This window comes from Pyrgilauda ruficollis, unplaced genomic scaffold (assembly GCF_017590135.1).
Source record: "Pyrgilauda ruficollis isolate IOZ18807 unplaced genomic scaffold, ASM1759013v1 scaffold60, whole genome shotgun sequence".
NCBI classification, from domain to species: Eukaryota; Metazoa; Chordata; class Aves; order Passeriformes; family Passeridae; genus Pyrgilauda; species Pyrgilauda ruficollis.
Genome location: NW_024527711.1, coordinates 2,936,119 through 3,008,207, shown reverse-complemented (window position 1 = coordinate 3,008,207; position 72,089 = coordinate 2,936,119). Strand labels below are relative to the sequence as shown.

At 40.0% G+C, this 72,089-nt stretch overlaps 2 protein-coding genes across 5 annotated transcripts; one reads left to right on the top strand and one right to left on the bottom strand.

Moving 5' to 3' along the window:
• The first annotated feature begins 37,578 nt into the window (after nt 1-37,578).
• HIKESHI (heat shock protein nuclear import factor hikeshi) lies at nt 37,579-47,069 on the top strand. 4 transcript variants are annotated; one of them, XM_041483649.1, is made up of 6 exons: nt 37,585-37,697; nt 38,067-38,175; nt 38,431-38,668; nt 42,344-42,495; nt 44,974-45,092; nt 46,836-47,069. In XM_041483649.1, exons 3-6 carry the CDS (start codon nt 38,518-38,520, stop codon nt 46,888-46,890), a joined length of 477 nt encoding a protein of 158 aa, XP_041339583.1. In that variant the 5' UTR covers nt 37,585-37,697; nt 38,067-38,175; nt 38,431-38,517; the 3' UTR covers nt 46,891-47,069. The 4 variants fall into 4 exon arrangements, with proteins under 4 accessions (XP_041339581.1, XP_041339583.1, XP_041339582.1 ...); XM_041483648.1 differs by lacking the exon at nt 37,585-37,697 and adding an exon at nt 37,707-37,980; XM_041483647.1 differs by lacking the exon at nt 38,067-38,175 and having other exon boundaries at nt 37,579-37,697.
• Nucleotides 47,070-53,598: 6,529 nt separating this feature from the next.
• Nucleotides 53,599-71,171, bottom strand: EED (embryonic ectoderm development). Its single transcript, XM_041483691.1, has 12 exons — nt 70,682-71,171; nt 67,750-67,902; nt 62,367-62,459; nt 61,377-61,442; nt 60,556-60,681; nt 60,356-60,437; nt 58,673-58,764; nt 57,648-57,781; nt 56,471-56,576; nt 55,540-55,698; nt 55,031-55,104; nt 53,599-53,927 (listed from the first exon to the last, which is right to left on the bottom strand). The coding sequence occupies exons 1-12, from the start codon at nt 71,159-71,161 to the stop codon at nt 53,801-53,803; spliced, it is 1,692 nt and encodes a 563-aa protein (XP_041339625.1). The 5' UTR covers nt 71,162-71,171; the 3' UTR covers nt 53,599-53,800.
• Nucleotides 71,172-72,089: the final 918 nt, after the last annotated feature.

Below are 72,089 nucleotides of genomic sequence, written 5' to 3'. Positions count from 1 at the left end.
TTTCCTTACAGACTCCCTGGTTCTTCCAAACAAACCTGATCCTCACCTCATCTTTCTGAACTCCTACCTTATACTATCCGATTTCTTTCTAGTTTCTATTTTGTCATCCCAGCCTAAATCTCCCAGACCAGTCTACAAGTTTTCATCAGATTTTAACACTTTCCCACAACTCCCTTCCTGAACTTATTAGGCTCAACCCTAAACCTTGAGTCTATTCCTTTCTTTGCACTACCACGCTTTTTTCACAGGGTGTGCTGACTCTCTAGCTCAGCTTGAAACCACAGTTACAGGCAAAATTAGGTGGTACCACTGTTCTCTCTTCCTCTGACCCACAAATGCCCTAGGAATTTGGAATTACACTGAGACTGGTGGAAGTATTAGCTAGTGAAGGACCGTAACAACACAAAATGGAAGGAACAGGGATTTGTAGTTCTAGACTGAGACTAAGAGTCAACACAACTCTGCAAACTTCAACAAGCTTAACCAAGATACCTGTGTAACTGGAAAAGAATATAAATTTGCAACGTATACAAGGAGTTAAGTTAGAACAGTTCATTTAAAATGTAATTACTTTCTATTGCAGATCATTTTGGGTGTTATCATTTTGAAAAGAAACATTGACTTGCTCTCACCTTTCTTAGACCTTTTCACATTTTTTGGGTAATTTTGTTTAGCTTGTCAAACACAAGAAGGCTGCATTATTAATAATATTCTAATGTGGCAGGTGCATATTTGTGTGTGGGAAGGTGTTGTTTTAAAGTGACAGCTGAACCTTTTGTGAAATATAAGGTTTCTTCCCAGGAGAAAGTCATCATCTCTCTTCTCTTTTTCTCAGGGTATAGTACATTATATGATAGAAGATGTTAATCTTAGAAGTGGAACAGATGGCTCAGATTGAGATTGGGGGCACAACTAGAACTGAGAGATGAAGAAAGAGATTCAAAGAGGGACAAAAAAGAGCAGAAAATTCAATTAAAAAGTTGAATTTTGAGGAAGCAGGTGTGTGGGTTTTATTATTGAGACCTCTACATTCTCATTTAGAATAACCCATTTGTGAGGCTTGTTATGAACTTGTCTAACCCCATTGCTGGCATTTCACTATGCATGCATACTTGAAAGGAATTTTAAATGTCATTGGGTAGCTCTTGCTCTCTCTTTCTCTCTCTTTGGTTACATCTGAGAGTCTGACAGCTCTGTTTCACTGGAAGGGCTGACAAGCCTGTGATTCTCATTAGGCACAGCAGCACATAGATGTTTTGGGATCTTCTGAATGGAGGGCTCTCCAACAACTCAGCAGTCCTATACTGCTGCCATTATTAGACAGCATAGAAAGTGCCTAAACTGATCTTTGACAAATTTTCAGCAAAATTACAATACAGAATAACTAGCATATTCTAAAATTAACATCCTCCTAAGAACAGATTGTGTATGGCTCTGTGTAAGAAATACCATCTTAGTCCCGATCCCAAAAACTCTTCTAGGCATTGTTCTTGTTAACTTATTATTCAAAGTTATTAAAAAGATAGGACTGAAGACCAACTGGCTTACCAAGTCCAAGAAACCGGATGATATTACCTGTTCCATAAAATACCACAAAGTCAGCCTTAAAATCAACCGAAAGGGTTTTTCCCTAATTTATATATCATTCAAGAACCTCTTCACTCTTAAAGCCTTACTCTGATTCAAGTTTTACACAGTTTGCTAATTTTATTCTGCTTTCTACTGCTTCCAGACAAGCTCCTAGCACAGGTGGTTTTGTGTTCACTGTTATATCTCTTTGCATGCTGCCCCTAAATGTTGGGAGTTTCTTCTTCATCCACAGTATAGTACCCAATGCAGCAGTGTGTGCAGTAAATCATCTCCTCCTAATCCCTTTCCCTTCTCTTTCAGACTGTCATCCCCACAAGCAGAACCTACATGCTGCTTATACAGCAGATTTTACACAAAAAGTGGATTCTGGATGGCTAAGGAGTGAAAAAAAAGTCAAAAGCTTAAAACTCTTTCCTAACAACTACTTACCAGCATTCTTGTTTGAAGCAGAAATTGTCTGTGATGAGACAATAGCCCCCCACACCTCACATATTGCACTGCACTTCCTCACGTATGCATTGCACAGGCAACCATGTCATTGTTGCTGGAAGAAGAAAATCCAATGGAAAATCTAAAGATATATCTCATCTAATCAGATTTTTACCTGGTTCACAGCTCGTGTTCAATCATGAAACATGAGTGGACTTCAGCTTATTGCCTCTTCATAGCTATACTGTGAATAGTTGTCTGTCTCCCAGGCATCAAATGACCCAATAGAATCAAAACATGTTCAGGCTATCCTCAAAATTCTAACACTTGTGATGGAAAAATAAAACTAAAGACAGCTAAAAGGTGTCCTTAAACTAGGGTGTCAATATTTTTTAAATTGCTTAAAACCACACAAGCTGTGTCCTCTCCACTAAGCAAAGCAGTCCTTGCCCTTTAATGATTTTTGTCTGCTAGTTAAATCAAAGGTGCAAATATGAGTCTTTTAACTCCAAGCAGTTCATGTCATTCTGTAGAAATGTCACATGATGATGGTACAAGCTGTTAAGATAAAGTGATTGACACATCATCTTAACTACCCTCTCAGGTACTCTTTCTGAGACAATCAATTTGGTGTTCTATCTCATTAAATTTCACTATTTTGGTACCTTATATTAGTTGAAAGAGATACTCTACAGTGTCCTTGAACTGAAGGTATTTAAAGATCATTCTCACAGACAGGAATCCTGATCAGATAAGAGTCAGGCCTGCTGCAAGCTGTCAAAAGGACAGAGAAAAAGTGAAAGAAAAATCATGCACCGCAAGACTGACAGAGGGACACTGAGATCTTCAAATGGGTGCCAAGACCTTTTTAAATAATATTAGAGAAAATCCAGCAGAAGCCAGCAGTGTAAGGAATGACAGCCATGCTATGAAAACCAAAATGTGATGACATATAAAGGCATTACAGCAGGAAGGCAAAGTTTATTGCTCTGCTGCTTCTCTACTTGTTAATAGTAAATTACCGCATTAATAACCCTTTATATTTATCCTATTGGAGCTTATATGACTAGAGATAAAACTTTTAACTACATTAGCAACACTACACTAATTGTATTAACTGGCATAATAAAGTTAATGTATGAGTATGGTGTCCTTGATACACACAGGGTAAGATTGTACATCTCATTAAGATTAATATTGTTGGAATAATGTCACACTATTTTTTTCCAAGGCTGTATTACCAAATAATCATGACCTCCTGACATTAAGTTTTAAAATTTAATATTAGGTGACAGAATTAAAGCAGTCTTTTTCAGATGCAAATTTAGAGGTGGTTTTATATAAATCAGAAGTAAATCAACCAGTTTAAAAGGCCAGTTTAAATCCTATGAGATCCTCACCCTGAAAGAGGCTGTATCAGTGTAAATGGCCCAGGCCACCTGAAACAGCTGATCAGGATTTGTTAGTCTGAACAGCAGGCAAACACCAGTTTTCTCATATTTACTCACAGTTCTAAATGACCTTTTACAAATAACACTGTCTTATTCTGTACTCACATTTACTTTGGCTTGCTGGAGACCTTAATCAAACCAGGCTGTGGACTAGAAGGAATTTGGGAAAATAGCAAAAGCTATTTTTTTCTACATTGCATTCCCACCATAAAATAATAGAAGCATACTGATTTTAGCATAAAATCTCATCCACAGGCCAACACTTAATAGGACAAGTCCAGGAACAGAGAGGGAACTCCAGCAAAGTCAAAAAAGATAAGATTGTCTAATTATTAAACAGTAATTTGTGAATAAGCAGCAGAGACACAACAGCACAGTTTTCTCAAGAGAAGAGGTGACAAAGATTATGGGTTCTAGACTATGATGTCCTCTCACCACTCTTGATTTCACACCCATAGTGGGGGCCTCTCCACCCTCCACCTCAGACAAAGGCTACCTCTGGGCCAAGGCCATACTCTCTCAGTGGGTGGGACACTCCCAACTTGCTCTGAGACATGTGGCTCTTTGCCTTTGAAGCCTGTGCTTTGAAAGTAGGAGACACAGGGGATCAGACATCCTCATCATACTGGGCACAAGCAGAGCAGTTTCCTCTTTCCAAGAGGGGCATCAGGTTGTTGCTGCAAATACCCATCCTTGTGCTGCAATTCCTCCTTTCGTAAAACAAGGATTCCAGCACCTATTTACCTTGTAACAGTGCTGTGAGTGGAACTGCAGTTTGGATTGCAGGATCCTATATGCAGTACCTCAACAACAAAGGTGCTGATTAACCAGGCAAGATAAATATTTTCCTTTGAGGACAGCCATATTTTTAGTTGAATGTTCCCTTAAAATATATAACCTTTTTGGCCTGCCAAATAGCTGCACTAAAGCAGCCAAATTTCTTCCAGTAAAACTCTGAATGAAATAACTTTAAAATCCAATATTTATTCATGCCACAGCACAGTAATTTGATATGTAATAAGCATAAAGGTAAACACAAATATGTAGTTGACTAATCTGAACTTTGCTCTGTAGCTCAGATCTCTGCAGGAGACATGATACTTGACATTTAATTTGAAAAGCAAGGTAGCCTCATGGAGAAAAAACTTTTCCATTTTGATAGTAGAAAAGCATTGGTGCATTTTATTTGATATGGTGGATTTGCTTGGCTTTATTTTCACATTTTAATAGGCTCATCTCATAAAAGTATAATGAAAATAGAAGGATCATCTATCATAAGGATAGACAGGTATAGATATTTTCTTTGGGTTGTTGTCTAGAAGAAAAACAGTTTTCTTCCCACTGATAAAAATAAATGTAAATCCCTCACTTTATTCCTCTTATTTCCCTTCTTCCTTAAGAATGCCTTATCCTATTTTAATTGCCAGAAAGCAGAAAAACCTTCTCTCCCTTTTACAGAGGAGCACCAGAGGCACAGACACATCTGCTCTAGTGCTTATCTGGGATCAGGAGTGCACTTTTGAAGCAACTCTCCTGCCTGCCTCCACTAAACCATGCTTTGTTTCTCTCTCAAGGGCATGAGTAGGATCTGGTCTTACTGAAAACAAAACCTTATGGGCTGCCCCAAGAACACCCATAATGTGTTCAAACCCCTGACTGGTATTCAGCCCTTGGGACAAAGCCAGAGCAGGTATCAAGTACAAAACCCCAGAGCGCAGTCACCCAGTCCTCAGCTCACTGAGCTCCATGGACCAACCCACCCACCTGTCATCACTGCAACAAACTGACTCTTGGATTTCCTGGGTCCAATTATACTGACACCATGGTACAAGTTCTGTTTGAGGAACTAAACATGGCTCCAGATTTCACCATAGCCATATGATCCCACTTAGAAGTAGTAATTCTGTCTGGAAGTACTAGCTTCAAATACTCACATATGCCAACGTACCACCTTTAGACTCTCCACAGTCACTCCAAAACTGCTGCTCAGAGATCATACTCTAACTAACTATTACTTTACCTGTGTTCATATTGCCTTTTTCCATATTGGTTGACTATCGTATTTCTATCTGGGTTTAGAGACAAGAGTGCTGGGGCTTCATCCTTTTCCCTACAGTGTCATATCATGTCAAGAGTACATGTGAGGACATCAAGTCTTTTAGTGACCAGCCCCCAAACAAAACAGCAGACAGCACTTAGAGTCAAACTTGAAAATGTTTATACTAGGACAACATTAATATTCTGCTGACATCTGGGTCCAGCTGCCTCTCATCTCTGGGCCCCCTCTGGGAAGAACAGGTTTAGGTGCTACTGTAAGCAGAAAGGTAACAATAGTTCAGCAGACAAGGAGGTGCTGGGGTTCAGGAGCAAGGAAGGGTGGGTGAGTTCAAGAGTAATGATGGATGCAAAATGAGACCCTATATCTAGACTCCAACTTCTCACAAGTGTTGCTCATTTATGTGGATATGAGCTGTAGTGCTCTTTTTCCCAGGCATTCTCTGAGATGTCCTCGTCAGCTATTTCTCAGCAGCTCCTAATTATTCCTCACCTACTATGAACTTCTCCCTAATTACTCTTCCCCTGTCTCTCCAGGGCTTCTGCAAGAATGACAATGCCATTCGCAAATCTGAAATGGCTCTGAGCGCTAGAGGTAACATTTTGTGCACTCCTCTGTTCCTCCAAGGTTTTTACCTTCTCACAAAATCTAAATTTGAAAATTCCTCAGCAACATCAGTTAACTAAAGACCATTCTTCTCAGGCTGGCTTGAGGATGGAGTGATAAACTGTATGAGAAGCCTTGGAGAAGCTGACTGCATTTTTGTTATATTTAGACTGAATGAGTGTTGGTAAATGCTCATTTCTGTAAAAAGGTTACAGAAGTCAAAATGCCAAGAGGTCATTAAACAGCTTCTCTAACCTCTTAAACTTGCAAAGCAAAAGGTCTGTCAGGACTAATCACTTCCTTTTATTGCATCTGCCCAATCATCTCATTCTTGGTTCCTTTTGAGACCTAAATTTCCTAATGTCACTCTTCTCTTTCTCCCCAGATTGACAGTGACAGGTAAGCTACCCAGTCACATGCACATCCTTCTCCCCTCACCTAAAGAAGATAAGAGCTTTGGAGATTCCACTGCCCTTGCTATTGCTCAAGAACAGCAGTCCTTCCTGCTCCACTGCTTCCACTTTCACTGAATCGAGTCCACTGAGTCTTTTTCCCAGGACAAGACCAAAATAATTTGTTTACTCTAAATGGATGAAGCTGCACTCCTGTGTGCTATAAACACTGCCATCACAGTTTGGCTGGGTTTCTTCCTCATACTTTTCTGGGCTAGAATATCTCAGACAATCATTTCAGTTACTGTCATTTTTTCTGGCAGCCCATGATCCTTCTCCTCAGGCACCTTTTGCACGTGTCATGTATAAACAAATTCTCCTGAGTCACCATCTTCCTCATGGACCATGGAGAGTGATTCTATTGCCATTTTTTGTTTCCATTTCTATTTGGGTTTGGGTCTGGATTTTTTTAAACTTGTTCTCTCTTTGTTCTTCATTGACTTTTTTCTGCCAATATTTAAACTTAATAGGCAGATAGTGCTGAATAAGAAATTGACAACCAAGGAGCAAGCTTGAATACTGCATCCCATCTGTTTACTTTGAGCAAGCCAATTAACTCCCTTTCCAAGACAAAGCCCAGGAGCTGTCTGGAAAATCTTTTCCTGCAAGCACAACTTCCAAATGGCAGTATGGGTGACATTGCACCTGCTTTGGTTTCCCCAACTATGAGTCTTCCAACACTATTTCAGCAAACTCCCTTACTTTCAAACTTCTTCACAGGTTGTCATGGCACGTAGCACCATGAAAACACAGTTCTGGCTATAACACTGTTCTCATATTGTTTCTGACATTTCAATACAAAACAAAGGAAAACAAAAGTATTTTTGGGTCAGCAGAACATCACAGGACACCAAGAAGGCCCACCATATCATGAACTATGGAGCAAGAACACAGAAACTGTAGAGGAAAATGGCCTTAAGCATGTGCACACAAAGCAGTTGATACTCACAAGCATCTGTGAGAAATCAGAAAATGAAGATGTAATGAAAATAACCAACAGGTCTCTACCTCAGGATTTTCCTTTATCTCTTTATTTGGATCTATGAGTTGCCCAGGGGCTGCTGCATTGAATGTACTTCTTGCAGAGAGTTCAAGTATGAGTAAAACACAGGGTAGCAGATAACTAGTACAATCCATGAACTCACTAATGTCAATAAATGGGCCAAGCTTCACCTCTTTGGGAGAAGGAATACATCTTTCAAACATACACATCATCTAACTAGGGTGCAGTAAGCATTCAGACAGCCCACAAGTACTCTTATAGATACCACAGAGCTATTTCCATATATCACCACGGTGAAAGCTTGAAGGAAGCATCAAAAGATGCCCAAAAAGCAATTTTGGGAATATTCAAGATTAAGATGAGTAAGTCTTTCAACAAATGAGCCCATCCTTGCAGTAAGCATTTTAGCAGCCCTTTCCAGTTAATACGTAAGCTACTCAATAGTCATAGAAAAAATAGCAAACATAAGTTGAAATTTTGGTTTGACACAGGTAATTTCTTAAACCACATTTGCTTCTCTCAGATTAGGTTGTCTCAATTGAAGAGCATGGCTGGACAGAAAGGTAAGACTGATTAAATTGACATATGCCAGTAACATACTAATACATTCTCTACGGGAGAACCAGAGTGGCAACTTTGCTGTCACTCGTGATGTTTCCCTATGTATGTATGGCCACAAATGAACTCCCTGAGGATGTCAAGGAAGAAACAGGAGGACATAAAGAAAGGAAGCTTGTGTTATGCATGCACAAGTAGGGGAAAACACTCATTAATCAAGGACTTCACTGTAGGGACACAGAGGATGGTACAGTAGCTGGGCTCAATGTCCCTTACAACTTGAGATATTCTTTGACTACTCTCACAGGACCCAGCTCTTTCACTCTGATTTTTGAAGAAATAATTTGCTTTAAATCAAAATGGATACAAACCACATTCACAGAAGTCTGACAGGTCACCACCATAGATTCTGTCTTTAAAATCTCATTCATTTTATTTTCCTGACTCATGCAGAACAGAAGGACAATCTCAAGAGCAGCCCTTATGACTATATTTCATACAAATAGTGCACAAAAGATCTGGAATTTGGGTGCAACTAAAATAAGTCTTTGCAAATGAGAATGCTTATAAAAATACCTTCTGAAAACAAAACAAAAACCAACATGCCATAATTCTCCAAGATAGCTTTGAAAATAAAAACTTTGAAAGTTCATACATAGATTTCTCAGAAAACTTCTTCCTTCCATCCTGATCCTAACCAGAAACAAAATATATGAATGCATAAATAAGTATGTTTTCAATCAATAATCATAGTTACAGTGCTCTTTTCCACTGTTTCTCTTACTGCAACTCATCCCACAGCTGTGTTTACTCTGTAGTGAGCCAGCCAGGCACATTTCTGTATCAATATGTTGTCTGAGCAAGTAACATTCACTTGATATTTAGATTTCCAATTTAGAACTTATTATTAAAAAAAAAAAATTAATCCTGGGATTTGCTTCATCTAAAGCTAAACGCTTGTGCCAGTATCAGAATAGGCATGTCTGTGCATGGACATTTCCTTGATATCAAACATTCAGCTTCTGCTCATGATGGAACAAACAGAAATTGAATTTTGGTCTGACTTCACTGTAGAATTAATTCCTTCTCTTTGTGTGTCAAGCAGCCTCCATCACGGATCTGAATATCACTGTTTCCATTACTCTTTCTCCAACCCCAGAGCCAAACCATAACCCTCAGAAGATTATGACAGGATTGCTACAAACTGCAACCTGCAGCAGACTTCCAGCAAGTTGTACTGTTCAAACACCATGGATGTAATAGACTACATTCTCTAATCAACGTTTCCTACAGGGTTTTTTTTCTTTAAATATTATCTTCTACTCCCTGTTATTTTAAATTTGCTTTGAAAATCTAGAGAACAGAAAGCACTACCTGCTAATCTGTCAGGCCATCAGAAGTACCATTCCCAGGTACAGGATCTGTGAGTCTTGTGTTTGAATGCTTTGGGGTTTGTTCTGACTAACAAGGCAAAGGTTGAATGTGCAATTTTTCTACTTAGTTGTGGCCTGACATCTTTTTGTATTTTGTTTCTTTTATCCTAGGATTCTCCAAGTTTTCATTTTAAACAAATAGCTTCTACAGAGGAAACAAATTCTCATAGCACCAGGAGAAACAAGATGCTCTTTTCCTATAACTGTAGGGAGTATGAATCCTGTATTCACAGCATCACAACACAGCACAACCGAATTAGGCTTACAGTTCCAGACCCCAGCTAATGGCCACCTAATTTTTGCATTAAAAACAGAAACACAATTTACTGCCCTCCATCCATCAGCTTTCAGTAGTGATGTTAGAAATAAGGCTGCACTGTCCTTTGAACTGTGAAACAAAGGCAAGCAACAGTGCTGTGTGCACCATAGGGCACCAGTTTACACCAAACTACAAATGAATGCCATATTGCTGAGCTGTATTGAGTTTGAAAAAACAGGGGGTAACTCACAGGGAACAGAAACAGCTGACTCATTGTTTCAAGAAAGCCTTCAGCAATCAATTAATTGCCTGATCAATGCAGCATGATGCAGGAAGCTTAATTGAAGAGAATTAATACTTGGGAAGCACATATCTCTGGGGGGGAACCACTGCCAGTAAAGTTAACAGCCTTTGGAAATGCAGCTGCATTTGTTTTGGGAAGAAAAATGATATGAGACAAGATATAAGGACACCATGGATAGTTGACACGCAGAGTAATATCCTTCAACAGGGGGGGTTCAGACTGAGAATTTACTGACACTCACAGACTCCAGTGGCAAGAGTGCTAAAACATACATGTCCACATTTGGAGCCCAACAGCAGGAAGCCATTAATTTTTTTATCATGCCATCACAAAATTGAAGAGTAAAAAACAATACTCCTGTAGGTTGTGGGACTGTGCAGACTGGCTGATTAGTTGATGAATATGTGAAATGAAGTGAATGTTAATATAATGAAAGGTACTGTATAAGCAAACAATACCAATTTTACTACTCTTCCTCCCTTGGAGACATGGGTGACTTTTCCACACTAGAATACAGTAGGTTGCCGGGGAAGAAATATATCAGTTGTCCTTGCAAAATAAAAAATGCATTTTGAGGAAAGACAAGAACATGTTTTTAACCTTGCTCTTTCTCAATCTCTCTGCAGTTCCATGTCACACCTAAATTCACAGTACACCAAGCCTTTTACACATTAGACATTTGTTCTTTGTCCACTTTGCTGTCCATAAAACCAGGCTTGACTAGCTCCAGGTCTGCATTTCTTTTGACTGGCCATGAGTGTGTTGTTTATAGGCATCAGGTCAGCAGTTCCAGCCTGCACCCCAACTCTTCTCATCTGTGTTCCTCTATGTCCTGTGTCTCCACTTCACTGCTCTCAGACTTATATTCTGTATACTACATCATTATGCTAAAGCCATAAAACTATGTAAGTACAATAGAAAGACAAACAAAAGTAGAACAAATTATCTGTGGACAGCTGGTCAATTAGAAAAATTGCTGTTACAGCTACAGCAAGTAAAACAGAGCTCAGGCAGGTCACCAAGAGTTCAGACAAAGCAAATCTGACATACCTCAGTCCTGCAGCCTTGAAAATTCAGCACAAAGCCTGTGGCCTGTTACCAGCCAAGGCAATACTGTCTTGCAAGTCTACACAAGTAACAGTTTCCAGAGGAATTCTATTCCCAGTCAGACAAGTGTTGGTGGGAGCCCCATGTAGAAATGCAGTAGATGTGAAATTGAGCATGTCAGTTTTAAGACATTCTTCAGAAGCATACAGCCCTGGTGACAGTAATCTAGATGGATCACTTAGAAAAACTCACTGTTTTGCTGGTGGATTCAGGCCCCATTTGATTGCTGATAGCTACATGTTATTGCTGCTAGCTAGAGATGTAAAATGGTATGTGATCAAAAAAAAAAAAAGAAAGAAAATCCTCAGCTTACTTGATTACCTTGCACATTTTTGCTATGCAGGATTTGTTGTGGAAGAAGGAAATCTGATGTGCAAGCGTTAGTGACTCCAGGATATTAATATCATCTCATTTTCTTTCTGTGCCATTTCTAGTCAATGGCTTCAATTATGCCAGCACTCACCAAAGCACCTAACATCAGGTGGTCCCACGTGTACTTATGGGTCCTTTAAGCAAAGCTAATGAAAATGATACAAAATTGGACTAAATTCCTGAAGACTGGCTGATCCTCAGATCCTATTGCAAGATGAAGTGGAGAGCATGATCCCTCTATCTGGATGCTGTGCCACCTGCACTGTGGGTGCCATTCCCTGCTCTGATACTTCCTAACAGGATTGTAAGACAAGACAAATCTCGGACCCTTGTTTCAGAAAATAGACTGTTCCTGACCTGTGAGCCATGGCGAAAGAGCTGTGTGCTGGCTTGCTCAGGGCTACCAAAAGCCCAGGCAGCCACTAACATGAACACATTTCCTCAATATTTCTCTACTCAGGCTGACTCCTGTCTCAGCCTTTAAGGTATTTCCTGTGGTAAATAAAGGGCTATTACACAGAGAGTGAGGTACTGACTGCCAGAGTAGATTAAAAGTAAACAAGGCCAAATTAACACTTGTTGCTTTTGCTCATTTCATTTCTTTGAAAACACACTACAATGATAACAAACCTCTGCATGCTGCTTAAGCAGAAATCAATACAGAGAGAGAAAATGCTATTTCTGACTGAAATTGGAGTTACAGCCCTCTTTAAGAAAAGCCTAGCAGATGATGCATGACATAGGTACTTAAAAACATTGCTTCAAAAACCTTTAAACACAGCTTGAAAGCAATTTTACCTCTGTGCTCTTATTTCCTAAGGACTTCTTAACCTTCTTGCTTTAATACATTAAAACATCATAGTTAGTGCCTATGCAAATCCATTTTGTCAAGTTTACATCAACATATTATCATGTCATCCTGATTATTATACATCTGAACTTGAACTACATTGCTAAGCAGCACAAACTCCTGCAAAGAACCTAGACATTAAAAAGGAAGGAAAATATCTTCATTTTGCTGTTTAACCTATAACCAAGGTCACTTTTATCTTGTGGAAATGGGATGACTTCTTTTTTTCAGCACCCCAACACTTTAATTCAAGCATATTTCTTCAGTTTAATGTTTTCCTGCCTGCACTTCTGCACAATTAAAGCACTTCAATATGGTCAACAATGTTAATAATATCCATTTATCTTAGGTAAATTGGCAAATGCTCAGTAATCACCCACTTGTTTTTAGCAGCAGTCCCTATCCCTCCTTGCCTTGTGGGTTTTTTTCACCAAATACACTGGAAGTTGAGCCTGGATACTACAGCAGGTAGTAAAATAGTAATAAATACACTCTCAGGAAGCTGTGGCTGTAAGAACTCCATTACCTACAGAGCCTATTGTAAATTATGTATTGCTGTTTAGTATTCTTGACATTTTTAGTAAGTGCAATAAAACACCTTTATAGAGTTGGAAAGAACTGTATGCCAGCTCCCCTTTTCCTTAAAAAAAAAAAAAAAAAAAAGAACAAATGGAAGACGTAATTGTTTTATCTAAAATAGATTTCTCCAGTAGATTACTACTGAAATACACAGACTTTTTCCCAGGCTGCTAAGCAGGATGAAAACCTGGAAGGCTCCATATGTCATTCAGCCAGCCATTAGATTAGAATATAAGGCGCAGAAATGAAAACCAAATAAAATTGCAACAGCTAAGTTCAGAGCTACAGCAAGGAGTTATATTTGCCACCATTTTAAATATAAACAGAGGGACTGGAGGGTCAGAGGTATCCATCAGAAGCTCTGAAGAGGGCAATCAGCATCCCCTAAATACCCAGAAATATTTCTGTTCCAAAATCTAGGACTTACAATTATTTTGAGTGAGACAAAATACTATTTAGAATAACAAAGAAGAAGCTAGCTAACAGGCAGACCTTAGATTTCCATCAGCTCTAAAGCACAACCAAGCTATGCTCTGCTTTCCTCAGTGGTCACAGTCCAAAGGATCTCTCTGTTACAACTAGAGTTGAAGTAAAATCGTAATAAAGGTTTTCATTTTTGCAGGCATAACATGAGGTTACATTTTCACACTTACTATTAAATACAGGTGTCACTCTGCACCCTTTCCAGCTAGCTGATAACAAGAGCAAAGTAAGCAGCTGGAAATTGAGATCACTCCTTTTCCCTTGTACTTAGGGTCTTTTCAGCTTTGGTGACATTAGAGTAAAACAAATTATTAGATTGTTCAACATTAAATCAGTTCTTTGTATCTTTCCTGAGGTAACTTGGTTTTTACCATTCTGTTTGATGTCAGACAGAAATACACTCTTTTTGGACCCCAAAATAAATGTATAATAAGATTCTAATAATGAAAGTGAACTTTAGCTGTGATAATCAAAGTTATAACTTGAAGAAATTCTCCTGTGTTTCCTATGTAGAGAAAAATTACCTTGACTTCTTCTAAAAACATCCCTGGAATAAATTCTTCTATTCCTGAGGAATACTTCTGGTCCACCACCCTGTTCTGGCTGGAAGAACAGACAAGAGACTGTCCTGTCGAAACAAAGCAGACAAAAATGTTTTTCTCTATAGCCCCCCTCCACCCTCAATATTATTTCCCTTCTGCCTAAAAACAGACAAAACCACCAGATCTGAACAGCGCAATGCCACCCCCTTGACTTTGCAGAAAATCAAAATTAATCATTTCTACTGCAGCAGAATTCTTTCTGCTACCTGTATAACAGGAATCCTGATTCCTTCAAGAAAATGAGCACCTTTTTAAAGGGGTGCCCACAAAAACATAATGTCCTTACATCCCACTCAAACGAAAATGCTCACTGAAAGGCTGTTATCTACATGCAATATTACGTTAAGCAGGAAGTATGTTTGGAAATGTCTTGTTGCTGATCTCCTCCAAGATCCCTGCACCAGAATGAATTCAGCACCAGAATGAATTCAGATGTGACCTGCAAATGTCTGCAAATGCCTGCCACTTGCTCATACTGTATTTGCATCAATAAGAGAAACATGTATGCAACAGACACCTATTTCGTGTTGCTCTCTGTTCCCACATGTTCACCAGGACTTGAAAATGCCCAAAGCAAAATCCCACTTGAACTTACTTCTGAAGTCAAGGTTGTAAGGAGAAGTGCTGGGTTTCCTTGAACTTCTGCTTTACAGTGTGCAGCTTTTGCAGACATGCACCCACAGATTTCTCTCCAGACCAGTGAGACCGAAGCAAGCTGCCTCCAGGCTAATCCAGGGAGCCTAAAAACAAGGGACTGAAGCAAAGGTGAAATGAGTGCAGAGCTCCAGGAGGACTAACCATGTCAGCTCCAAACCAGAGTAACAGTCAGAGTAGGAAGTCGACCTGCTTTGAATTTTCCTGCCATTTCCCCGATTGTTGTTGGACTCCAAACCAAGCTGGACACACCAGCTCCTATTCAAAAATCTTATATTGATCACAGTCCTTGTCATGTCAAAGTAATCACCTAGCTGGTGAATCCATGTTTGTTCACATCTTTCTGGCTTGGCATTCTAGTTGGATAGATACAGGCAGGGCAGAGTCCAGACATGAAGGCTGGGGACAGGTCTGTGTGCCCCCTTCCCACAGCCCTCCACACCCCAGGCTCCCCAGGGAAGCTGCATTCACACAAACAAAAACAGACCAAAAACCCCCATCCACTGTAGCAAGACTAAAGAAAAATGACTCATCCACCATAGTTTTATTCAGAATCAAATAAATGTCAGGTGGTCCTGCATTAAATAGTCTGACCTGGAACAATTGATGTCTAGTGTCACTGAGCAGTGGTTTTGTTTTCTTCATATATCTTCTTTAATAGATGACCTGTGAATCTGCTCTTCCTCAATTAAATGAATGTTCTTCATTTTAATTGTTGTTTTCAATTGTTTTAAGTCTGTGTGTTACTGAAGAAGATAAAATGTGGTTATTATTTAAATTACATTTTCTTCAGGGACATGTGCTTTGCCTTAAAATAAGCCATTTGAAATTATGAATATATATACTGAGGTCTAAACCAATATAATTACATTCATTAAAATTAAATGTACTCAGTACTGGTGAGACCTCACCTCAAATCCTGTGTTCATTTTTGGGCCCCTCACTAGAAGAAAGATACTGAAATGCTGGAGTGTGTCCAGGGAAGGGCAGTGGAGCTGAGGAAGGGTCTGGAGCACAAGTCTGATGAGCAGCAGCTGAGGGTGTTTAGCCTGGACAAAAGGACGCTCAGGGGGGACCTTCTCACTCTCTACAACACCTGAAAGGAGATTGCAATCAGTTAGGGGCTGTGTTTTTCCCCCAGGTAACAAGCATCAGGACAAGAGGAAATGGTCTCAAATTGCCGTTTCCAAGGGAGATTTAGATTGGATATCAGTAAAACTTTCTTCATGTAAAGGTTTGTCAAGCACTGGAGCAGGCTGCCCAGGGAAGAGGTTCAGTCACCATCCCTGGAGGCATATAAAACATGTGCACTTGTGGCACTTGGGGACATGGTTTAGTGATGGGCTTGGCAGTGCTGGCTGGGTTAATGGCTGGACTCACTGAACTGAAATGTCTTTTCCAATAAAAATTATTCTGATTCTATGACTGTGAAATAAATCTTTACTGGTTAAATTTTTATAGAAATGCAAACTACTGAATTGGTTAAAGTTACCAATTTCTGACCTGAAACAAGAATTTGCCGAAGATATAAAACTGGTTTTGACATTTGGACTCTCTTTTCCGGGTTCAAACATTAATTTTCCAAAGGAAAAAAAAAGAATCATTTAATCAACTGTCAGTTCAATAATTTTTCTTTTCAAAAAGTAGCACGCTTTCTCTTCTTCTGGTTTAGGAGAATGATACAATCAGAGCAGATGAGATCCAGCAGTTTTAAAAACTTAAAGGGCATGATCACAAGAAATAGCAAGGTTTGCCAAGTAATTAATGGTAATATTTCAAATGTTTATTAAATAATGTTTTGAATATGAGACATTTTTCATTAACTTTTTTCTCTGATATATGTACCACACTGAAGGTACCTTTATGAAATTAATCATTAAAATGTTTCTGTGCATTTAATTGAATTTTATTGCCATTTAAATATAATTTGACACAAATTGCACATAAAACATTAATCATCTAGCAGAAAGGAAATGTATCATTCATCATATTACATAGTGAAAATGTGAGACATAAAAGATCAGAGTAAGAATATGTTATTACTTACTGACCCATACCAAACCCTATATACATATATAGGGTATCTTTACCTATATATACATAGGTATAGACATACAGCTATACCTATAAAGATAGGTACCTATCTTTATAGGTATAGCTGTATGTCTTTGTATCCAAACACACATGGTTTAACAAATGTTGTCTTGTTTAGCAGAAAAATGCCAAATTTATTCTACAAACATGTTCTTTCCCAAATCAAGAAGTTTTAATGGTTCTTTGCCAGTAAAGGACTAAGCTATTTTTGGTAAAACAATTATGATCATAAATTGAAAATAAGGTTATAATAGATTATTTAAATCAAGGCTGCCCACTTACTGATTTAAATTATTATTAGAATTGGCAATTTACCTCATTTTTAATTAAACTAATTCAGTCATGCAATGATATTTTTTGTCATTAAAGTATTCCAAAAGATTTACAGAAAATTGAATTAGAAGCCTCTCTGCTCAAAAATTCACAACAAAATAACACAAGTTATTTAGAAATAAATATATTTTGTGAGACATAAAAGATCAGAGTAAGAATATGTTATTACTTACTGACACATACCAAACCCTATATACATATATACATATCTTTATAGGTATAGCTGTATGTCTTTGTATCCAAACACACATGGTTTAACAAATGTTGTCTTGTTTAGCAGAAAAATGCCAAATTTATTCTACAAACATGTTCTTTCCCAAATCAAGAAGTTTTAATGGTTCTTTGCCAGTAAAGGACTAAGCTATTTTTGGTAAAACAATTATGATCATAAATTGAAAATAAGGTTATAATAGATTATTTAAATCAAGGCTGCCCACTTACTGATTTAAATTATTATTAGAATTGGCAATTTACCTCATTTTTAATTAAACTAATTCAGTCATGCAATGATATTTTTTGTCATTAAAGTATTCCAAATGATTTACAGAAAATTGAATTAGAAGCCTCTCTGCTCAAAAATTCACAACAAAATAACACAAGTTATTTAGAAATAAATATATTTGTAGCAAATATTTTCTGTAGAAAAAAATCACATTTTGCTTCCAGTTAGCATATTCCAGAGCCAGGGTTTGGGGTGTTCCTGAAAACCCCATTTTCTGAGTCCTGTTTTGCCCTATGCGTGATATGATGTTTTCTACTTGACACATTATTTAATATGTATTTTCTGTTAAAAAGTGGATCTAAGTCAAAATATGGTCATTTAGAAACATGTTATAACTTGACTCTTCCCAGACTGCAGTGGAATACAAATATTCAAAATGAAAATGATTAATTGTGCCTGTACCCAAGATCAGATCTGGAACAACCAGCTGGGACTTTAACATTTAATGACCCTCATTTTCCTATCTCGTTTCAGGAACTTCTCTGTGCAGAATTAAATTCCATTAAATTCCAACATGTGACTGCAGTTGGCACCATGGTTGCACAGGAAAGACTTTCTCCAGGTCTCTACAGGTACAGGAAGGCCTTGGCTCAGCAGCAACTACTTCCCAAGATGACGAAACTGATCTTGGATGTTGACCTTCCAACATGATGGCCTTCGCCTGCCCCCACAGCTGCCATCCCCATCACATCTGGATTTTCAGCCCCTGTACAACGAAGGTTCTCACTATGAGCAAAAAATGGCTTGTGGACAATAAGTAGGACAGATTCCATGCTGTTCAGCAAAGGTTGGCCTCTTAGGTCTTGTAGGACTCACCACTGCTAAAGACCTCGATGAAGGATGGCAGTTTGTAATGACACTGTGACACTATGCTGGCAGGAGCAGCCAGTCCACTGGACAACGGGATTAGTATTGAAAATTGCCTTGAAAACTGGAAAAATGTGCTGGGAGGGGGAGTGGGAGAAATTCTGCTGTCAGCGGGTGAGGGACAGCACTTGGGAAGGAATAATCAACAGCACTCACACTAAAGGGAATCAACCACTCGCAAGGCAGTTTTGGAGAAAAAAATCTATACATTGTAGTGGATCAGTATGAAAATAAGCCGGACGTGAGCAAGGGAAAGAGGAGGAGACACAAACAGCAAAATACTCCCTGAAAACATCCCATGGCAATACTTTTGGCTGGTCTGTTCTCTCCAATTTTCACCCTGCACTTCATTTGAACATAGTGCAGAGAATAGCAACATAAAAAGAACCCACGCTCAAAAAGAGAGAAAAAGAGTTGAGGGATATTTAGCCTGAAGACAAAGTAGGATGATAACCCATCCACTTCTAAGCCCATTCCGTATTCAGCAACCAGGAGGTACAGATATGCTGTCCCATCAGTGACACCATTCATTCTGTAACATTTTGCAATTCTAAGCAAACTAGCAAGAAACAAAGGTAAGATTTACCTGATCAAACACAGACATTAGTGTGCAAGCACGTTGCAGACTCTTTTGATAATCAAAGGGAAATTCATTCCAGCCTAAGCAGAGTCCATGTTTGTTCATGAGAAGCATGGACTACACAAGCATTTCAGTAACTATAAAGGCAACCCAGGGTAATGAGCATGGATGTAGGTATTTATCCAGTAGAGATGAATTCCACTCCAAATTACTTTGGAGAACCACTCAAGAGATTCTCTTTAAAACTATAGATTACACAGAATTAAGATATTATGTCTGTCAAAGGAACTGTTTCTCTGCAATATCTGAAAAGTGCATGTGCAGCTGTGTTTTCACATAAAACACTTCCCCTTTTCATTACAATTAATATGAGTATCAATTAGTTAAATACAATTAATAAACAAAAAGAAATGAGGACTTACTGGGGCTCAGAAAAACACAAGATTCATTTTCTTGTGGTTCATTTTCTATTAAAGACATACCAGCCAAGTAATATGAGATGTGCTAGAATGAATGTTAGCTTATGAATCTTCCAAGTTAATAAGATCCAGTGCTTCAGAGCAGAAAAGCCTGGTCTGCAGGGAGTTAAAATACCAGTGCTTCTTATCTAGGAGACTTATTGCTAACTGGAACAAATAAGAAAGAACACGCACAAAAATTCAAAAAGGATCTGAAGACATTGCAGCAATAGCTTGCTGCTAAAGAAAATAAAGCATACTATCCTTCAAATCAATAAAACACAGCAGACAGTTTAGTCTTTGGGACCAAAATGTAACTTGCATAAATAATTTCATCTGAAATATACAAGTCGGCATTCCTTTCAGTCTCTCTTCTCTGAGAGTGACCTACGCAGCCAGATGCACACAAGAAAATGTCGTGCAAGAACACCTCAGTGAAAATCTGCCTCTGGAGACATCTTTTGAGCATCCCTACTCTCTGAACACAACACAGCCTCACCAAGCCACCTCCCAAAACCAGAGGTTCACCTAATACTACTAAACCACCATGGCAGCTCTGCTACAGACAGCTTTGCAAACATACCCAATGCTACACACTAGGTGAGCTTTGCAATACAAATTACACTGACTTATGTTCCTCCAGCAGATGACTATAAAATTATATAGAGCACTCTCCAAAAGGGGCTTAACTTGCCTTCTGCAATGAACACAAGTGTGTGGCATGAATCAGAAGGATGAATACGAAACTGATTCTTAATAGCTTATTGCTTCACAGGGGAGAGATCACCTTTGCAGGGGAAAAGGGGCCTGTAAATTTAACACAAAGCTAATGCCTCATAAAGCCTTCACATAGAACTGAGGAGAGGCTTACTTTCCTCAATTATTCCATGTCTTTTCTTCCTAATTTCTCGCCTTTAAGCTAGCCAACTGTTTTCCAAACTCAGAATATATCCAACTGCATGCAAGTTTCTTTCAGGACACAGTTTTATTCTGTGATGCAACTTAAAGACAAACAGCTCCAAAGTGTAATGTTTCTTCAGTACTTGTTCTTTTTCTGGACGTTCTCTTAGCCATTTTAGGGACATTGGTACTTCCTAGTCAAGCTTGACTGTGATTCATGGTTACCACCATTTTTTTTTGGCCATGGACAGAGCATGACCCCCAGGACTATGACCATCATTTGAGACCACTGTTGCCCCTCTCCATTCTGCAATCCCATGTGCAGAAGGTGGGACTGGCCACAGACCAGGAGTGAGGTCACAGCACTGGAGAAGAGTCAACAATCTATCTAGACTGAGGTCCCCCCCTGAAGGTGGCAGCTTCCTGTATAATCAGGACAAACTACAATGGTTTTCTACATCTGTCTTAGAGTAACTACTATTAAAACCCACAGTAGTTTCCCAGAAGGTCAGTGTGGGTCAATGTACTGGGACCATTTCCTTGTGTTCCTTTACCCCTACTGCATCATGAAACAGGTTTAGCTTGGGCTTTGCATTTTCTGCCCACTATAGGAAATGGTGAGGACTGAGCTTTATTCCCTTTCAACTACTTCTTTTACACAAACATGCACAAATACAAATGCTTGAGCAGCTCATCCAGGTCACACCCAAACATATCACCCACACAAGCTGGTGCAGAGGAAGAACATAGGTAGGAGGCAGGAGAGCCTCGATCTTGCCTCAGCTTCAGCCACCATTGACACATGATGAAGAGCTGATACTTTTAAAATAACTACAGTAGCTTTCTTTCTCTGGAAGCTCTCTTTCTCTGCTTTTGCCAAAGATTTTCACATTTGATGTCCCTGAGTTAAGGGAGATGGACTATGAATCATTTTGTCAAAGATTTTCACACCTGATGTCCCTTAGTTAAGGGATATGGACTATGAGATCTGGGGAATGAGCGAAACAGTCTACATTGGTGAAAGTGTTTCAGCAATAGCAATAAAAATCTTTCAAAACCTCTTGGAGGAAACTGGGACTGATACAAACTTTACCTTCATTCTTCTCTTTTTTAACTGAAATTGCTGAAGTTCCAGTTTTCCAAATGGCACAAGGGTGGATATGTTGGCATGAATTTGGCAAATCACAGAAAATTTCCATGTAATCAAGACATATGTGGGACCTGGCACAGTTTCAGATGGTTGAGTGCATAACTGAGAGTGGGATTTTATGGGAAACATCTGCTGATGATTAAACTACACAACTTCCTTTGTAACTGGAGAGGGGCTGGAGCTCTTCAAAGATTTTCAGTACTTGCCACCACCAACTCATTTCTCAGTTTCCCAGCTGATTATTTTCTTTGAAGATTCCTGATCATTTAAAGTCATGCTCCTCCTTTTTACTTTCACATTCCAGGAAGAACATAAGCATTCTCACAGTATGAGCCCGCCATATGGAGAGTCTTCTCTTTTGCATATTGTGAATGGACTTTATTTTCCATTCATTTCATTTTCTTAAGGTTGTTTCTTCCTGCTTTTGGATTCAGCATGAAAAATCATTTCATCTGCCACTCTGATTTCATTTAGTTACGTGAAAAGGCCACACTTCCCTAAAAGTGCTCTTTGTATATGCACCAGCTCAGGAAGCTCAGAGTTAACCCATAATCTATTTAATCATATTTAAAGAGTCTTTTCTCTCTGTTATAATGTAATAAAAGCTGCCACAACTTTTTTCTGCTACTCTAATTCCTCCATATGCTGGTGGCAAATATATACATTATTGCAATCACTAGAGCTATTGCGTGAGTAGTGCCATTGACTAGAGGTGGACAAGATGAACATCACGGAATTGCACCAGAACTTGGTAATGCTCTCAAGAAATGTTCTGGTGAAGCAGCAGACCTACTCAATCTTTGCCCTGAAGAAAAGTAAAAAAAACCCATTACTTCAGTTAATTTATGTGTACACACCATCACATTTTAGCAGTATCTTTAATTAAATGTAGAAGCCCATATAAATCTGTATAATCCCTACTACATCTGGATACAATGTCTGCATACAAAGGTGACCTCTTCCTTCATTTCAATCATTTCTCCATTAGCTGTATACAGTGATATCTTTCACAATTTTTCTCTATTTCACAGCCTGTGACTAGCAGGGAAGACCTCAGGAAAAACACTGAATTGACTGGAGAATAATCAGATCTGCACTCTGTAAAAGAAATGAATACTTAACCCTTGCTATTTCCTCAAGGAGATTGTATTCTTTGTAGAGGGAAAATGTTGTAATACACAACTATAGAGCTTGTAACTCTTACAAAATATTATCTTACAGAGGAAACACTCTAACAGCATTCACAGAGGCAAAGCTTCATTCTTAGGAAGGTCAGTTTGCTCAGGGCAAAGTCACAAAGCACTCTTTTCCAGCTTTTGTAGGATGATATATCACCATATCAGTCATGCATAGAAAACGTACATTTAGGGTTTAAGTGATGAGGGGAGAAAATCTAGCCAAATCCCCATCAGCAAAACAAAACAAACTAGATAATAGCCCAATAGCTGCACAAAGCCTGCAAACTTCTCTGCTTTGAAAAGCTTCCTAAAACAGATCACAGAACATAAGATCCTGTGACCAAACACAGAAGAAAAATGGGGTATGCGTGTTTTCCTCTGCCAGAGAAGACCAAGACCATTTCAATAAGTACTTTCTGTGTGCAGAGGTGGGGCGGGGGGAGGGGTGGGGGCAGAGAAGACCAACTACAGGGGTTTAAAGAAAAAGAAGTACCTGGGTTTTTTGGTGTGTCAGCCAGAGCTCTGGATATGGAGATGAGGACAGAAGTCTAAAACAAATGGTTTGCATTTTCTTTTTAGCATTATCACTGTCTAGAAGCAATAGGTTTTTCATCTAACCCCAATCTCTCCATCCATAAACCAGGTGCAAACAAATACATTACTCACATAGAAAGCAATCTCCATCCCTGGAACTGGAGACATTAAGCTCACCACAAGATCCTCAGTAGCTGGGGGTCCCCTGCTTCTTGAGGTCCCCAGGAATACAGAACTCAAAATGGGAGATGGCACTCACAGCATTGCTCTCTCATCATTGCTGCATTTTGGACAGTAGTGTTAAGAACCACTGGCATAAATACTCAGAAAGTGGAAAAAAAAAAAAAAAAAAAAAAAAAAAAACTCTGGAAGGTGCCTGAAATTCTAGATAAAAGTCATTATTTACCATCATGTACATCTAGGCCAGGTTGGGTGTGGCTTTGAGAAGGCTGGTATAGTGGAAGGTGTCCCTCCCTATGGAAGGGTGGGTGGGAACGGCATGGTCTTTAAGGTCCCTTCCAACCTAAACCATTCTGCGACTCTGTGATTATTCCCATATGTTCTGACCAGCTGCATAATTTTCTGTGTACTCCATCACTTCCCATGGTAAGTACAGTGATTAAATGATACATGCCTATTTGGAGACAGACTTCATGCTACATTGAGTTTTCATGGAGGCAACACTTAAACCTCAGAGCCTTCAAACTTATCCATGAGAATGCAGGTACTGGTCTTGACATTCTTGATAATGCACTGTGAATCTCTAAAAATTCTTTTTAGAGATAGACATGAGCATCATGTAAGTCCAACACATTGGTTCTATGTATGAAAAGTCTAGGAAGATGCTTTCCAAAGCTGAAGTACATAGCCAAGGCACAAACCTCTTCTGAGGCTGTCAATTTTTGAAACAGACTTTGGGGACTGATATATGCTGAGGCACAGAGACTGTGCTGTGGTTTTCCTAAAGTGTATGTCTTGTCAGTACCCCTGTGTGGGCAGATAGGTTTCCAAGATAATCTTCCAAGCAGAAGCTGAGATATTTTCTCTCCAAGCCAAGAACATGAAAACCTGTGATAATGTTCAATTATAGTAGCTTTATTTCCATTATGTCTAAAGTAGATATAATTGATTTATCTTCTGGATATGTATGCATCCAATGGCTCAGTTATTCAATAGTTTTTCTCTGCTTGGCTCAGAAACTATATTTTGGACATTAAATAGCATCCTCATTGGAAAAATATTTAAGAAATATTATTCCTACATGTGTTTCCTAGAATCAGGTACTCTGGATGCCCTTGTAGCACAAGCTCAGATCATGCTACATCTTGCACAGAAAATAATCCTCAGAAGATAACAAATTTCTCCAGATATTTCAGAGATACAATTTACAGCTTGCCAAAAATGCCTCAAAAGAGTGGTTTTGCCAGAAAAAGATGAAGCATCAAAATTGAAACTTTTCACAACCACTGACCTGTTTCCAAAAAACTTTTGATCAGAAGAGGCTCGTCAGCTGCATGACTGAAGTTTTAGATAAAGAAAAAGCAAAACATGTTCTGCCTGCTGGGGAATGCTTTTTAACTCTGTCAAGAGCTAGAATTTGACCTTGGCTCATGTAAATGCCAACCATAAATATTAGAATGCAGCACAAAATGGGACCAATGCATATTTAGCTATTCATATACCATTAAGAAACTACTGCTGAAAATACTGTAGAGTAGATCAGAAACCAAGAACTCTAAACTATATTTCTTCATCTGTTTCTGAAGTGGCAGCCTTAAACCATCAGAGAAGGGATCATTACCATCTTTGTTTGCGGGCAAGGAGTTGGGATAACAAGAATGCCCTGATCTTCTTCTTCACCATTGAACTTCTGCTGAGTTCTTCGCCCCAAAACTGATTCATTATGTGCATCCACACTACAATGTGGACTGGAACATCTCATGGGCTCCAGGTTAAACTAATCACCCAAGCACACAGCTTCCCATGAAATGCCATTTCTCAAGCAACTGAGCAGGTGTTCCCGGTAGACGGACTCAGGAGATGCCAGCACCCAGAGCACACTTGAAACATGATATGAGTGGCCCTAGGTCTGCCTCTGTCCCATCCACCCTTGGTAAGGTAATATCAAGTAGAAGAGATGCCAGAATCTCTTCCAGAAGGACTTAGGCTACTTATTACAAAGGAAAAAAAATATTTATAGCCACTAAGAAATCCAGCAAGCTGTCACTGCAGAAACCAATACTGGTTTAGGATCAGGGAGCACAACAGATATTGTATGCAAAGAGAAGAGCTCAAGTAAAACACAGATGCTTTGTATCACCTGGAGGCTGCAGGAACTCAATGAAATCCCACATTGATCCCAGCCAATATATTCCACAGTTGTGGACTTCTCCACTACTCTTGCTCACACAATGACTTTTTAAGCCTCACTTGCATCCCATGCTTTCCAAGTCGTATTCCCACATTCCTGCTTCCTCCAGGGGGCAAACACAAGGACAGCACTAAAACTGCACTTTACTGAAAAGAAAAGCTGGTTTTCCTAGACTGGGCAAAATTTGTATATGTGGTATTCACCACTTCCCCTGCATATAGCTGAGGTTTAAAAGAGGCAGTCAGAAACTGAACAGCCAGCAGATCTTTCCAATGACATCAGCTATTCTTTCTGAAGTGTCCTCTGCTATTTCTTAGCCATGCTCCAACTCCAGCACTGGGAAGAATGTTGTGCACAGATAAAGTGTTCGAAATTACTCAGGACGAATGTTTGTATTTAAATACATGTTTTCCTTTAATTTAGCCATCCTGAATGGCTTCCAGTCACTCGAAGATGTTGAAAAGCACCACAAATGTGTAAAGAATTACAGCATTTACTTTAACCATAGAAGCAATTAAGTCTCCAGCAGTGTGGAAAACCACTTTTGAGCTGTATTTATTGATGCATAGATTTCACTGTAGTGTGATATTTGAAGACAAATTGCTGTGCCCATAATTAAGACTGTTGAGGAATTGGCAAGTGAAATATAATGATGAAAGACCAGCTCAAAGGGCAAGTGAGTTAGATTGGTCAGGATGATACAATCTATATGACCTCAGTGCCCTATTCCTGCTCATTGATTTCCCAATTAAATATAACTTTTTATTCAATCAGTTAGAATATACTGCAAGTTATTGATGCACTGCTGGTAGGAAAAAGCAATGAAGTAAAGATAAAACAGAGAGTGAGCACTGCCTCATTTTAACATTTTATTAACCTTAATGGGGTCATGATGAAGATGATGTTATTCACTTAGGTCTTTCATCCTTATTTTTATTTTAGTTTAAAGTGAACTTTTTCAGGCCAAACTAGGGCAAAAGCAGCCCAGTCCTGGAAATCTTAAGGCCCTTTGCTTTCTTTTATTTGAACAATGCTAAATTTCCACTGCCAGTACACCTTCATCCTGTCTCAGCTAGATGAGAGACAAACAAGGAAATGCACAGAGGAAATGAGAAAGAAGTAGAGCAGTTTCTGTATGCAGAGAAATTGAATAGACTAGGATTTCTGCTTGTAAAAAAAGCCAAATGAATGACAACAACAATGATAATATAGGTCTGTGAAATGAAAAATCACATGTAGAAGGTGAACAGTACTGTTTAGGCCTGCTCAGCTTCAGACATCAACAGCAGAAAGGAGCTGAAAGGACTGGAGAAAAAGATTTCCAGAAAGACTACACCTGCATTTGGGCAAATTTGGCTGTACCTGAATGTAAAACTCTCCAAGACATGTCAGCCAAAGAAAACTTTCCTCCTAGAAAACTGAACAAACTGAAAGTGGTTGTTGCCTTAAGCTGCATAGGACTTATTATGGGAGACATGGAGATAGAGCAGAGAATGCTTGAAGACTGCATAAAATTTATTATAGGACATTTTAAATGAACTATGGAAAGACACAAAACATACTGTGGGATGTTTAGAGGAAAGATCAAAGGTGGGGAAAGGGAGAGAACAAGTTTGATCTGGGAGGAGCAATTGTGCACAGAGGAAAAAGAAGACAGAAAAGACTACCTGCATGTTGTTGGTCACTATTTTCCTCCAGTCCCCATCACAACATCACACCTAAACTGTGTCCTTAGCAAGCTGTGTGAGCATGGTCCCTGTTCCCTCTGTGTGCACAATCCACTAGTGAACTTCATTTTTACTGGCCCTAGCTGATGTCCACCAGCCACAAGATTGAGGGGCTCTTAGGTCTGTATACCAGCAGCTGGAGGAGGTCAGGCTCGGAGGGACAGCTACCAGACAGATGGAATGTCTGTACTCTGTGTTGTCACTAACCAGGCACTCACTGCCACTGGACTTCAGGACACAGCCTGTCTCTAGCAGACCAGGAAGGCAACTCCTGTGAATCCCAACACCCAGATGATCTCTACCAATATCATTTCTATCCTAGCTTCTCCTTCTGCTTACATCACCTTTATACACCTTTTTTGTACAGTACAAATGCCCTGCAAAACAGTCCCTAGATATCAAATCCTTTTGCAGTTGCAGTGGATTGGCACCCAAGGCATTCAGAAAACCATTGGCTGTGCAACAGGCAGACATTGGGAACCCAGAGGGTGAGAAGACTGCCTGGCTCATGTCCCTGTGCTCTATGAAACCAGGTTGCAATTGTGTTTGGGATGTTACTACAGCCAGAGACACAAGCAAAAGTGCACCAGCTGAAATGAATGCATGTCTCAATATTTTAGCCCTTAGTACACCTGTGTAGAGAACACTGGTGATCTAAACTAGAAGGCTAGGCCTGCACAAGCCTGAGTGCAATCATCCTCATGATCTGTGTTACCTTTTGTATGCATTCAATGAGATTTAGATTTTCTGCATTCTTTTCCCAAATGCGCCAAAAGTTTATGACATCTTGAGTGGAACATTTGCAGCCTGATACAAAGCTCACTGCTGCCAAGGGAAACCCTTTTGTGTCTTGCTTTTCCACTTGTAAAATAAAGGTAACAACTCTAATTTATCTACTCACAGAACTAATTACAGTAACTCTTCACAGAAGAAAATCACATGACAGCATTCCACCAATGCCTTTACCAAACGAATGGGTCCATCCAAGTTTTTTATTGCAAAAAAAGCACCCAGTGCTGCAGATCCACAAGGACACTAAAGTGAAGCACTGAAGTTGAAATGAATAGCTTAATTACTTTCCATAATTTATTGGACATACACAACTGATTCCATGGTTCTCCAAAATTAATTCATGATGACCTTGAAACAAAGAAATGGTGTGAAGGACTTTCAGGCTTTCTTTCTTTTTCCCCCACACATAAATTTACAAATCTTCTCAAGATTTGTTAAATATTTGTTCAAGATTTGTTCCCCATTCAGCCATTTTCCAGCATATCTGTGCTAAAAAACCCTCCCCTCCTCAAAGAAAGCTGAACGAGGTTCTGTGGTTCCTGTCTAAATCCACAATCATTCTGACAGCAAGAAAAGCAGACAAATGGTCCGTGTTTACATTGGTCACACTTTTCACATCACTGTATTGTCCTCATTATTTGTGGAGAAAGATGTTTCATATTCAGCATTCTCAGAGATGCAGCAACCTTCTCATCTGTTAAGATTTTCCCTTGATAGAGCTTTTGAGATTTCCATCCTTTAAGGATCTGCCTATTTGTATTTTGCATGGATCACTATGCATATGTATTTTGCATAGGGAGGGAATAAGTCTGAAATGAGTCAGTATTTTTGCTGTTCTCAAGTGAGATAGTTTGAAAATTCCCCTGGCTGTGGCTTCAGTGAGATCTGAGCAGTTTCCCTTGCAGTAGATAAACAGTTTTTCAAGGAATCATCTCTCTGAGGACATTCTCTCTTAAATTATTAAAATATCTGGTGGTTCTTAGTAGCTTGAATTCATCACAGCTTTTGCATAATAAGCACTCTCTAATTTGAGTGTGTCACATCCATACAGAGACCAGCATGACCATCCAGCCTGGACTCCTGCATAATGATCATCTGCTGGAGAAGTTTCTTTAGTAAGTCCAGCATTCATGGCTCAGCTGCAGCATTGCCTGCAGAGAAGTATAAAATCTTGCTTTAAAGACTTCCATATAAATGATCTATCACAGTCCCTAGCAAGGAATTCCAGTAACTGAGCATTAAAAACATGGGTCTTACTTTTAAAAAATGTTTCTTATGTAATGTTTGGCTGCACTGGGTAGAGACCATGATCAAGGCACAAATAAATGAGCTCTACACCACTACATGCTGTTCTGATTTTCCCTACAGAAGCTTCCTCATACACATATCAATTTTTCACTGACTCTCCTGTATCAGCATTCCTAGAATTGGCTTAGCTTTACATTTCTCTTCCAACCCCTTGCTATAAATAGCTATGTCTCATATATCATTTAAAGAGAATAAAACATTACTCCTTGCATTCATTTATTTGATTTTACAGCCTTGCTTGTATGTTAATCAAATGCATAAAGTGCTGAGGTGCATAGGTGCCAAGTAAAAGTCAATATTTTACCATGAACCTCATTTATCTGCATTAGCCTGAAACAAGGTAGATCTGTAAATTTGGACATTATTGAATTTAATGACAAAGATCAATTACAGCATCTTTGACAGGACAGGGATTTGTCAGATGAGGGTGAAAAAGCATCACTTCTTCCCAAGGGAGGTTACAAATGCTGGCTGGGTGACACTGCCCATCTCTTCCAGTGGACTCATGCATTCAAATTCTTAAATAACTTTGGTTGTATTTGAAATACAGAACCACAGTTTAGCTCTGAGGGACATTTTAGCAGGATTGGCTGGAATACAAGAAAAAAGAACTAGAAAGTAATCAAAGTGTCTTCATGGGAGAGATGCACAATTTGGCTGCAAAACGGAAAGCAATTCTGAACTCAGGCTGATTCTTCCTGTGTCCAGTACATAAATACCAACCAAACTGTTTAATGATCAGTGTGGTAGTGCAGATTTTTAATTTACAAAGCTCCCCAGAAACACAAGCACTAGTTTTTGAAAGGAAGCCTGGGAAAACATGGATAATAACCTCCCCTGATGGGAGGTTACTACATTTCATTGAAGCCAATGCCTACAAATGTGTAATACTTCCTTACCCATCCTTCAGCACCATGACCTTTCCCCATCACTGTGTAGGACACATTAGTCTGTCCTGCTTGGCTTGCCTGAAATGCAGATAAGGTTTCACAAAGGAAAAACCATTTCTTTTTTCCCTTGGTGTTTTTCCAGACTTCCATCCAAGGGCTGCTGGGTACCATAACAGCCTTTGAACTTACTAAGAATTGAAGAATTTCAGGGTGTCTCAGGATTGATCATGTATCTCAGTATGTTTTTCCAAATCCTGGAAGCCAAGGCAAACCACATCTCTAATGCCTATTTTTAATTACCAGATAGGCAGAGATGAGTTACTATGGATCAAGTCTTTAAACATGGGAATCCTGTAACCCTGACACAATTTCATTAGATTGCTTTCACAAAGAAGGGGTACAGAGTTATATTCTGTATTTTCACTGGTAAGGTCTATGTAATTCAAAAAAGCAAGCTGTCTTAAAAAAAAAAAAAAGTTATTTTGGGTTGAATAAAACACATCCCTCATGCCACGTCTCTGCTTACAAAGATAGGAGTACATGTATTGTATAAAGCTGATTTATTAGCATGATAATGAGAGTAGGTAGTGCTTTTAGTCACACCTGTCCTTCACGGAAGTATTCCAGCATACGCAAACAGAAAGCACAGATCCTGAATCCAAGTGCACCACAGCTTAAGCTGACACTAATCTCACCCCTATTGTATCTAGTGAGAAGAGACTGAACAAAAAGCACTTGGACAGTCTTGAAATGTAAGGGGACCTTTCTGGACATGCAGGTTAGCCCCACCAAGAGAGCACCTGTCTGCAGTCATGAGTGAGAACCAGAAAAACAGTAGTGGGAGGCATGTCAGCAAAGCTGAGGACCCAAAGCACAGCCAAATGACCATGCAGAGAAGTTCTCCATTCTGAGCAGGAAAGCAAATAGTCAGTATGATGAAGAGTTACTACAGTTTCTAAGAGCAGGAGTCAACAACCCGTGCAATTAACTACTGGCAAAGCTTAGTCCATTCCACACACAGCAAGCTAGAAAGCTAGTGTGTTACTTGAGACGTGTAGCTGACATGGTTTACCTGACTATATGCTGCCAAGTGAAACACAAGGAGGTTACCTTCTCACCTGGGACAGAATGAGTTCAGAAATACTCAGCTATGATGTCTCAATGTCAAGTTGTAACAGACCAAGACAAGCAAAGTCAACCACCTGCAGTCCTGTGAATATCCCCCAAGGTTAGTTCACACCTCACCTTCAATTAGCTTTCTCCCAACACCAGCAGCGAACTCAGTCATCGTGGTGTAGAATTTCCTACTAATTTCTTTCAGACTTTAAGAAAACAGGGCAATTTTGCCCTCAAAATAGCAACACCAACAGCACACAAGGTAGAAAGCCCCTTCTACCTAGAGAAGCAGTTTTCTTCACTGGGAGTGAGCTGTGCCTTGCCCATCTTTGATGTATCAGAGGACCCCAGGCACCAAAGATCTCCTGGCTCTTGTGAGTACTTATAAGGGGAACATCACGGATTGGCTGTCATCAGAAGCTGAGAAACAGAGTTTAATGAGCTGTAGATGACATGACAGTACAAGCAAGAATTAAAGGTGAGGGGCCTCCATATGTGCTGTAGATCAACACCACCACCTGAAGCAGGACTGTCACTTTGTCCTGTGCTTCTTTTAGCCACTATTTCATTCATAATATTCCCAGTTAGCTGATCTAATACTGAATCTGTTTAAACTAACTCAAATTATTATGCCTAAAACAGTTTGGGAAACACTTAGCAAGCAACCTGAAGAAGCAAAACACTTTAACAGGAGGAGTGATGAACATGTACAGTTAAGCAGAAGACACAAACCTATGGAGATAGCACAGCTGGACCTAGAAAGCTATGCTTGGACAATACTTTTTGTTAACATTCATCAATAAAGCCAAGAGATTAAGTGTCTTATTTATGCTATAAATCAATTGAAACTTTTTCCTTAAGTAGTTGTATGCTTGTTTCTTTTTTTCATGCGTACAAGAAGAAGGTAGACCAGCTTTAGACAAACCAGAATTAAACTGATAACTTTAGGGAAGCCAGATTTGTCTGTTTGAAGTGGTTAAGACATGCTTGAAGAGATATTCAAACAGGGTAGGTCTCTACTGAGATCTCACATAACCAAATAGAAATGTCTTCAAAAAAATCCTTACATTGTGAACAGAATTTGTGTCTACAAAAAATATTTTGCTGTTAAGTTGATTTTGAATTCCAAATGCCTACCGCATAAAAAAAAAGGTTGGTTTGCTTGTACCCCAAGTCTTGGGGACTCCCTGTGTGTGTGGCCTATAGGGAGACTGATGGTCCTTGGGATTATTTGGTTTATCTGTTCCATTACTAGTTTTGATCCTGAAAGTATCGTTCACTGCCTGCCAGTTAATGACATAGCATTAATATAGTTATGAACTGTTTCATCCTCATTAGGGTTTAAACTGAACAGAGCAGTTTTTCAGCAGAGATACAACCAGAGCCAGTCTCAACTTCTGACACAAAGAGTGGTTTTTTAAAATGCCAAACCCTGGTATTTTATCACCATCTGCTGGTGACAAAGCGTCATTCACTTAGAAAATGTAAATTCAGTCTCAGCATATACAAAATAATTCTCTCCATAAATATTCAGATACCTTAAATGCAGCCAAGACTAGTAAGACATCCATGGAACTCAAGTCCCAAAATGTCATCTGAGGAACAGATTACATGATCTTCCATATTCTACAAATATTCTGTCATAGCTAAAGCTCTCACAGAACCATAGACAGATGCTGTCAGATAGCACTAACAGAGGGTTCAAGGTTGCTGGTAAGTGAGATAAAATCCACAGTAGAGACACGAATTTCCTCTCCACCACTGGCAAAGAACAGGTCATGCAAGGTCAATATGCCAGGCACCTTTTTTTGTGAACAAACCAGTCATCATCTCTTTCAGTTGCCCAGAGGGTTTTAAAACTATTTCCCAAATCTCAAAAAATACAGTTTACTGAAAAGTAAACTATATTCTTCCTCCTGCCTGACCTCTGCTGCAACCTATTGCCCTTATGCCTTCCCCCATCTTCACTCTTCCTCACTATTCCTGTACCTCCTACCATACCTAAACACCAGCACTGTGAGCAGGAGAAGAGACTGGATTCCTCCCACTTAAATTCCCATGTAACTGAGGCTCCTCAGATAAACGGCTGAACTGCCAAAACGTCTTCTCTAATTACTGGCAACAAAGTTGCTCTTCCAAAGGACAGTTTCTGCCTTAGAGGAGTCACTGCCTAGAAATAACAGAAGGAAACTGATTTTAAATTAGGTACTTTCGTCAGGTTGTTAGGCTGGGTAAGAAGTGCTCAATACTCTCTTCTTGCTTTGGTGCTCAACCTAGAGGCAGCTACAGACAAACTTCTGCAGCCCCAGTGAGACTTGTTCAGCAGGAATGGAACCTGTGGTGCAACATAAATTTCTCCTGAGCATGTACAAACTGGGATTCTCCAAATATTTCATATCTAGATACAGGTGACCTTATTTTCACAGCACCATTTCTGACTCAAGACTACCTACCAGCAAATTGCAAGTCTCTGCTCTTACAAAATGAGGGAATTAGGGCTTCTGAAAGAACAGGTCATCCAGATTTTAATTTTTTACCTTGAGTAAAACAATGCATTTTTGACCCATGTCTTGGAAACAACAGAAACATTCTGGCTGAAACTTTTACATATATAAAAATATAAACTAATGGAAGTACTTACTGAAAAGAACTTTAGTCCTAATAGTTAATGTTTGGAAAAGTGGAGAAGAAAGCAGGCAAAAGTCCTAATAGTGGAAAATTATAATGCAAATTAAAATATTTTAATATAAAACAGTGCCACCAATTGCACCTGTGTTCACTGTCTCCAGATTTTGATTGTTTTATGCAGTTATTTGAACATACTCAAAAGAGCATAACTAGTCTTCAGTTAAGTTGGGCACTTTGGTTCTTTTTTCCAGCCTCCAAGTAAATATTCAACCTCTGTAGACTTATCTGGTAACTTTTTCCCAATCACTATTTCTGTAAACAAAATGTTCACTGACTCCAAAAGGGAGAAGATTAACACTTATGCCTCAACAGCCCTGACAAAAGCAGCTACACAACAAATGCAGGCTACTGCTCAGCACAAAGACAATTAAAATCTCTTTCCAAAGTGGCCTTACAGAGTCTGAACCACCTGACATCACATTCCTCCATGCTCCATTTAGCCTTGTTCCTCCTCTGTCCCATGAGGCAGCTCCTTCTTCACCATTACATAATACTGTCCTTTCTGTCACACCTTTTCACTATCCCAAATGCCCTCAGCCCTATTCTTGGCACCCTACAGCAGCCTCATCTGTGCTCTCAAGGCCATTAAGGATTCCATGAGCCCTAAGATTCCTCAGCTACACAGAGAAAACAATTCTTGAAACACCCCAGGCTTATTGGTCAGGGGAACCGGTCAAGAGCCCAGTCTTCTCTATCACCTGATCTCACATGGCCAAAAACGAGAGCCTCAACACCTTCCTGAAACAGGAGAGACGTGCACCTGTGGGCAGATCTGCCCAGTGCCTTCCTGACTGCTGGCAGCTGGAACTGGCTGCAGGGCTGCCTGCTCTCCTGCAGGGAATCTGGGGGAAATGGACCAAGAAATGACAAGAGCAATCAGAAAATATGGAACAACTTCTGCACAATAAATGGCTACATAGGCTACAACTCCTCAAGCTGGAAAACCTGCAATTAAGTTCATGAAATCCTTAATGGCCTGGAGACTAGAAAAACAGCAGAAAAATACACTGACAAACAAAGAGAAAAAGGTGTCCAGAGAAAGAAGAAAGGAGAACAACAAAACCCACCCCAAACCTACCACATAAATATTTTACAAGCTCTTCCTGTTTTTGTAACTGTGACTAAAGTGAAATGAAGTACAAGAAAATTACTCTTTATTCAGGAAAAAAAGTTACTTTCCACAGTTCTTGCTCATCCAGGATCCACACCTTACTGCACTCATGGTTAGACACATGTAGATGCTTCTGCTCTGTGTGTTCAGGTGAAATCCCAGCACATACTCTGGCACACCACCCACCACTATATTGGTGAAGTTTTGTGTCAATCTGGACTCAACTTGCCTGAGATTTCTTCTTCTTACTCCTACCTTTGCCTCACCCAGGAGCCGAAACTTCTTCTCAGAAGTTCTCTACAAATAACTGTTCTCTGTGTCATGCCACTATCTGTCACTATTGACTAGGAAATACCTTCCCTGACTGCACAGAGGGAATGTGCCTGCTCCGTATGACCTTCTTTTACCTAAATGGCATTAAGGCATGGATCTTATAGGGGTGCAAGTGAACATCTGTGTCACAAGTAAGTTCTAGAGCAACTTCCTAAACAGGCTCAGATTAGCTTTTAGCAGGGGGAGCAGCAATGGCTCTGCTGCTGTCATTGCACAGAAAGCTCCACAAGATTAGATAAATAGTAAATAATCAGCTTTAAATTTAAAAAAAATAATAAAAAAAAATTAAAATCATGCCTAAACAAGAGTGCATGAGAGCCCTGATGAGATCATGCTGCAAAATGGGGCTGCCCTGAGCCTTTTGGACATGGTGTAGTCTCAGAGGTTTGCAGCAAGCTGGCAATCTGAGATGAGCTCTTGCCTAATTAACAGATTTCTTGTTGTGTCTCAGTGGCTGCACTGCAGAGCTTGGCCACCCTTCGCTAATTTGCAATATCTCAAGCTTTAAAACACTTTCTTTCTTTCCAGCTCATTGGGGCCAGCTGGAAAAGCACCTGCCAAGCGGAGAACTCACTTGAAAATGTCCAAATCCAAAATGAGGCCTGGGACTAAGCAGTTCTGCTCTATTGCCTCAATACTTCTTACACCTGGGCTTCTTACTACATGCAAGAGGTGAATCAGGCAGAAACACATATTGCATTCTGCCTCTACAAATAATCACGGGCGAGCATCAGCATTTTTAATAGGTCTTGCTCTCATAATTCCCTCACATTTTCACACTGCAAGGGACAGGTTGGTTACCCCATCTGGTAGCAGGCACTGGGGTCTTATTTTAAGTTTTTAGCATTTGGAAAGGCAGCACAATGCTTTGCTAAAACTTTACTACCACAAAGCGAGCAACAAAAGCAACACTCTGGGAGCTTCCCCAGTGACAAACCTCTGCCATAAGGCACAGGTGCAGTGCCCAGGGTCTGGGAGGGCTGAAGACAGGAGAAGCTGTCCACCAAATGTGATCCTGGCTGCAGGAAAGGCCCTGACATTGCCTACAGAGATGGGTCAGTCACAGGTTTCACAGTCCATAGCAGCACACTGGCATGGTAAAACGGGAGAGGTTTCATAAAGATTTGTGGCAGAAATATAAATACGGGTATGATTAAGATTGAAGCATGAATTAAAATACCTGTGTAAACACCAAATGAGACGTGAGAACAAGATTTAAAGGAGTGGCTTCTACAGAAAGTGCAGAACACTGTTCTCAGTCCAAGCAAGGAATGCTTTGTTTCCATGTGGCCCAGCCAGCTGCGCTCCGACACCCCGGAGACCGCAAGCAATGAAGCACAGCAGCTCCCCTCAGCCAAAGAACACGGGCGCAGCCTACATGGCAACTTTGTAAGAGAGCCGCCCTGCAAACACAGGTCGCAGAACAGTCTTTGTGTCTTGAGCTGAGGGGAATTTCTGTCATAATTTATGGAGATTTACCAGATGAACTGCTTCTCCTCATCTCCCTGTTCATTTTCTTCCTCTGTTGCCTGATTTCATCCCGTGCCTACACGCCATGATCACGGATCTAAGGCAACTCAGCCTAGCTAAAACACAAGGGCAAAAGACTCTGCGGTATTTTGCTGAGAACACTCCTGCCCACAGCCCCTGGCCAGCGGCGGGGCTGGCCCGGGACAGCGCCGGGCGGTGTCACCTCTTGCCCCCCATCATGCACATCAGCGCGGTGACGCGGAAGAACTACATCTCCCGTCATGCTCCGCCCCCACACACCCATACCGCCTGTGCGCGGGCGCGCGTTGCACTGCGGGAGTTGTAGTCCATGGTGGCGGCGCTGCGGAAGTGACTCGGCGGCGCCGGGGTGAGCGGGGGCGTGTTGACTTTCCGGGGACGGCGCTCATGGAGGCTCGGGAGTAGCGAGGCGTCTGAGGGGGTTCGCCGGCCGCCGCCATGTTCGGCTGCCTGGTGGCGGGCAGGCTGGTGAGCGCAGCCCGGGCCCGAGCGGGGCCCTCAACCCGCTCGGGGGCGGGGTGGAGCTGCCGCAGGGCCTTGGCCCCCCCGGGCCCAGGCAGGGGCCCCGCCTGCCCGGCGCTCGGCTGGCTCCTGCCCCGCGTCCCCACAGGCTGCTGCCTTGTCGAGCGTCCTTGCCGGGAGGCGCTTGCCATCCCCCTGGCGGTGTTGTCTCCTCAGAGACAAGCTGGGAGCTTAAAAGAAGCTTTTTAAGGCTAGATTGTGCCTTGGCTGCAAGGATGTGGCATCTCGGGTAAAGAGGAGGGTATCTTCTGCTCTGGCATTCAGCCATCCTTCTGCTGCCTTTCTCAAGGTCTATTGTATTTCCTATGTGAACAGGTTTCCATGATCCTGGGGTTGTGCCAGCCAGGTGGTCAACAGCCACTTCTTAGTGACTTGGCAACCTCTTCTGCACCCTATTTTCCTCCTACGCACATGGGGAGCGAAGGTATTCTGATCCTGTAGTCCCGGGTGGGATATGTGTTCAGTGCAGGTAGAACAAGACTGTTGTGTCTTTCTGGTAATATTTTTTGCAGTTGTTCTTCTGCTGTGTTTGACTTTTATCTGGCTATTTGCTCTTTAGGCTAGTACGTTCCTCACTTTTTGTTATGTACCACTTTAGGTGTATTTCTGTAAAAGGAAATTCGCAGACAGATGAAGATGAAAAACATGTCAATACTAATAAAGGTTTTGTTCTCTTTAGGTACAAGCTGCGCCCCAACAAGTGGCCGAAGACAAATTTGTATTTGATTTACCAGACTATGAAAACATCAACCATGTAGTGGTCTTCATGCTGGGAACTATACCATTTCCAGATGGAATGGGAGGATCTGTCTATTTTTGTTACCCAGACCAGAGTGGGATGGCAGTGTGGCAGCTGCTGGGGTTTGTCACTAATGAGAAGCCAAGTGCCATCTTCAAAATTTCTGGTCTGAAATCTGGTAAGACTGGTAGAACATAGCGTCGATACGTTCCTGAATGCATAAGGGATAAATGTGTGAAGGTTGCTTTGAACAAAAAGCTACTTAAAAAGGCAACATACTCTGTGTTTTCAGATAGTTTTGAGCAGGTGCACTAGAAGCAGCCTGTCATCTTCATGGACATCTGTCTGTGTGTTACTGTTCTTTGTGAAATTTCTCTCTCATCTTTTCTTGTGTGTGGTGTTGATCTGGAAATTCTTCTAAGCAGACCTGATGTGTTTTTGTCCTCTTTTTGTCCTCTGCATAGAGGAAAAATGATCCTGTAATTTCCCTGCCATGTTTTTAGGTGTTTGTCTAGACATGCCAGCAGCATTTTCTTTCAGCTTCCTCTGCTAAGTGGTTGTATTTTTTTTTAGCACAGACAGGTTTTGCAGGGAGTGGAGCCTGGCAGTGATTTCTGACAGCTGGCACTACCCAGCCAGGGGCAGTTGCTCTATAGAATTGTCCAATAGACAATTGGACCTCAAAATAGACCTCACTGGAAAGCAGCTTTCCAAATGTTTTCATTCTTTTGGTACGTTGAGTAAAGTGTTTGTGTGTGTCTTTGTGTGCATTTGTTTTCCTGAATACGAGGGGTGTGCTGTGTGCATTATTAAAATGATGAGACATTCCCATGACACACCTCCGTCGTATGGAAGGGACAGATACATCAGTCAAGCGGCTTAAAGTGTTACAGTGATAAAGTAGTGCACATCTTTTGTAGGCTTGGATGTAGTCTACATCTTTAACTTGAATTTCTGTTGAATTAAGCAATGAGGTTGCTCTGCTAAAATGTATTCATTCATAACATGACATGCTTTCTTTTGGGTCAGTCCTGGATGTGACAGTATGGTTGAGATAAGGGCTCTCAAGCTGCAGAGCAAAATGAATTCTGATTGTACACATTCCTCAGAATCTTGGGTTTTCTTCAGAAGAGGGAGCAGCTGCAGGAAGGGTGTGAGGGGATGTGGTTTTGTGTATCCCAAAGGTGTGTGTAATGGTAAAGCATATAGCATAACTCCAGTGCTTTTGGTGTATATTTCTCATGCTTGAAAGACTCACTGGTGTGTGCTCTCAGACAGCTTTGGAGGAAAATACATTTTCAGATGCTTTTTGCATGATTAGCCATAATTTCCCAGTAAGGGCTGCTCTCAAGGAAGAGCTCAGTGGCATAATTGAACACATTTGCAGCGCCTTGAGGCAGTGCTGTGCTTGATCTGAGCAGCAGAGAGCTCTGCCATTCCCATTGTCTGCAGCTTAGCCCTGACTGTGGACTCAGTCTAAGCTACACAATCTAAGTTTCCATGGTCATAAACAATTTTAAGGTGGGGAAGACTATGTAACAGAGAGCTGGAATCACTGAGAGATATTGCTGATACTTGAACTCTGCATTTTGGGTTTAATACCTGGTTGAGAGGACCAAAGGTGTGTCTCTGTCAGCTCCCTGGGAAGCAGTGGTTGTAGCAGAGTTTCATTTCACACATAAAGAAGGGGCTTAGAAATGCTCCCTGCCTTGGAATTGAAAGGGGTTTTTTTTGTTTTCAGTTGTGCCTGAAGGTGTGGTAGAAATAGAAAACAAACTTTGGACTTGTATTTTGCACCCTTACTGGGAGTAGGTTCACAAGTGGGATAAGAGTTAGAGCAGAGCCTTCTCCATGACAGACTTTTCTGCTGTGATGCTGTTTATGCTCTAATAGGATGTCTGCATTTGAGGCCTACACATGGGTAAGGGTTTTATTGTGGTTGGGTTGAAAGGTAATGAGGGCTCAATCATTGAATTAAGGGTTCAATGAAGGGAAAGAAATGGGTGGAAAAATACTTTCCTGATGCACTGCTCTGCAGTGATGTAATGTGTTGGAGAGTGTAGGGTCTGAATACAAAAAACTGAGCTTGTATTTCAGTACTGTTTAACATTCTCAGCATTTGTAAGGTTTGGAATGCTAATTGCAAGAGCCAAGCATGGAAACCGTGGAGTGTATTTCTCCTAGTGTGAGGATGGCAATGGATGCTTTTATTTCACACTTTTAGGCAGACATCTTTCCAAGGCTGTGGTTCTGTGGGAGTTCTTGGAGAGTGAATGGAATAGCTGTGTTTTATTGTTTGTATCATGACTGTCTAAAGTAATCATACATTGTAACAAAGCCTGTTGCTTGAAGATGTTACATTTTTATTGAAATGTCAGTTTCTCAGGTGGAGATGTTACAAGATGAAAAATTTGTACCAGCTCTGTTGCTGTTGGGATTTTTTAATAATGAACTTGTTACTTGGTTTCTGATAGCTTGTATCAAGCAAGCACCTATCACCAGCAAATGTGAGATCACACAGCAATAAAATGGCATTCCTCAGAAGAGGTTCTAGTAGCATTTCAGGAGATGAACTCTCTTCTGACTTTGTGTTAAAGTAACATTTTAATAGGAGTGCTTTACTCATAAGGTAGCACTGTATTGCAGTTGTAGGATCTGGACTAAGAAGTAGCACTTCAGTTGAAAAGGGTGCTGAATTTATGAGTGTACTTTCTGTATGGGTTGGCTGTTTGCTTCTTTGTGACTTGTGTCTCTGCAGAGGAATGGCTGAGTTCCTGATCTCAGTTCAACTTGTCAGACTGTTTTTGCTGGCTGAGTTTTTGACTAAGTGAGATGGTGCTTTTGGTCTCCATTAGCCTTTCTGGCAGCTTAGGATGGCACTGACTGGTCTGCAGGACAGCCCTTGATTAGCTCTGCTTTCTCCTGCTAGTAAGAGGCCAGAGAGTGCTGCAGAAACATTGCGTCTGTGTTAAGAGGGTACTTGACCACTGTGTTCCCACAAACACAGGTGCAGCATTAGTGTTTGCTTACTGATTGCACTCTGGTCCCACAGGCCTTTTCCCTGCATTTTCCCTTAGAGATGCTGACAGAAGAGTACATGATTTAAGTGACTCTGAGTCTGTCCTTGTTTACAGAGACCTTGGCTGAAGCTGGGACTAAAAGTATGGGTTGAGAAAGGTCAGAAGTGAGGGCAGAAGGCTGGGATGATGCCTGTGTTTATGGCAAGCAGTTTGGGGATGGTTCCTTCTTTTCTTTGTGGCACTTGCAAAGTCAGAGGCCTTTCTGTTCCATTACTATTTCTTTGACCTTTGCTGCTTTGGTGGGTTTTAGCAGTTCAGACGAGACCTGGGGCTGCCCAGCCCTCCCTGAGTCAGAGGGATCATAAACCAGTGCTCTCTACTTTCTCAGAGCAGGTTTACTAGAACCTGACTTTAATGAGTAAATCAAACAACTGCAGCAGTGCTGCATATTTCTTGTTTATCTGCAATGGCCCAAATGTGAATTAAAAGCTAGGTTCCTGTAGAGAAAGGTTCTGCTGTCTTTCACTCACTGATCGTATTCCCTCTTGAATCTGTTTACTTCATAGGGAGCTGTAAAGTCATGTTCTTCTGGTTTTTAGAAATTTCCTTATGATCTGTTGTGCTTTTTAAATGTACCAATCACACTGTTCCATCTGTTGTGCTTGTGTGTACTTTTGCCTGTGCTCAGACTGTGGTTTTCCTGTATTTCCTGATAGGGAGATCCCTCTGGTGGGAGCTGGGGAATGCCTTGTACAGGAGAAACACGGTGGTTGAAGTTACACAGCCTTTACGTGTGTGCCAAACCTAACGTGTGCTGTTCGTGGTGCTTTCAGGCAAGGGAAGTCAACATCCCTTTGGTGCCATGAACCTCCCACAGACACCAACAGTGGCTCAGATTGGAATCTCAGTGGAACTGCTGGAGAACCTGGCCCAGCAGACTCCTGTTGCAAGTGCTGCTGTGTCATCAGTAGATTCATTCACAGAGGTAGCCTGGACTTTCCATTTTCAGAAATTCTCTTTCTATGGAAGTCTCAAGAATTGAGCCTCTGAAGCACTAATTGGGGAGTGGGTAGGGGATGCTGCTGGGAGTGGCAATAGGATTGTAAGCAACCTAATAATTGTCAAATCATTTGGTTGGATGCTTTGATACTATGAAATTGCTTTTTCTTACACTGAAAAACTGTGTCCTGTAAAAGACTGGAATTTGCATCCTCAGTGACACGAGGCCAAGAGGTTCACTTGTGTCAGTGTCACTCTACTCTAAAATTATTTATGATACTTCTTGTAGGAGCAGCTGTGACTAAATACATGTAAGAGAGAATGGATCTTTGGTGATTTGTAGGTGCTGAAACTTCAAGTTAAGGCAAATGTGGACATGGATGCAGAGAGATATTAAGGTGCACCACTTTCCCTGGAGAAATCCTTCTGATGTAGCTATGCAGAACTACAGAACTATGCCCTTTCCCACAGAAAGATTTTTATTTGTTTTTCCCCAATGCCTTCACTGTGGATCAGGCCTTGGGCTAAATATGTGCCATTTTTTAACCCAGCCTGTCCATTGGTTTGAAGCTCTGGAAATCCTCAACCAGCTCTGGCAGTTAGTTGGCAGTCTGACAGCAGTCCAAGGCAAGCTAGACCTGCATAGTGGGTCTTGATTTCCCTAACACTGATGGCTCTGGCATTTTCTTCTAACATTTCAGCAGTTGGTGAGGCTTTTCTTCAGGCCTTTTTTACCTTCTCACTTTCCTTCCAGGTGCTTGCTGAGGGAGACTGGTAATGGTACAGTAATCCTGATACTGTAGCTGATGTTCTTTGGCAGTTTATACACATTGTAGCTCCAAATAGGTAATGTTTCTCACAGAAAGTTACCATGACTAGGAGTTGACCAACAGCTATTTTTGTAAACTACTGTTAATTGCACTTTTCTAGAGTTGTTAGGGGCTAAGGACACATAAATAATATTTCTGATTCCACCAATTTTTATTATAGCAGTATTTAAGTTATGAGGAATAACGTGCCACATCAGGTCATTTGAAAGATGGCTCATGGATTTTTCTGGCAGTAATATATAAAATAAAAAAACCACCTCATGATTGCATAACATTTTTACAAATGTAATTTTCAGTTCAGTGAATTTTTTTTAAAAAAGAGCAGCACCTAACTCTGAGCATCTTAACTGAAATTGTAATTGCCTTCAAGGAATGCAATTGACCCAAAGGGTGAGGTATTACTTACTCCCTACAGAGAAAATGTGTGAGGTCAAAGTGAAAGGAAACCTTTGAGGGAGTAAATTGCAGAGGAAGGGCCTATATGACTGGGAGCATATTTGTTAATAACTAATGGCTTTCATTTAATATTTGACATCAGCTCTTTGGAACTGCTACATTATAGCAATAAAAGTTTTTTAAACGGCAAAATCATCTGTTGGTACCCTAAGTTAAGGAGTTGCTCTCCTATTACATTTTTAGCAATTTTTATGAAGACTTATGATTGAATATGTCTTTTTATGCATATAAACATATATAAAAAAGAAGTAGGACAAAACCATAGAGTTCTGCATGTGAGTGAAATGAGACTGAGGGCAGGATTCTGGGATATGATTTCTTCTGCTCCTTTTGTCAGAGGGGAGCACAAGACTGTGCATTTATGAACTCAGGCTCTGTTTTCCTGTATCATTTCACTGTCTATAATTTTCTATACGAAAATCCTTGTTCTCCCACCAAAACAAAGCATAACTTTTTTCTTTTTTTTTTTTTTTCTTTTAATAGAAGAAATAAGGAGTAGTTAGACTTGTATATTTGTAGACTGGCTGGGAATGTCATACATTCCAGCCTCATCCTCTACACACAGGGCTTGCTATTTCTTGGCCTCTCTTTCACTCTCTTCTTTTCTAGTCCTACAATTTAGGAGTGCCCTGTGCATCCTTTAGGTGTTTTCCCCACAAGATCTTGTAGTAAAAGGTGCCAGGACAGCAGCCCTTCTGTGGGGAATGCTAAAGGAAATTACCCTGTCACTGGAGTCTGATGAGCTGTAAATAGATTACAGACTTTTCCAGTGGTTTAACAAGTGTTTTTCTGTGAGCTGGAATGGCAGCTTTGGCCCAGTCTGGAGTTCTTCTGATTTTTCAGTTTGGAGGAGAGGGACAGGTCTTGTCACTCTATCACTTTTTTGTCATGAACAGAAAATGTTCTTCCTAAAGCTGTTTGTCCAGTTGGATGAAACTGAGCAGGGAGAGGGTAAGTGAAGATTCTTAAAATGATTTCTGGATGCCTGATGGATCTGAGGGCAAAACTGAAGCTTAGAATGTTTTGATGTCTCTGGACCTACTACATCCACTTTGCCACTGTGTTTTAGATGTCAGTGCTAAAATTACTTCATGTAGTAGCTATATATCTGTTAAACTTTTGCACAAAAGTTCAAATTGAAGAAAGAACTTCCTTAAAATATCTCTTTTTTTTTTCAGTTCACTCAGAAGATGTTGGATAACTTCTATAACTTTGCTTCCTCGTTTGCTGTTACTCAGGCACAGATGACCCCAAATCCTTCTGAAGCTTTCATTCCTGCAAATGTAGTTCTGAAATGGTAATGACAGTGATCTCTAGTAACAAATATTCTTTTTTTTCTAGGCATTAGACCATCATTTCTAAGCACTGAACGATTGTCATGCTATTCAGTGAGATGATGCAGAAGTGTTTAAAATTGTTGTTGTTTATTTCTAGTATAGACAGGTCCTGCCCACTGTTTTTATATTTATTTGTGAGGGCTTTTTTTTGTTAGAAAAGTGCTATGCAACCAGTGAAACGTTTTTGGTTCTAAAAAAGTTGCCTTTGACATATGTGCATTTGCACTGTGTTGCTGATAATGCAAAGGCTCTGGAGTTGTGGGAAGACAGAGCACACTGATACATGTCATTTTATGCTTATTTGTTTTAGTCTCTATAGGTGCCTTACTTAAGAATATGTGAGAGGTGATGAAATCATGTCACTAGTTGACCTGGTTCTGTCACCAAGATCCTTGAGTGTAAATATGCAATTCCCTCTGGGAGTTGTTTTCCAGGAACTGGTTTAATAACTGTCTGGGGATAGCCTGTGTAGTCTGGACATAAATTGTGAACTGCAGGCAATCCTTTAGGTTATCTGAAAATGTCTTTCCTATCAGTTTGGCCTTATTTATTTAGCCTCTGCAGTATTAACCTAAGACCTTTCAAAATCAGTGTTTGAGACTATCTGAATACAGTTTTATCATTAGTAGGATCTCATGAATATGCAAGCAGTTGATGAGAACCATATGTATTGTTTGGGAGTGTAATTTGATACAGATGCCTTGTGTTTAGAAGGTAACTACGAACTCCATGAACTGTATGTGGGTAGAGTCTCTGATGTGACTGGTCAGTGCCTGGGTGAGGCTGAATTGCTTTAAAGCCCTTCAGTCTTTTCTCATTTAAGCTAGGCTATGAACTATGAGGTATAGAACATTTTGTGGTTTCCTTTGTTTCATTGGCAGCACCTTTTGATTCCTTACATTTTGGGTTTGTGAGGATTAAAAGGGGGGGGTTTAACTTTTGTGGCTCAAAGCCTGTAGGCTTCTTTATTGGTTTTTTTCCTTTGTCTTGTAGAAAGGCACAGGAATTGTATATTTTGTCTCTTTCTTCACTGTGTGTCAACAGTGAATTCTGATGCTGTTTGTTTATGGTTTGCTTGGTTTTGTGAGTATGGAAAGTGAAATTGGGACAACACGTTTGCATTATGTGTTAGAGAATTACATTTCCTCATTTGATTTTACTAGAACATTACCATCCAGCCTCAGATTCATATATTCATTCATGATTTCCTAGCCCAAAAAAACATTATGCATAAAACAGCCACTTATAATTCATGGACTTGTTTAGGTTGGAACAGACCTTTAAGATGAAGTCCAATCGTTCGCCTCCTGCTGCCAAGTGCACCACAAACCCAGGGCCAATAAAACATGTCCACATGTATTTCAAACACCACCAAGGACAGTGGCTCCACCACTTCCAGTGCTTGACAAGCTCTTCAGCAAAGAAAATTTTCCTTATATTCAATCTAAATTAACGTTAAATTTTACTAAGCTTGAATGTGTCTCCTCTGGGATACTGCTTTAACAAAATTCATCTTGGTGAAATAACTAAGTCTAACTGCAAATATTCCAGATATGCAAATGGATTTGGGATTTACTGATTTCCTGGTGTAAAACAGATGTAATTGGTCATGTTCTCTGCATAGACTAAATTATTTGTACCCTTTTTTAAAAACACAATTGTATATGCAGCAGCTGTTGGTTTTTTTTTTTTTATTTTTCTAGGTATGAAAACTTCCAGAGACGTCTGACACAGAACCCTCTCTTTTGGAAAACATAAGCTTAAATTCTGTCATTTGGAGTTCTTTCTAAAGTGTTACCTGAAAGATGCATCAAGTAACTCTACTGAAGATTTTGGTGGGGGGGGGGAAACCCAAACAACGATTAGTCTAAATAGACAAACTAGTAACTTTTATATTACTATTGAACAGTATTTAAAATTAAAATTAATGAAACTTACTAGTCTGCATGTTGGTTTATTTAATTGAAATGCTTGGCTGCAACAAGAAATCAGTGTTCCATGTAGAAATATCTACTTGAAACTGCATTTAAAGTGGAAAAAAATTACAAGATGAAAAATGGCAGCAGTGTGTCATACTTGTGTGGTGCTTTGGGGTGTTGTACACAAACTGAATGCAGATTTTTCCTTCTTTACCTCATTTGAAGAGTGATCAGGCAACTGTGAATATGCTGATGGTTTTCCTGCTGGTACTTGCACTGTAAGTTCTTCCACTTTGTGGACAACTAATATTCCTGTCCCCAGCTCATATAAATGGTACAGCAGTATTTCCCTCTTTGGCAGTAAGACACTATTGAGCTTAATCCTGGAGTACCTGTCTTTTAACTTTTCCTGTATGAAAGTGTAATGAAGAGGAATCTTTGGGAACTTCAGCTGTGCTAGAAGAATTTTTCCCAGTAATAATAGAGTAAAATCTTGTTTCTCTTAGAAACATGTGCGGTGTCTGATAATGCTGTCTAGGTTACTGGCACCAAAAGCTGTCACATTTGCTCATAAATCCATAGGATTTTGGAGTGGTCTGAGTGGTTCTCATGACAAGTACAGTTTCTGCTAGTGCCACACATGCCCAGGTATCTCATAGGTAACCTGCAGCTGGCCCTTCTGTTCACTAGATTGAACAAATACTGAATGAAGAAATACTGTTTTGAACAATAGATCTTGCTTTTTTAAGTTACTTTCTGTAACCATGGACTAAGACTTGTTCCCAAACCACTGCCATGAAAATAAAAGTTTTTACTGGTTTCATTGAATGGGAAATGAAGCCTTTAAGGAGTCCTTTATCAAGTCAAGTCAGCTTTAGGTATGCTTGTCCTGAGAACGGAAACTCAGTCCTTTGAGCATGCTCAATGACACCCTATGTCATTTCTGCCTCAGCTTAAAGTGGACTCTTCCCTGGCATAAAAGCAGAGGGACTCAAGGAATAAGAGGGATGAGCTCAACCTGGGGCCTAGAAGAGCAGGAAAACAAACTGATGAAACCCAGGAAATCTGTTGTAAGAACAGCTTTTGAAAAGTAAAACTAATTCTCTCCCAGGTAATTTATGGAACAAAGCTCATGGTTATTTCCTGGAAGCCATGGCACAGACCCAAGCCCTGAAAAATTTGGGTTGCCTGCTTGACAAGGCTTAATTCTCGTAAAGACGTATTTGTAGGCCACATGTTTGTAGAGAAGCAGCAATGAAGGAACTTAGCAGAGGCCCAGGCTGAACTCCCTCATCAGAATGGGTCATTAGGATAATTCTGTGTTAGCTGTCAAATTCTGCTGTAGGATGTGGTAGTTTTGTCACACAGGTGGCAGATGCCTCACCTTGCTGGTGACAGAAGTGGATCAGATGAGACAAGAGGGACCAAATGGAAGTTGGGAATGGTCATTGCTCAGCTTCTCACACTTCTAAGGAAGGATCTGGCTGGTATGGAAATAAGTAATTAACACTTCACAAGCCATTGCAAGACATCAGGAGTTAGGGAATATGTGTCTACATGATGTAGTAGACTCACTCCATCAGCACAATTTAATTAACAAAGGAGTGATTTATTTGTAAGAGACTACCTACAACTTCCTCATCTGACTGCCCAGAGCTGCCCTCTATGAAATAATCCTCATGTCACTACTCCCTGCTGCAACTTCTATGGCCCTCACTATCTGACATGGTTTGGTGAAGAGCAAGTCATAGAACTATAGGTATTTAAACCCAAGGGCCCTGTTTGGGCACAGGCTGTCACTCTGCTGCTCACTCTTCTAGTTATAACAAGCTACTTCTGTTCTGACCAAAGCTGCATTCTGGTTATTCCAGATGCTGGTGGGATTGTTGTTTGGGTTTCAGGAAGCCAGACACGCCAGACTAGACCATGTGGGTGGGATCACTAAGTCCAACATGAGTGCTGTGGCTGCTCTTGCCCCTGCTCCAGTCATTAGGACTGTAAATGAAAATATCTATTATATGGGGTTTGAATAATTCAGTAGTGTAGATTAAGAACTTCTCCCTGTGCTATAGCCACTGTGGGTTCAGTGGATGTTGTCTCTGAGCTCACTGAATCTAGCACATGCTTGAGAGCATCATTGTAAATTACTTTTCTTTCCTGCTGTGACTGAGCTTACAGATCAGAAACTCACAGAGGGAACAGTCTATCCCCCTTCAGTATCAGTATTTTGCCTTTCACAACTGCTGTGAATCATTTCTACAGGTTGTGTGGATGTCCAGACTGTGCTTCTCAAGCATATGTGCTTTTTCTTTCTCAGCTTTGAAGCATAGGATTATGGTGGGTGAGTTTCACTAGCTCTGTGAGATCCTATCATATGATCACTGGTTAGGATGCTTGAGGAAACAGGCATTCAGTTTGTCTAAGGAAATTTAACTTAAGAAACCCCAGGGTCGTCTAACCTGTCTCCCAACAATACTTCTTATCTCAACATTGTGGTTGTAAAATGGGAGAAGGGGATTATAGGAAAAAAATCTGACAAAAAACAAAGATAGATACATTTATCTATTTTGCCTTTAACATATTATATATATCTATATATAGATACATATACTTTTTTTTTTTTCTCCACATGCAAAATACTAAAATTCCTTTCCCCGGGTATAGCCAGAGGTATAATGCCTGTAATAATAACAACCTCAATGTAATACAAATTATTTTGTAATGATCCTCCTACATTTAGAGTAATATTCCCAGTTTCTAGATACTAGGGAGTTCAGGTTTTAAAGAAAACCTGTAAAAAAAAAAAATAAAATACTGTCTACTGATCATTAGGCTTTGAGGCTAACACACCTTTCCATGACAAACTCATAACCATGGCAAGGGTAGATATATTTCCCTCCATTTTGGGACATCTTCCCAATTGTTTTCCTTTCCAAGGCAACAGGAATTGTTAGTTAGAGTGGGAATTCTTGTCACAAGGGCCCTACCTCTTTCTACATGTGCCCTCACCTTACTACCATGCCCAGAGAAAAATTTAAAAATACAGGAAGCAACAAAGTGCATATACTGCTGCTGGCTTATACAGAAACAGGTGCAAAATTCATGGCAAATAGTCAAAATTCTAATTATGCACAGGATTTGTTTATTTGTTTTCTGAAAGTTGCTTCATTTCTGCATTGTAAATATTTTTCTGACACAGCTCATGGCGACAGTGAAGCATTCTCAGGTGAACCTGTGTCTGTAGCACTTGCAAAGGAAGTTAATTCCTTTACATTTATTCATGGAACCAGAGCTCCCCAATACAATCAGTGGTGAAACATAAGCATGAAATGCACCAGAGAAAACAAACACTCCTACCTATACTAGGAAGCGCAAATTCGATCCATATTTGCATAAAATTTTTTTGGCTTAACATTAAAAGCCTCAAGAAGAACCTGATTTAAACTGCATTGTGGTAATGTTCTTTATTGATTCACCACCAGATGGAGCATCACCCCAGGAACCAGGACCATACTCTGAGAAGAGACCTTTAAGTGAACCACTGATTTAACAATCAGGAATCTGTTTTCTATTTCTACTTCCAGCTGTGGTACAAACCTTCTTGCTGTCTCTGGGTAAAATCTCTGCCTAAAAGTTAGAACTGTAGTCCAAGCCTACCATTTATACAATTTCTAAGTTTCTGAAACTTGGTGGAGTAAGACAGGCTGCCAGGTACCTCTACACTTCAGCTTTTTTTTTTTTTTTTTTTTTTCTCTTCAGGGAGATAGGCAGTGTGCAATAACTGAGGGAATCAGCAGCCTTCAAATTTTAGTATGTTCTTCATGCAGAGTTCATAAAGAACAGACTCTGTAACAACACTTGCAGCCTCTGAAAGTTTCCTGACTGTACTGCAGTTACTCATCAGCCTGACTTTACCTCTCCCTCACCTATCTTGAGATGGGGAACAGAAGGATCAATTACAGAATTTGCCAAAGAACAGACTTAAGGTTGCCCGAAGACAATGGAGAAAAACACATGTTCTTTCAGACTATTTTTGGTAGGTTTCTCCAATACTTGGGTTAAACCACACTTTTATTGTTGAAAAATTTAGGCACTGGAGCACTTAAGGCATGTTTCACAAAAGTATATATTAAAAGGTGAAAAGGTTTTAGAAAATATTAAACTCTTCTTTAAATTCTTTTGCAATGATTATAACTCTATAGCTCTGTATCTTCCAGAAGACACACAATAATTTTAATCTTTCTTTTTTTTTAGTCTAGAACTAGGCAACTGTAGAAAGAAAACACCCTAATGAAATAAATACATAAGTTTTATATCCACTTGAGCTTTATCAGTCTGACTGTTGACAGAGACTTTTTCCCCCCTGTTGTGTATTTTCAAGATATTATTAGCTCTACATGCAGATGGGGCTGACTGTTGTAAAGGAGAATTTTTTCTCCCCTTGGTTACAGCTTTACTTACACAAGTCCTTCCCTTCATTAACACTGTTCATCCGATTTCAGCTCCATCCAGGTTTCTCAGGGCAAAGCTCCTGGAACATTTGTCTGCATTTTACTAGGCCCGTCTTCAGCACATTCCTAAGTTAAAACAGAAGTTAAAGCTGATCCTAACTTTGTTAGGCGTCTTTCCAGTCAAGCACCACCCTTCCTTTCCTTCCTCTCAAACAGAGCAGCTCATTTGTCAGAATGTACTACTTATGTCCCAAAACAACATCCATGGCTGAGAAATCCCTACTGCTTTTGTATCCCAATTCACTCTCAACCCCAGCCATGGGAAAACACAGGAGACAGTCCAATGCCATGCTATTGCAAAGCATTTGCAAAGGCTAAGTGGCACAAGCCTCCAACCCAATCATTCTTAGTACAGCTAATTCAATCAAAGCTGTTTCCTGGAGGCTGCAGGAAGCCTGAGCACTCCCACTGCCTTTCTGGAGTGCTCTCCCAACACCCCAGCCCCATAACTTTTCAGACTCTGCCAACCCCTCATACTTTCCAGAGAATGATCTATGAGGTCTGTGGATCACTGCTGTTGTGCAAACACTGGCTCATACTATGCAAGCAGTTCTGTAGATGCAGGAAGTTAAACACTTTCCCCAAGCTCCAGTCTCACCTGTCTCCCTCTTCAGCTGATCTGTGTTCAATTCTGGAAGAATTTTGGTCTCCTCCCTCCAGTACTCAGGCTTCTACATGGTTCTGCCCAATTCTGGTTTTACACTTGGCTTCCTGACCATGTCCTCTTCACCAGACACTCATGGGCACAAGAAAGGCTATACTGGCCATTTGGCTTGTGCAGAAAAAAAAGGTCCAAAATCCAGCTCAATTAAACACTAGTTTTGGACAGACCTGTGATACTACTGCACTTCCCCAGCAGTAAGATCAAGGATTTAAAAGAGGAAAAAAGAAAAAGGAAAATATTACAGATTAAAATTTGTAAACTGCTTGTCAGTCAGTTGTTCTGGGCTTCATTTTTTCAAGCTCCCAAAGACACAAACCAAAACTAGTTTAGTCATATTACTTCCAACTGAACAGGTAGTTTATCTAACCAGAGCATTTACAAGCTTTCCAAACTATAACAAACAGAAAAAAAGCAATATCCTGAAAGATAAAAAGTCAGATATGCACTTAAGAAGTCAGCAACAGACAGGACTACTTAATGTACTGATCAGAAAGACACAATAATACTGACAATGACAGTGTACTTGTATTTACATCATAACTCCAAACATTCTTCTCCAGTAACATGTTATGTTGAAGGATAAGGGCAGGGAAAGGGAAAAAAAGCGTGTAAATAGTTCAGCCTCAATAAATGTTATTTACTTTCTTCCTCATTCAGGTGCACACAGCTACTGAGCAATGTCCTGAATCACTTTCTTAACACAGACCATGAGCATTTCAGCTACCTACTGAGAAGATACACGCAAGTGTTTTGAACACAGATTATCACTGCTAATAATTTCTGCCATCTTATCTAGTCCCCCTTTCATTTTTATTAACTGTACACACATTTTAAACTTATATGAAATATTATTGAATTTAGAATTCATTATTCCTAAGGCAAGTGAAAACATTGAGGAGGCTATTTGGGAATACTGACAATAAAGGCAATTAAAATATATTTCCAAAAACTGTCTTTTAGATAAATGCAGTAAGTAGACAGAATTCAAACAACAGAACAATGTGATCCACAAAACAAAGCCATTAATGTTTTTTCCCCCTATTCATTAACAAATATGGTGAGAAGCAAATTCCAATTTGAGATTACTAAAAATTAAATCAATTTCAATCTGCAACTAACTTAAAGAATGAGTTCAAAATATTTTTAGAAATTAACAATTATTTACATTATATTCTTAAGAGTAGCATTTCCTTTGTGTAGTCCCTGAATAAAAACTTCATTAGGTTTTTGAAAGGCACAAAATACAACTGCAAGCATAAATATACCAAATTTCTAGTAAGTTGACATACATTCATGTGTTAAGTCTAACAAAGAAATTTTCTAGGCCATAAGTGAAATAATGTGGGAAATAATTAAAAGGGACAATTCAGAAAACTTTACAAAAATACTTCTTTTTATTAAAAGCAGCAATTTCAAGCAGAACAATACACAGAATGTAAACATCACTAAGTCCAGCTCCAGCCTGCCGAACCTTCGAGAAAGTCTACACTAAATGCATCTACTGTACTAGCATGTTAACAGACTATATTATAATTTGAAAATATATTTTCTTCTATGAATTAAGAAAAAGTACTTTATCGTAATCTGTCCCAGCGCCAGATACTGGCATCATCACACACAGCTATAAGGATACTGCTATCCCTGCTAAAACTGGTCTGTCGGATGGCAGCAACACACTTGGGGTGAGTAAGAGTCGTACACCTAGAAAGAAAAGAAAATTATTGAACTGCAATGTTAAATCTTCCTACTACCTTATGGAGCACTGTTTCAGTAATCCCTTATTTATGTGACCTAGGAGGAATTGAAGGCAACAGGATTATGGCCTTCATGGTGTATTTTGTATTCCAGATGAGGACTTGGGAAAGCAGTTTCCTGTTCATCCACAGTTGTTTCTCATCCACCCAATTTTGATTGAAGCAAAGATTGAAAGCTTATTGAATTACATTACTTAGGATGTCATAATCAGTGTTATTTCACAGGGTTAGGAATGAAAAATCAGAATCATGTGATTAAAGACTGTAGCACTTCCAGGAATTTCATACAGTAATGTATTTATATATACATATTTACATGGATTATATATAAATATGTCGAGATACGTATAATATATAGGGTATATAAAAATAAAATGCATTAAGTATTTATAATATACAGTGTATATCCATTTTACGTATATGTATATTATAATACACAGTGTATATCCAGTATATGATATACAGTGTATATCCATTTTATATACAATATTTTTTGTGAGTGGGTTTGTTTGTGGCCTTTTTTTGTGTTCAGGGTTTTTTTGCATTTGTATGTTTACACACATACATATGTACCTATATGTATCTAAGAGACATCTGTGAAATTGCCTGGCAGCACAGGTGAGGAAGGGGAAAGCCATAGTGTTTTCTCCACACTGTGCTCATAGCTCACATTTACACTCTCCTTTTTTACTCCAGTCCTGTCACCTATCTAACCTTTGTCATGTGCTACACCCACCTAGTACATCTTCTCCTAATGGCTTTGCAAAATTTCTGCCCAATTAGCGAAAACTCTGTGAGAAATAAATTGCCTTTTACTATATCTACACATGGTAACCAGCATAATCCAACTGGGACCTGTTGGCATTATTATAATATAAATTATAAATCAGTGAGATATAATAAACATTGACCTTCAGGAGCTCACAATGTTTATTTCCCTACTAGTTATAATGGAAAGTAAGTAGTACTGTAAAGAATTTCTCTATAATCAGAAAGGAAAAAGAAGTACCCCCACTCCCTGTCTTAGCAAAAACAAAATAAAGTACTCACTTGGCTTTATGTGGGTCCTCTATTTCTAAATCCCAAACATAAAGTTTGCCAACCTGATTGCCCAGAGCAAGCATCTTAAAAAGAAAGCAGAGGATAAAGAGGTTTAAAATACTCCCTCAAAGAATAAAATCAGAATTTTATAAAGGCTCTAGAGCTGATAAACTGTGTGGGAACACTGAAACATGAATGACTTAATGAGTTTGTTGGAGGAGTCAGAAAGGCTCTAGAATTTGCCTGCTTTCTTCCATTTCATCAATCTCTGCAGACAGGGGGTGAAGACATCAGGAAACTTATTTCTGGTGGAAAATTATTATTTATTTTGTGGAATTTTTTCCCACAGGCAGAACCCAGAATGAAAAATCTGGAGCTCCTGCAGGTTCATATAAAGTCCCTTATAGCAACTGTTCTGTTTCTCAAATATCACATGAACCAAGACCCTTCCTGTACCCATAAACATGTAATCAGTGAAAAGCTACACACCTTCAAATACAGCAAAGTCAGACACGTACCTTTTGCCAGAAATCCATTGAAAATCTCATGTACCATATGTCACACTGGCTATAATCAAATCTCCCAAGAATGGTCACGTTTGACTCACTGGGCTTGATTTTATCTATATCATCTTCCATCTTGCCAGGCTTCCAGCAAACAATGGCATTTTCACAAGACTGGAGTGAAACAATGAAAAGAAAAACTACCTGTAATTTATACTGCAGAATCAGTCCAACTAGAAGCAAACATTTCATTTCACATCTTCCCCCATGACACTATGAAAAGCAGAACTGAAAATCTCACCTCTGCCCTTAGATCACGGCCACATCACCAACAATAATCACAGTCCATCGCTGGCAACCGGATGCCCTCACAGCTTTGCCAGGTAATGGGACTGCAGGAGCCCTCCCTCACCCGCTTCAGATGAAGTCACCCAGATGTGTTCAAACACAATTTCATAAGCAGCTTCAACTTACATTGGTTTGAGGATTGTTTACCCAATCCTTTTGACTAACAGGACAGTCCATCACCAATTGCTGGCATCAAGACTGTTGACTGCCTGCTTTAATATCTGCAAGCCAATGTTACTAGTGGACACAATACATTAATCAAAGTTACTCCATTATGGTTACTCCTCATCTCACTCTTTAGCAGGATCCCTAAATAGTATCTAGAGGTCCCCTTTCCACATGTTCCGTGCAGATTCTGGTTAGCCAGAAACTCTTTACCTGTAACCGAGTACAGCTGTAGTAAGAATTTTGCTTTTTAAGTATAAGCTGCTTACCGACACATCCTGACACGTAACAAAATTCCCAGCACAGTCCACAAAATTGTTTGACACAAGATAGTAATTTAACCTAAGACCCACACGCTAATAAAATTTCTAAAGTTTAGGACCTTCAGGACCAACAAATAAATGTAATGTAGCTCAAAAAGCTGCAGCATTACCTTGGAAAGAATTAGGTCTCCCAACCACCGTACACAGTCAACATAGTTTCTATGTATGTCTCTTGTAGAAAAGTCAGGAAAGTGAATTTTCTGGGAAACAAAAGGCCTGTGGAGAAAATTGCCGAGTGAGGTTCAGAAAAACAAACACAGAAGCACAAGTGTAATTTTTAATAACCAGTTTTAAAATATTTCAATGTTAAAAGAACAAGCCCTGCTTTTTAACAGTTTTGTAACAAAGTAGACTTTGTATGCAGCTTGTTTTTCTTTTTAATAGTAATAGGAACAGTCCTTGTTTTCATCCTCATTCCTAGTGAAATCACTAAGTTTCCCACGTAAAAGACTGTGCAGAGATAGTGCTGAATAAAACTACTCCTTCAGATGCTGAATACAATGCCTGTCACCAAATACTTCAAGAACTAATTAAAGCTCAGTCTTCCTGATGCTGCTTCTGCGGCATCCAAATTGTTAAATAGAAATGCACACTTAAAAAAAAATAATCATTTTTTAAAAAGCACGCTAAAAAGCATCATTTAATATTTGGTAACATTACCAAAAAAAGCCAGAGTATTTTCACAGCTAGTCTCATTGCTGAACATGTTCACTGTGTTTTAGACTCTTCAATTCTCTCAATGGTTTAACTGGAAGTTAAGATCAAAAAGTTGAAGAACTTCATAAAGGAGAATTTATCTTGTATCTAATTGCTATGTTTACTTGATAATTTACTCATATCTGAGATCAAACCAGAGAATGATGAAAATTAAAGTTACTACTATGTAAACAGCTTTTTCCCCACCCCAAAGTAAAATAATACACAATAATTAACTACTCAATATAAGATTATTTGTCACATTTAATTACACAGATTTGATTGCCCTCTAGAAATTTTGAGATGAGATGATATGAAGACAAGATACTGACATCTTGAAATGCATGAAATACAATCTTTAAGATAATAATTCTAGACATTTTCTAGTCTAGTAAATAAGAAATAATTGAGATATTTAAAAATAAAAAAATTGGGATTTTTTTAATCAATTCAATAAAATTCCAGTGAAGCAAACAACAAAAAGACACACCATCTAGTGAGATTCAACATCCATGTCACTACCCAAAGACTCCCAATAAGGAAAGGAATTAACCTGGACCATTGATAGACAAGGAGACGAAGACTACATACCTGTTGGTTTTGTTTGGATTGTACTCATAAGACTCTTTGATAGCATTAATCATTCTCTTGGAATTGATTCTCCAGAGTTTTAGAGAGTGATCCATCCCACAGGACATGATTTTTTCACCAAGAAGATCGTAATCCTAAGTATATAAAATAATTTTGAGCACTCCCACCCTATGCTGGATTAATCAACTCAGATATTATTCCATCATTTCCACCAAAACAGAATTTTATGCACAGAGCATGCAATACAACTGAGTATTTCAAATAGAAAAACACTAAGAATGTAATCCAGCTTACTGCAAAGCAGCACAGCATCTTAATAATTATATTTAGTGTCTCTCAAGAAAGAGAGACATATTCAACAGCACTGACAGTGAGTGAATCTAGAGCTAGTTCTCCTGCTTCACTGAGTTCCCTAGGAGCAACTTTGGCAGAATTCCAGGGCTACAACATGGGTGAATAATACAGTGTCAGGTTTCCTACAGATGCACCCCTCACCTTTCACAACAGGTCACACAACAGAATGGAAAGAGTTCTTAAGAACAGCATATTAAAAGTTAACTATTCTAGTTGATGTTTGCTGGGTACCAGTGTCTGTTCACAGCCACTGAAAAACAATTTAACTCAAAAAACTTCTTTCCTTCACTACTGTGCCTCTCCAAGTTTATTTGCTTATGCTGCTTTGACTTGATGAGAACTCAAGAACTTCAAAAGTGGGACCATCATGAAATGTTTTTACTCTTTCTAGACCCACTGAGCCCTATTTTGCTCATTCTAGGCTGCACCCTGAGTAAATCAGCCACTGAAACACACAGATCCTGTCTGTAAGAGGTGACCACATCAATCAAACCACCTGACATTTAAAGTTGTCTATCCCCTTAAAACAGTATTTATGCACTTCCAGGTGGTTATTTTTAAGTAGCTATAATATCTAAACAGTGCACAAGAGGACAAAAAGTTGCTTACTAAAAAAAAAAAAAAAAGTTGCTTTGTGAATCTAAATCACTGCCCCATGATCTTCCACTTACTGCACTTAACACCTCATCCCTGTGCCCTTCTACTCCTCCAAATATTGCAACCAGCGTGTCTGTCTGGATGTTCCACAGTCTCAATGCATGATCTATAAAGAACAAATAGAATTACATGCTGCTTTTTATATGTACATTTGAATAATATATTTCAGCTTAATCACTTTGCGTAACAGGTGTTTAGGTCAACATCAAAAAAGCACTTAATTTTTTTTTTTGTTAGAAACAACAGAACTGCATTAACTGAAATTGCTATTATAACTAAGTAACTGCTAAAAGTAATTCTGTAATTGAAAAAGTGTGCCCACCCCCTCCCCTAGGGACAGTTTCTAGCAAAAACATGCTTGGATCTTTAGATCATCCAAAAAGCAAAGGAAAGTCTGATCTCAGACAAATATGCTTTTAGTCAGTCATAAGAACAATTTTATGTATCAAAAAATGCTATAATTCCTTTCTGCCATTCTAACATCAACATTCAGAAAAGTTGTGATTTTCCATTCTTTAACCTTTAGAACATTATTCTTGGTGAACCACAGTCAGTAAGGAAGGGAAAAACTGTTTACATAAAAAATATGTATTCCGAAGTCAATCAGATGAATCCACTTATTTGAATAAAGTTTTAACAATTTCTCATGAAGAACTTCTAGTGTATCTCTTGTTTGGAAATGGGAACCTCTAGTGTGTTTCCCTTTTGGATTCCACAAGTACATTGCATTGAATTACAGCAACACCCAAAATCCCAGAAGGGAATCAGGTGGCCACGCGGTCCCAAATAGTTTCCTCTTTTTTTAATAATCACTCAGCCAAGCAGTTCTAACAGCCCAAATATTCTCCTGGCTCATGTCTTCTCAGTGAAAGCACCTGGTCCAGAGATAGCATATTAAAACTTGTAGTACTATGGCTGATGTCAAAACATTATTACAAAGAGAACCTAAAAAATATACAGAAACTGGATGTTTACAGACCCACAGCACCAACTTGACCATTGCAAGCATCAGAGAGCTTCCCAACTCCTGTTCTCATGTAGCTTCATCAGGAAGTTCAAATATACTGAAGTCAAAACTCCCCTTAAGTGAATGTTTCCAACTAAAAAATTCCTAGAGGCTAGCTCCTTGTGGCAGATCATTCCCTTACTTAACAGAACAGTCAAGATCAGGAAGTTGTGACTGTTAGAACTTTCTGGACAAGCCCATAAGACACTACACCAACAACTTCCTTTACTAAAATGCTTTTTACAGAGTCCAATTAAAGTTCCCAAGCAACAGACAATCCACGTTTTTCCTCATGAACAGGATGGTGAATGCTGTCTACAATGTTAAGAGATCCCCACTAGATGGCAACGTGATTCAACAACTGAAAAATTTAAATTCAACTGTCAGAAAGCAAAGAGCAAACCCAAGGCTCAGGATTTTTCTTACCTAAAAAGCAGCACTACTTACAATCCCTTGACACCATAGCTGGAGTTATGGTTGTAGGCCATGGATTTAGTAAAGTATAAAATATATAGCTATGTAAAAGCATGATTTACTCTCAACTTTCTAAGTGAACTTGTTCAGTGCCATTCACAAAAAAAAAAAAAAAATCAGTAAGGTTTTTGGCCATATTCAAGACCAAACTCCAATCCAAAGTATCTTTATACAAAAACAACATTTTTATACAAAAACAACAGAGGTTTGTCCTCACCTTTGCTTACAGATAAAAGAAGATTTGGATCTCTTGGATGGAATTTCAGTTCATTAATTGCATTTCCATGGCCCACGTAGTGCTGGGATAGAATTCAGAGACCAAGTTACCATTTCCCCTCATGTTTACATGTACTTAGAAGAAAAAAGTGTGATGCCTTACTGAAACACAAGCTGTATCTCAAAGTTCTGAACACTCACCTTTATGCACTGCATTGTAATAGGATTAATTATCCTAATAATACCCCTGGATCCTGCCACAGCCAGAAGAGGATGGCTTGTATTGCTATCATATGTCCATGCACAGGTATAGAAATTTTCATCTGCCTACAATACCTCAAGTTAAGGATCACAGAACAAACAGGAGATTTTTTTTTCTTTTTCTAAACAACATTTCATTTTAAACAAACCTGCGGCTATTTTATCCAAGTGCCCAGGAGTCTCTTCTGAACCCCATAAGAAAAATACAAACATTCAATTATACACCTGCAGATATCAGCAACATCACCTTTTCTACAGTAGCTCACTTCTATTCCATAACAGAAAAGGAAGACCTTCTCTTTCATGGCATCACCTTTGATTGGGAATAATGAATCACGACCGAGTTCACAAGTTAATGACTGGTATATTGCAAATGATCAACACAAATTACTAATGCTTCAGAGAACGAAACACCATTCTTAGGCTTTAAACCCAGTTCCAATTCACAGGGAAACTGAGACCACTGTAAAGCAGGGAAACATTATACAAATATTAGTGTTGGGAAGATTAAACTGATGGAGAACTAGTTTTCAGATATTTTTAATAGAGTCTGGTCCCTGAGTCTACATTTTTAACATTTTTTCAAAAGGAGGGATTCTAGGATGTGGGAAAGAGGCAAGACTTGGACCTAACATAAAGAATGCACCACATGAGCAAAGTATTAAATCACAGACAAAACATTTGCATGGTTTTTCCTCCAAAGCCTCTTGATTTTTCATAAAGAAGAAGCAAACACGCGGGTATTTAACTTAAAAGGATACATCAGCATCCACGTAAGACTGCAACAGACGTATTTCTCCTTGGGAATGACATTCATATAAAGTAACCTGGAGAAAACAAACCAAAAATAAGTAAGTGAGAGAGACTGCTGCTTAGTTGGGACATTTCAAAAGGAAATCACACGCTCCCATCTATTGACTGCCTGGTGGGGAGAGGTAGAGTGCCTTTATGGTTTAGATTTCATCCATCATCCATTTGTTTACCAGGTGAATGGTTTGATAAAAGAATGCCCACCGCAGTTTCAGTAAAGCACCATTCCAGGACTTGTCAGCTGTCCTTTTCAGATATTGAAGACTATTATTTGAATTGCCTTAGTAAGATAAACCCTTGTTAGAATTAATTACTGCAGTTATCTCTAATTTGACTTGGTCTTGTAATGAGTCATTGATACCTTGCTTAAACGTAAGTGTTTCTGGTGACTTGCCAGGCAGAACAAACCTAGAAATAAAACACTTCTTATTTATTCACAACACTTGCATAAAACGCACTTCTCAGGGGTTATTTTCAAGACTGAAATGACATCAAACATTGTTCAGAGGAAGTCTATAAATTCCCTCCACACAGACCATGAATTTAGCTACTGAGCTGGCTGGCATAAGCCAGCCACTGTTGCAGGCAGTTCTCATCCTGTATATATATATGCGTACAGTACTTTTAGATAACAATATTTATGAAGAGTAACTTTATTGAGAAGATACATTTGTACACCTCCTTTCCTTATCCCATATGCATATTACTGTAGGACTTTTTTCTTTACTACATAGCTTAATCACCAAATAGCTAAGATGACTTCATAGAACAATCCAAAGGATGCAGCTCTCCCAGATAACAGATGCTACATATCTTAGAAATACATCTGTTTATATTAAGTATTGCGTGTCCATACCAAACACAGGTAAAGGGATTGCTTGAAAACAGGAATGCATGCAGAACCACACAGAAGGGCGTATGATGAAAAACGGATTACTCACTCTGTTGCTGCCTACTGTGGCAAAAACAAGAGGATCACCTTCTTTACTGTGCCAGTTAAACTGGACTCCAAACAGAGGCTGGCCATGGTCCTCCTATACATGTAAAGCAAGTTTAGAGATAAAAAATCCAACCAAACCCATAGGTATATCATTGCTGTGAAATTCAACAGTTTCACTGACAAGTTTCCCTCCTCAAACTAATGGATTCACAGCCAGTATAATTTTAGACAGTGAACAGTTAACAATCATAGTTTTGTAACACCACATTTTAACTTGGCTGTCTTAAAGGGAGGTTAAAGGAATATTCTGACAAACACACCCCTCCCTTTTCTTTCTCCACCAACCTTTGAAAAAGTAAATGGGAAGAACTGTTGTCTCAGTTATGCCTAGAAGCTGGCAGAACTCCCAAGTTGTATTTCCAGCTCTAGTATTTTGGTTTACAATTTTCAGTAAGGCAACCTCTGCACCTAAGGTCATATTTCTACACATTTTCTATCCCAATTACTTATACACAAGGGATAAGTAACTTCACAGGGAAGGAGAGAGAAGAATTATATTGGTATAAGGGTGGAGAAGCATCACATTTAACTATTACATTACAATTAGGTCTTGTAACTTTGTCACAGACACAAGGAACTCTCTCCAGTGTGTCACAATACTGCTACAAAGTTCATGTCTACAAAATGTTTTCAGACTGCCTTTACAAATAGTTACCAGAGAAATGCCAAGTATTATTTTTATACAACTTACATCAGTTCGAGAGAAAAAAAACGAGGTATGTTTATGAATTGTGATGAATATGGTGGTGCTTGTTAATAATTGATAACAGTATTTTGGCCTGTCCTGACAGGATGTTTTCAGCAAGAATAATGTTCATTAAAGTGCCTCCCCACAGGGGACTGTCTGGGACAGTGCAGGCAGGAAGGAAGTGTCTCATGATGGCTGTTCAGCAGCCTTCAAATGGCAGCACTTCAGAGACAACACGAGAAGTACCAGCCCTGGCAGCTCTGGCCTATCCAAAACCAAAGAATAAATTCAAGGAGGGGGTGTGAGTAGGGAGTCTAACATTCCTTAGAAAAACAAAAGTAAAGGAAGTCTGGAAAAATTTTAAATAGCATTATTTACTGAGAAAGGCAGTATCTGTTATTAACAGAAATAAGTAGAAGAGCTAGAAAGAGAAAGCAGAAAATCTTTCAGAGATTAAGGCCCTCCTGCAGTTCTTAAGAGAGGTAACAACTTTCAAAGCTCAATACAGATTAAAAAGAATTGTGCAAAGCTTAACTCAAAGCATTACCCATCATAACACAAAAGCACAAACTAATGGCTATATGAGATGAGGGATATAGGATATTAAGAAAGGGAAAAGTAGCAGGGGTCTTAGTAACCCCAGGACAGAAGGAAAAAGCAGGTATTCAGTATTTGTAAAGTGTTAGAGTAGAACTAGAAATGAAGAATGAGGAAAACCATAAGCCATAATATTGCATACACATGGCTTTTTGTGTGCAATACATTTATTAATTTTACTTTTCAGCAATAAATTTATTAATTTTACTTGGCAGCCTTAAATTTTGACTGTATTTAAGTCTTGTTTGTGAGAGATCAAATTGAAAATGCTTAATAAAGTTTTTTCACTAATAATAACTTGGTTTCAAATTTCTACTTGAAGGAGTTCCTGCTGCTGAAGAGTGAGTGCTTCTGACATATCACATGAAGATAATACAGGTAAAATGCATGGGTTCCCAGGGCTTTATTACAGACATATATTAGCAGGTTTTGCATTTGTTTTTCTGGAACAAGCTTGTTCTCTGTTATATGCCCTGCTTCTGATAAATTTAACAAAATACAGAAAGTGAAAAGCAGTATGTTTTTTGCCCTCAAGATAGGATATTTTTCCAGTTGCAATAAGTTTCTGATTTTCTAGGTAGGACCCAGATTTTATATAAGTTGCAATAAGTTTCTTATTTTCTAGGTAGGACCCAGAGTAAGGTGATAAGTAGAGATACATCACACAGTGCTATACTGTTTCCATATTTTTTTATTTGAGTACCTACCTAAAGTATTTTGCAAGCCTTTGCAAAGAAAATCTATTTCCCTGGAAAAAATTACTCTGCAAGACAAATGTCTTTAGTCTACTTACTTGACCCACACTACATTTCTCACACCAAGTGCTACACTCTCCAGGAGCCTGGCTGTATATATTGCAGTTTTGCTGGCGTTTAATGGATGAAGCAGCCAAGCAGAGGCTCTTGCAGGAAGATACCAGGGTATCTGCAGAAGCTCTGCTCCTATTTAAACTCCCAACATCCCCGGTGGTCAGAGACAGCACACAGCTATTTCGAAAATACTTGTCTGCTCTAATTTTTGACCCAAGTGCTAAACAATGAAGGAGGTTTTACAAAACATTGTACTTCTAGGTGCCGTACAGGATGGCTATGCTCAGATGCCAAGTATGTGACACAAATCTGACACTGGTTTGTACAGACAGAAGTGACCCAGATACTCGTCCAAAAGTAAAATTGTGAAATGCCATCTTGTCTCTGCTATGAATAAAGGGCACAAAATCCAAAGTACCCAGGTTCTTCATGCACTAGAGAAAGAAGGCAGAGAAGAAAACAGACCTATTGCTACAGAAGCAAATAAATAAACAATCACTGGCGAGTTCCACCCTTACTCACTAAACACCAACTTGGGTTCAATCAAAAAGTAAGATCAGACCTGGTTTTAGACAGAAAGCAGTGAAATCATTATGATGGCAAAAATAATCACCTGCATGAATGCCTTTTAATCTGTGTCACCCACACTGCCAGCGGGGAACCAACAACCCACATGTGCATTTCCAGTTCCCAGAAGTGGAAGTAAGCCATTGTGGGCAGAGGGTTTAGTTACATTTAGTTGCCATTACACGCCAACAAGCTAGAATTCTGCATGGCATTGCATACTGTTCCCAGGTCAGGGGACAGCAAGTAGAAGCTGAGACAATACAGGGCTGCTTACAACTTAAGCACACACCCTAAGCAGAAGTAAAGGGTAGGGAAAATAATTGCCTTGCTTTAAAGGGGGCACAACAAAGCAAAATATACACAGTTTTCTGTCGAAAGATCTATCAGCAAAATATATATGTATATATGAGGATGTGCAACTGTGCTAGCTGTGTTAGCTGTATATGCTCATTTACAAACTCTATTTCCATTCAGCCCACAGAAAGCAAAGATTTTTCAGTACATCTTACAAGTAACTTACTACTCCATAAAGAAAAAAGGAAGCTTTTTATTTCCTGACATTTTCCAAGTTGTATTTTTGTTTTTCCGACACTTAAATTTCATTCAAAATAACTCCCAAAGTAGTGTTTAGAACACATATTTAGCAAGCACTGAGTTCTTCAGGCTGAGTCATAATCGTTTAACACTCAAAGCAGACAGTAATGGTCATATTTGTTTCCCCAAGGAAAAAGCTAAAAAACAAAATAAGAGGGGAAAACCAAAAGTACGAAAGTGGAAAAACACGTAATTTATACACCCTAAAGAATATTAATTTCTATGATCTTTTAATCATGGAGACCCTTTATTAACTTCAATACCGGCATCTTAAAGCATAGTTCCAAGACATATAAACTAGGGGATATATTACATGGTACTCAGAGTCACAAGTGTCTTTCTAAACCCACATACAACATTCAATCATTAGAGTTTTCTCCAGAGTATCTGCAAAGTTAGTATGGAAGAAAGGGAAAAGGAAAAGAAGAGAGGCTTCCTCAATCATGAAGTAAAAAAACCAAATTTGGCTGCTACTTAGGTCTTCGTCTTAACATGCACATTTCTTATTATTACCTTTAATTTCAGACCAAAGAGGAATGGGGAAAAAGCTAATAAAAATACCCCACTTAATTGAAATGCTACATTTACTCCCTCACAGCTTGATTCCACTTGCACAGGAATCTGTTCCCAGCCCTGATCCAAATCCAAGGAAGTCAGGGATTACTTAGTTTCATAGCTTGGTCTTCTGGATCACCCTACAGGGGGGTCTGGATTGACATTGGGGTGAGGGAATGTTTTGTTTTCCCAGAAGACACTTGGAAAGTACTAACCCTTTTTGTCTGCAGACTGAAAACAAGTATGAGTAACAAAGCTCAGAACTCGTTAAAAGTTTGGGTGTCCAAAGACCCGTGTCTGTTTGAAGCATAACTTGAAGGTGCAAATAGCACCATCCGTGGGGGCGATTCACACGAATCACAGGAACTGCTGCCTACCTTGGTGAAATGAAACAACTTCCCTCCTCCTACACCCTCAAAGGCCTGGAGGCAATTTTTATACTTCAAGAACACAATAAGATCAATTTGTTTCCCAGATACTTTTGTCAGTGTAACTTTGTATCACAATTTCTCCACTGGCAAAGCTCCTTTAGAAGGTTTCCATACTCCAAACCTTTTATCCCCTCCCACTCAGGTACCCCAGTGTTTCACTAGGGCAGCCTGAAGACAAAGTTCAGAGAAGGAGCCACATCAGCACAGCTCCACAGTTAAGCATGGGGGGAATGAAAAAATACTCTTAGAGCAATTCTGCAGAAAATATCCACTGCTGAGCTACACATATCCTCACACTTTGCTGTAACTCCCATCTTGCCACATAAATATCTCACACAAGTCTGAGGAATGAAAAAAAGAAGAACATCCTGACAGAGTAAAATAGTCATGAATGAGAAAACTCGTTCAGTCCACCACAGTCTGTCACCAGTGCAAAGGAAACAGCACTATGGTAAAACAGCAGAACAGGGAGTAAAGACCATGAATCCACATCTCTTAAAACCATCAGGCATTACAGGGGAAGATACGTACTGCTTGAATCAGGTGCTAACACATGGTCCCAACACTCACAAGAAATTAACCAAATTGCACTACACAGTAGTTATGATACTGCCAGAGGACAGAAAATACCTCATCTGGTTAAGTGTGAGGAAAAAGTTACTCTAACATTGTTGGGTTGATTTGTTCAGAGTTTTTTTCAACACACAGAGAAACCTGTGCAGGTTCTGTGCTTTGCATGGAATTGTCACAGGTTTTGTTTTAGTTCAATTTGTTTATCTGACTTCTTATATAAATATCTAGCATCTACAGCTTCAATGAAATACATAATCATAGCATCACACAAAACTTTGCAAACTGTACAAGGTTAATTGCAGCACTATATACTGTTTCCTATTTCTTAGTATCCTTTTTCTTCAAAACTTTGGCTATTCCAAGCAAGAAAGGTAACTGCTTCAAACCAGCAGGGAGCATAATTGCTTAAAGATATTTAAAATTATCTAGCTTGATGCTGTCTCACAGCCAACATTAACACTGCTGCCAGTAAGTGATGCCCAGCATTCCCCGAAGCTCACACATACATACCTTTAGGCTATTTACACATTTGAAGGAATATTTGCACTTCTTCGACTTCCATTTTCCTTTCCCCCAGCTTTTTCTGCCTGGAGCATTAGGAGTGTTTGTTGGCGTATCAGGGCGCTCGGTGTTAGTACCGCTTTCAATACTAACAGCATCATCCTGAAAACATTCCAAATTATATAGAATGTCACAGAGAGATCGTAACTGCTGTATAAATTCAACTAATCTTGCAGCACTTGGCCTTTTCACTTTTTGTCGTTCATAAGAACAGATCTCCCAGAACTTGGTGTTATTTAGATTCATGTCTTTAAATCTAATGCCAGCATAATAGCATTCCCCTCTAGAAACAGAACATGAATCACATGAGGACTAATCCAAGAGGGAGAGATATGAACTGTGATCTAGTGACGTTTCTCCAGAATATTGGTAACTGCTCTTGAGAAAATGTCTAGAGATAAAGCAGCTGCTTCCCCTAGAAAACATCTTTGATCCAGATGAAATGAGTACTTCTGAACTACTGAAGAAGAGTTGTTTGTGTAAAAACATGAGGCTTGACCTTACCAAGAACCGAGCCATTCTGAGCCTTCTCTACACCCTCAGCAGCACCACTCACAGCACGGTTCTGCAGCGGGTCAGCAGCAACATCAGAAGACAAAGTCCCTCCTCTCCCTCCCGCTCTTTCCCACAGACACTTACTTGTTTCCACTAAAAGCTAACTTCTGATCAGCTAACTAATCCAACTGGCCCTCCAAACACCAGCATAAGATAAGAATGGGGAAAATTGAGAAAAAAAGGGATACACAAAACACCCCATCCAGCCACTGAGAGATTTTACATCAGCTTTGGACAATCAGCAGAAACTACAATTTCCTGTGTGGTCTGACTGCAGGGCACTGTTTAAAAGGACATTTCCCTGCATCACCCGTCACAGAGCACTTCACCTTCACCTGCCAACTCCATGCTTCCGTATGAGTGCGTTCAGCTAGTTAAAAATCAACTTTTCCCAATTTTTCTGGCAAGATATTCCATTCATTTTCCAGACTAGTGGGAGGAAAACAACTCATCCCAAGCCAGGTAAATTCTGGAGCTGAACTAAGGGAGACAGAAGCAGATAACAGCCTGTCACTGCAGGAGATTCAGGAAGCTGCATTAGGAACTGCACTAGGAATATGGAATGAGGTCAACTACAAACATTAATACACCAATTTCCACCAAGCATTCATTCTTTGTGCCAGTTTCATGTCTGTATTATCAGAAGGCTGAACAGGTGTACTAGTCTTCGCCCAACAACTCTGAAAAACAGGACATTCAGAGGACAAAAAGGAGGAAAGATACCACACAACCCTGTAAGTGTACTGCCCAAATCTGGAGTCATTCCCTTCACACTGAACCCCTAAAAGAGCCAACCCTACATAAATATTCATAACCAAATTTAACAATTTTTAAGTTTTCCTGTTTCTTCTCCTTTACCCTAAAAACACTTCAGAGTTTGCCAAATTCTCATCTTTCAAGTGCACTTGCCAGAATTTTAATACTTGACAAGACTGAGGTTTTCTCTGGACTAGACAGATACAGCCAACGTGAGAACACCGGGCAGCTGGTGTGGTGCAACTTCACCAGGTATCTGCAACCACCACATAACCTTCACAACAAACCTGCACACAGGACACCTGCAGAGCAAAATAAACCCTTTCTCCAAATCAACACCATTATGTCAATTTTTAAACAGACTCCCCCATCTTGCAGGAGTAGTGGAGTCCAGTAACAAACTCTTGAAAAAGGAATCCCTTCACCACTGAGGCAACCAACAGAGATTCAGGGAACTGTAAAATCATAATGGTTTGTGACGGAAGGGACCTTAAAGATCGTCTAAGCCACTGCCATGGGCAGGGATACCTTTCACTAGACCAAGCTGTGTAGAGCCACATCCAGCTTGGCTTTAAACACCTCCAGGGATGGGGCAACCTATTCCATGCTCAGTGATAGCCTAATACTGACAACAAATTAAGCCTGAACGCCTGTCACCAAATTACACTTGGAGCCACAAATGCTGCTGAGCTATGAAAAAAAAAACCCCAAGAGCAGCAGTGTGGAACATCTCAAACCTGCCTGTCTCCTCACAGGCACCACTTCCAAAGGTTGTGGAGGATGTGGTCCTTGCTGGATAAGTGCAGAAAGAAACTTCCACACACTACAAAACACACACACAGTAACTACACAACCCCTCTCCACACCAGCAGCTACATAAAGTGCGTGCTCAATACCTCAGGTTAAGTTTACCTTTCAGGTATAAAGTTATTCTACATCACTCACATTACCTTTGCTCTGAACACTAGAATTTCACCTAACCTAGAGATTACAGACCCCATCCTTGCTGCCTTCTGCTCATAGTAGCCTACGAGCACATCTCCTACTTCTCATTCACCAAAAGGCTGCACACATAAACTTGTGCTGCTGCATGTTACTCTACAACGTGACAGTGAAGACACACAATGCAAAACTGCAAGAAAGATGGAAAATGCTGCTGGTTCGCACGGAATTTTTTTTTTTTTTAAAAAGTCTGGCGGTTTGAAGCAGAGTTTGAGACAGAGCCCGCTCGCAGTTTGGGCCTCAAATCCACCTTCACCCACGTGGAGGCAAAGCGGGACTCTCTCCCCCAGACCCTCTCCCAGCGGGGCCTCCCTCCGGCGGCCACCGAGCCGAGACGGCTGGGCTGAGACCCTCTTCTCCCCCTCCCCCCTCATCCCGCCTCCCGTCCGGGGCACACGGGTTCCCGGTGGGCGATGTCCCCTCACGGCGGCTCCCGCCGGGCCGGGTGGGGGCGGCCCCTCCTCCCTCCGCGCTCCCGCCCGCCCCCGGCGCGAGGCCCCGCGCCCGCCGCGCGCGCGCGCTCCCCCCACACCAGCCCCCCACCCGTGCCGCCTCCCCCTCGCCTCACGTTCTCGTCGCCGGACAGGTCCCCGGGGTTACTGTTCTCGTCGCTGCTCAGCTTCTGCTTCTTCGCCGGCATCTCTCCCGCCGGTGCCGCCGCCGCCGGGGCTTCTCCCCGCTCAGACATCTTTCCCGCCCCCCACCCACAGCCACGCAGCCGCAAAGCGCGGACGGGAGGCCAGAACGGCTGTGCCGTAAAGCGGCCGCGCTGCCTGTGCCGGGGCGGCCGGGCCGGCGGAGCAGCGCCTTTCCCGCCGCTGGAAAAGCGGCCTGCCCGCTCCTGGAAAAGTGCCCTGCCCGCTCCTGGAAAAGCGCCCTGCCCGCCGCCCCGGGGCCTCAGCGGGCGGCGGGGACCCCGCTTGTCTCGGGGGGCGCGGCCGAGAATCCGCCCGCGTGTCACAGCGCGGTGGCCTTTGCCTTGCTGTAGCCCGAGCACGCGTGTGGTGGAGAAACAAACAGCCCCTTTCGCCGCGGGTGTGAGCGACATCTCTGCCCATCTTTTCTTGCGCCCAAAGAGGAGTTTGAGAGTTTGCTGGGGCTTGTTTTTTTTTTTTTTTTTTTTTTTTGGTGTTCTCTTACTCCACAAAAATCCTTCAGTCTGCAAATAGCGTTTCCGCATAAGAAAGACAGGCTCTTCTCTGCTTCCTTCTTCTGTAATCTCCGGCAAGCTCCTTCTGCAGCTATAAATCAAACAATTCACTTGCAGGTTTTTGTTTGTTCATTTATTTATTCGGAAACCACAGGTCCCAGAGTCATAAAAATTAAGAAAAGTCAAAAAATTAAAAAAAAAAAAAAAAAAAAAAAAAAAAAAAAAAAAAAAAAAAAAAAAAAGGAAAAAACCCCCAACTTCTAACAAGGGGGAAAAGTAATCTGCCCACAGGCACAGCATCTTATCTGCTATTCTTGTAGAGGCAGAAACAAGTCTTTTCTCCCTGAGGGAGACATTCCAGTCTCAAAAAAGCTTTGAGGACAGTGACGGAAGTGAGCGGTGCCTTGTATATGAAACTTAATCTTACATGAACTTCGGAGATAAAGAGGAAGATATATACTTCAAATGGTGTGTGTTATGTAGTGTTTTTAGCAATAAACAGTCTGAGTTCTGCAGAACTGTAGGCTTCAATGAAGCATTACACAACATACAGCAAAAGGTGGTAGTTTGCAGGTAAAAGCCCTGCGTAGGTCTGTGCTGTAAGATTGAGGTTTTGTTGGAAGTGTTTGTGGGAAAATATACAGGCTTGTTTCTAAAATACAGCAGGATTTTTTTAGACTGGTGTCTTGTAATTAAGACTAAATCACGACTGCGCTGCAGATTTGTTGAAAGAAGGGCAGGCACAAAGTTTTCAGCAGAGAGAATTTTGGACTTCTCCCTGTGGGTGCCCTAGAGCTGCTGGGGAGAAGACAGCTCCCCTTTGTCC

Excerpts from the sequence above, each read along its gene's own strand:
- EED (XM_041483691.1), bottom strand. The coding sequence starts at position 71,161 with ATGTCGCTCACACCCGCGGCGAAAGGGGCTGTTTGTTTCTCCACCACA. Across the intron at positions 62,460-67,749 it reads AATGTGTAAATAGCCTAAAG|GAGGACCATGGCCAGCCTCT; the intron begins GTATGTATGTGT and ends TTACATGTATAG. Across the intron at positions 55,105-55,539 it reads CAATGGATTTCTGGCAAAAG|ATGCTTGCTCTGGGCAATCA; the intron begins GTACGTGTCTGA and ends TTTCTTTTTAAG.
- HIKESHI (XM_041483647.1), top strand. The coding sequence starts at position 37,668 with ATGTTCGGCTGCCTGGTGGCGGGCAGGCTG. Across the intron at positions 42,496-44,973 it reads CAGTAGATTCATTCACAGAG|TTCACTCAGAAGATGTTGGA; the intron begins GTAGCCTGGACT and ends TTTTTTTTTCAG. Across the intron at positions 45,093-46,835 it reads GCAAATGTAGTTCTGAAATG|GTATGAAAACTTCCAGAGAC; the intron begins GTAATGACAGTG and ends TTATTTTTCTAG.